Source organism: Ananas comosus, linkage group 1, assembly GCF_001540865.1.
Source record: "Ananas comosus cultivar F153 linkage group 1, ASM154086v1, whole genome shotgun sequence".
Classification (NCBI taxonomy): domain Eukaryota; kingdom Viridiplantae; phylum Streptophyta; class Magnoliopsida; order Poales; family Bromeliaceae; genus Ananas; species Ananas comosus.
Window position 1 is genome coordinate 20,661,651 of NC_033621.1, and position 65,455 is coordinate 20,727,105.

Sequence of the window (65,455 nt, forward strand, 5' to 3'; positions counted from 1 at the left end):
TGATTTACGACTTGAATCAGGTAATTAGTCCACTTATAGAAGTTTTAACATATTCGACGAGCTCGAGATGCTGATTTTGGATGTAGTGATCGCAGCAGCAGTAAGTATCGCTTAGCGCTGAGTTTGGGACTCCGTAAGCTGAATTGAAAGGTACTTTCATTGGTGGTAAGTAGAATTTGTAATTGGAAAACTAAATAGCTCAGATTTTAACCTATATTGGATATATGTTTACGAAGTAAAGGTCGTTTTTGTGATGTTATTCGCAGTGTAACGCGACTATGGGCTGATTGGTTCTCGGCTGTATTTTAAGGCTTTCGGAGGGTTAAACTTAGAGTTTAATCGGATCCAAAACAGGGAACTAAGCTACTCCACGATTTAAGGTGAAGTAGTAGCCGATTTTGGATGCTTTGTTCATAGTTGACGCAGTTTTTGGAGCTATGTCCACAGCAGATTCTATGCTTACTTGAGTTGATTTTAATGCTTCTTTGAGCAGGTTTGAGCCGAGTTTTGAGAACACCTAGCTTCCTTATTGAGCTCACTCAATTTCATTTGTTCTAGGTATGAACTAATACCTAGTATGCATTAATAGGTGAGGCTTTCTAATTGTTTAGCTGAGAGCTGATTTTAGCTTGTTCTAGGGGATTGAGAGACGTTGGACTTCACGCTATTACTTGGCTGATCGAGAGCTTCCTTTAATAGGTGGGTTTGACCTAACCAGAGTAAGTGAAGCTCCTCTATGTTCTATATGTCACTATAGAATGGGTTTGTTGTGCGATTTTTGCGACTACGTGATTGATATGAATTTGGATATCTTTGCGACCATGTTTGATATGTTTGACATTGTACCTCTATGAAGTAGAGATGAAGTAGAGAGATTGCATGCATAAAAGTATTTATGATCATATCTAATATTGTAGAATGACTTATGAACAAGTGTAGGATGCACTTATAAAGTAGAAAATAATGACATGCTCTTGACTCCAAAGTAGAGAAAAATGACATGCTTATGACTATGTTGACAGTGCCATAATAGTGGAAAGATTATAATGCCATGTGATTTAGCATTACTCTTACATATTTACAATCTAGTGGATACTAGTTCTTGTTACTATCTGTGTGTATTGAAATTCTGATCAGAGGATCGAGGGTAAGAACATTGCAAATGAAAACATGATAATTGAGACATGTGGACAGTGGAATATGCTTGCTTGCCATTGTGCTCATTCGCACACGCTTGTGAGGGTCGCTCCCTACAAGCCGGCACTCCGGAGTTGGCCTACGCGACAGTTGCTCGCCCGTGCGGGATTGGGTGCCGAAGTGGATTGCCGTGGGGAGTGTATACTACCACGGGGCCATTAGGCACGGCGCAAGCGGGACTACCTTGGGTAGGTCCTTATGAATAAAATAAAAGTACTAAATGACAAAGGACAGTAATGAATGCTTATCAGTTATAGTGTACAGTATTTACTTACACATCCATATTTATGTTCGTATTTATAATAGTTGCCATACTTATATTATTCAGTTGATTCATTACTGCAGAAATCTTGATTACATGCTTATTGCCTGCTAACATTGCATATAGATATCATGCAATTATCGCTTTTATTTTCATTTAGTACATCATGAATCTAGTGGTGTAATTCGCCGAGGCTGGCGGCTTACCCACTGGGAACTATTGTTAATAGTTCTCACGCCCTTTTTGTGGTTGTTTTTATAGAGCCATCTACAGTAGAGGTTAGGGATCGTGGCAAGGGAGTCGCGTCTAGCTAGACATTGCCAGGAGCGTGCTAATTGATCACCTTGCTACTCGGGTTACGGCCGAGGGTGATATCCCTATGTATAGAGAGACCACCATTGTACCTATTCGTTTTGTATACCCCGTGATGTATATTTACTCTTTGGACAGATATTATAGTTGTGGGTTATACTCCTTGTTTTATTGTTGATAGTCTTTGTGACTTTTATTATGCTCTGATATCAGGATAGGATTATTCTATGTTTTTACTCCTATCGACTTGTTTCTTGTAAACGCCTTATATACTGCAGGTGTATGGCGGGTCTGTGCACGTACCGGATATACTTCCGCTGGTACCCGGACGTGACAAAATTTGAATTCAAAATTTAAAATTTAAAATTTAAAATTGTTAATAATTTAGAATTTGAACCAAAATTTAGAATCTAAATTCAAAATTTGAAAATTAAATTTTTTATATTTAGAATTGTAAATTTAAAATTTAAAATCTAAATTTTAATTTTAAATTTTTGAGTTTAAAATTATGAAATTCACATTTTAAAATTTAGGGTTTATAATTTTATAATTTAGAGCAACACATTTTACAATTAAAATTTTACACCCGGATGGGGTGTACAAGTATTTAAATTCCAACGTTACCCCTAGTTTTGTTTTAAATTTTGGTGCTTGCTGATAATAATTTTTTCCCTAAATTTTATTTTAAAATATGAATTTAAATTTAAAATTTAAAAATTTTAATTTAAAATAATTTAAATTTAATATTTGAATTTAAAATTTGAAATTTAGAATTTTATATTTAGAATTTAAAATTTTGAAATTTAAAGTTTAACACATACATTTTAAAAATTTAAATTTAAAATTTAAGTTCCAAACTTTTGCTTTAAAATCTTAAGGTTTAAAATTTAAAATTTTATAATTTATAACATAATATTTTACAACTAAAATTTTATACTCTGATCGATGGCGTGTACAAGTGACATTTACCATGCAAATGAAAGTTAACAGTATTTAAATTCCAACTTTACCCCTACTTTTGTTTAATGGAGATGCCCTCTTTCTTTTGTATTCAGTTGCTCAATCACTAATTTCATTTCATAAATACCCTCTAATTATATTTTAGAATTAACTAAACTTTATCTAGAATACAAATTTAATAAAATTTGATTGATTTTAATTTAGAAAAATTTTATTCACTTCAATTGAAAATTAATATGTCTATTTGAAACAAATCGTAGTTAAATAAAATTTTACTTTGCTTCATTGCTAGAAAGAGAGGATAATTTCATATTGGTTATTTACAATTTAACTATGCCAATTTTGAAATAACAAAAATTTTTAATTTGACTACTTCAAGGACAGAAAAATTTACAGATTATGAAATTTTTTGTCAGATTGTTATTATTGAAATTTCTGTTTGATTAATAGAATTGTATGAATAAACTGTTAATTCTTTTTTTAAAATTGTTAAGATTATATGTAATTTATTAAAATTTTTATATAATTATTAAAATTTTATATACAAAATAGAGAAAAACCGTGAATCATTTATTACATTCTTTTTTAAGGATAAGACAATAATTAAATAATTCACCATTTTCTAATTATTCTTCCGTCACGACACTAGTTTGGACAAAATAGAATTATTTGGCCACATAAAATTTTGATAAAATTATTTAACAAATTACTATTTTTTTAAAAGATTTACTTGAAAAGAGAAAGTCCTAAGCTAACCAATCATAAAACAATACAAAATAATTTCCTCCAACACATCAAATTTCACAAAATCAAAAGAACAATATTATGTAGAAATCAATCACTAATAAGAGAAGAGATACCACAGGCCCGACAAGTAGTTTAAATTTGATGCCTCTAGTTACAGCAAAAATTGCTGAGGGACAGGGCAAAATGTCAAAAATTTGCCTATAAACATCTCATTTGAACCTCAAAGTGAAGAATAGATGAAAATCTATCATGGTCGGCGCCATCTACTATGGAGGAATCAGAAAAAAGAATTATTGTTAAATCTTAAACCCAGAAGCGAAATCGACAACACTGTCGATGGATTTAGCCAAGTTTTCTGCTTCCCCAATGTAGGAATGCGGGGTCAGATTCAAAAGAACCGACCTCGGTTCTTCGGGCAAGTCCAAATCTTCGATGAACCGTCTTATGCTCTCCTTAGTGACGGTTCGCCCTCGAGTCAGCTCCTTCAGCTTTTCGTAGGGCTCAGGAACATTATATCTTCGCATCACCTGGAACAAGAAAGAAGAAAATGCGCAAATTAAGTAAAACCATTGAAGAGACCTCGAATGGGAACAATGAAACAGTCATTCGCAGCAAAGTTAGCCTTTGGTTACCGACATCTGACATTTACTGTCAGAAACAAACAGCCCTTTGTTACGCCAAATTAGATATCCTATAGAACAAGCAGAAGATTTTTCCCATCTGGGGGGAGTTTCAACCTCACAAAGTACCTTGAGGGGTTTAATTACGCTATATTACAGTGTAATTTAGGATTTCTTCTTCTAAGTTATCATTTTCTCACAAAGAATACCAATCCCTACACCCTACTTAATGGTTATTTTCATTTGTTGCACCGTACTATTCTTGTTTCTTTTGTTTTAAAAAAAGGCTAAATTACATAAAACCTCCCTGTCAAAACCCAATTTTTTACTCCCCCCCTCGGTCATTTAAAAACCTACACTTTACCCCCTTGTAAAATAAAAAATGTTCACTTCGCCTCCTGCCGTTAGTAATCCGTTAGGATTCCGTTTATAAAATATTATTATATTTTTTTTATGCCAAAAATGCCCTCAGCCTTCTCTCCTGTAAACATGGTGAGGGGCAAAATGATCATTTTATCATCACAGTTCACACCGTACCCCCTGTGAACATTTTTCATTTTATAAGGGGACAAAGTGTAGGTTTTTAAATGACATGGGGGAAAAGTGAAAAATCGGATTTTGACCGAGAGGTTTTCTGTAATTTAGCCAAAAAAAAATACTTAGCTGTTATTTTCTCGTCAAATTCTACATTGCTACCAACAAACCTACTGTTTTAAACGATATTAGCAGTGTTAATTAGAGGCACTGATTTGAGGTAGCAGAGCGTAAAAGGATTGTTTATAGCAGTTGGTTTAGAGCGTTGTTTTTGACAAAGCCAATAACACGAGTTGTGCTCATTATAACGCTCTATTGGTGAGTGGAAAGATGAGGAAAGAATACTCATAAAGAGCTAAATCAAATCCTTCATGCGATGGAAATGATATAATGTCTCACCGTTTGTATTGGTTCAGCAAGGACTTCCCATGTCTCGTCTAAGTCTTCATATAGACGACCTTCATTAACCTGCAATATTCCTTGCCAAGTCAACAAAGCTAAATTGATACCTGTACAAGTGCTCCAAAAGAAGCCAAACATCCTAGTAGACAAAAGAAATAACAACACAATGCACTACAATATAGTACCTCGTTATTTGGAAGATTATAATATGTTTGCCCAATGGATGCCAATACCATGATATAGATCAGAAGATATATACTATATATCATAAAAGTGTGCCTATCTTCTATCGTTTATAAAACTATCAACCCGCTCTGTCACTCAAGTCTACTTTAAGCATAGCTTCTAGAAGTTTAATTTGCGAGAGCATGACATGTTACTGCACATATCTGCATGAACTTTTATTATCAGTAACAATCTTGCTTTTTAGTAGTGATTTTAGGCCATAGAAGCCCCAAAACTTTTTTTGAAAAAAAAAACTCGCAGGAAAACAGAGAAATGACATCACAATAAATAAAAGATAAGGACATTTTAAATGAAAAAATACTATTCAAAGTTTAAAAAATCATAAATAATTAGCAAAGGCTTATAAACAAAGTATGTAGAAACATCAAGTGCTACAGAATTGCAATATTAAGAAAAGAGTATCATAAGATTGATGTATTTGAAAAACATTACAAAGAGGCTACTCAACAAGATTTAAGTGCCAATCGGCACAAGTCATATCCACCGTACCGTAATGTGTTAATAAGATATCGGCACGATACAACCCCCATACCGATGGCACAGTTTAAAACTCTCTATTTTTCAAATTAGTAAGTAATTTTCTCAATAAAGTTGAAAAAATTTGATAAAAATACGTAAGCAATTAAAATATTTTGTCTCTAAAGAAAATAAATATTTCATATTGGTACACATGTATTTTTTATGATCGGCACGCATCGACGCGACCCAGGACGCACCGTGCCATACCATGCCGGCAAGTTTTCGGCACGGTCCGTGCCACAGCATTTAAATCCTTGCTAGTACTCAACCATAAAAGAACTTTTCTAGTTGTAAGTTAAGCTGTTTACCTGTAGCTTCTTAATTCCTTGAAGCGCACTTTTATAAGCAACTAGTGAATATCCTAGTCCAATACCCAAATTCCTCAAAACAGTTGAGTCAGTAAGATCGCGCTGTAAATAATGACATGTAGAGTTCCATCATTATGTGCATATAACAATAAAAAGGATAGACAGATGAAAACTGTAATATAAAGGATTGCTAGGCCCAACTGGTGCTTGCTTAAATTGCTTCCACTTTCTAGAGTTGGGAAGCTGTTCTAGAAGCCACGCTAAATGCATCAATTAGGTATGGTATATATAGTTGAACCTAATTACATACATGAAAATGATATACAAAGAATTTTGCGACTCCAATTGTAAGCCACTATTAAAAGTAGCTCATATAAATATAGTTCTTTGTTAAAGTTTGGTAAGAATCGAAAACTAAAGAATTTGGAAAGAGAGAAAATATGAAAAGCACCTGCATGCGTGAAATCGGCAGCTTCATGCTAAGGGCAGATAAATTAGCATTAGCCATGCATAAGTTACCCTCACTATTTTCAAAATCGATAGGATTGACTTTGTGAGGCATTGTAGAGGATCCTATCTCGCCAGCCTTCGTTACCTGCAGAAAGAAATTAGGAAATTTTCTATTTAAACATAGAATGAATTCTAATATATGATGAGAAAAAACTAGCCAGCTTAATCAATTTTACAGGAGTAAAACTTAACATCCTCTATTTGACAAAGGCAACTCAATACCTGCTTAAAATAACCCAACGATATGTAACTCCAAATGTCTCTGTCAAAATCGATCAAGATGTTGTTAAACTGGACGAAAGCATTGTAAAGTTTTGATATATAGTCATGAGGCTCAATCTGCAGATTAAAATAACCAGCTAAGAATGGTAACTGCAATATTCGAACGACTATACTGATCGTTAAGCTCAATCTCTAAAGAAAGCAATATTAGAAGGACAGGGCAAAAGTATGTTATAATATCACGCAGTTTGCAAAATTAAAAGTATGAAAAGTTTCGAGAACTAATATATTACAAGAAAATGGGTACATGCAACTACAGTGCAAAACAAATAAAACAAATTATGTTAAAGATAAGATTACAAATTTGATATGAAAAGTTTAATGCCAACAAAAACCAACTACATGAGAAATTGCACAAAAAAAATTCTATCACCAAGAGATGGAATAAAATTAGGAAGCTTGGTAAAGAACAGAAATGTGAGACGGCCGCTAAGTTATAATTATTAGATGTAACTGATGGGGAGTGATTCATGATCAGAAGAGAAGAGGCAAGGGGGGAACAGAAGAGATTTTAGGGTTTTCTTTTTTTTTGATGCCAGGGGGAATGGGAAGGGTCGAGGGAAGCAGAGCATTAAGGGATTAGTTGGACACTATATGGCACAGAGGAACCCCTCAGCTTGCTTTTTATAATTGTAGATATAGAACATAGAATAACTGCAATTCTGTTTGCAACTTTAATCATTTGCAACTTTAATCACTAATTATTCCTTCTAGGTTTTTTTGGTTGAACAACAATTAGACATATAATAGTAAGTAAAATCCTTTCGAATTTAGGAACAATGATCCTGAAAAGACATAATATAAAGAGACTTGGCCTAGAAGTGTACCTGTGTCACATAAGGGTTGAATTCTAGTCCTAAAGATTTGACAAACTCTGCTGCGATATTTGGCCAGTTGATATCAGAATATGCAGTCTTATGAGCATTGTAGTTTCCAACAGCACCTGAAAACTTCCCATATATCTTTACTTCTCTAAAATTCTTCCCTTGGTCATTGAATCTGAAAGCAAAGTTCGCCATTTCCTTTCCCAAAGTAGTAGGTGAAGCTGGCTATAGTGAAGCAAGAAAAAAGAAAAAAGAAATGAATTAGGGCTGATAGTTAACAAAGTTACATATTCCAATCTTCAATCCGGTGCAGCTTGGATGTTTTTGTCCCTCCAGAAAAACAAATTTGGCATGCAAAATTAAAGGCAAGTTCATTTGAAAGGTCTCCAAAAGTTCTACACAAAATATAACACTTGTAAACATGGTTTAGGAACAAAAAGTAATATATATGTGAAATAAGCTCATTTATCTATATAAAATGGAATTACCTGCCCATGAGTTCGAGACAACATAGGAATATGAGCATATCCCTTCGCCATAGTGCATACTGCTTTGCACAATTCAATCATAACAGGGAAGATAACATTGTTGAGTCCTTCTTTCAGCATCAATGCATGGGCCAAATTGTTAATATCCTCCGAAGTACAAGCAAAATGAAAAAATTCAAGCACCTAAAAAAAGGATAAAAGCATCATTAGAAAACGACAGCTTCATTCCAAACTCAAGTAACTTATCATAAGGAAGGTCAGGAATTAACCTTTGCAATCTCGGGACAGGATTTGCATTTCTGTTTCAAGAAGTACTCGACTGCCTTTACATCATGATTAGTAACTTTCTCAATTTTTTTCACTTCTAATGCATCTTTTATACCAAAATCATGAACAATTCTCTCCAAGAAAGACTCTGCATCCTTGCTAAAAGTCGGGACCTCCTTGATTTCAGGTACCTGAGAAAGTTTCAACAACCATTTCACCTGCAGGGAAATCCAACATCAACATTAAAAATACAAGTGCCATAACCGTTAAGAGGGAGCATTATATCGCCTGTTCTTAGGAATCCTATATATTCTTCTTCATTTTCTATCCTAACAGGAATAAAATAAACCATCTGTAACATAGGCTTCAGGAATTAAATTTCTACGGGACATAATATTGTATTTCCTTAAGAGGATAAATCACTTTATCTTTTTGTAATAGACTACTTTTTAATGAAAAGTTTAGAACCAAACCAATATTACTCTTTTCCATTATTTGTATTTCCTCTGTATGCATAAACTTCAAAGTTTCAGAAACAGCAACTTAGGACAAAAGGCGGACTCAAGAAAAGCCATACAGGAAAGATGAGTTCATCATCAAATTATCAATCCAACATGCTGAAAAAGAAAATATTTTTCACATATCAAGAGATTGCAACTAGCCTATACAGTGTCTCTCATTGTTTTATATTTTTGCACAAGAGAATATAGTAAAATGCATATTCTGAATTGTACGATCTGTGTAATTAGTAAATTGACATCCATTATACTCGCACCCACATAAAGCAACATTCCTAACAACAGCTACTCTCGAGCAGAACCCCACCTTATTCCCTACATTTAAAATCCTATAAAACTGCAACAAGAACCACAACAATTATACTTTCCATATTATCCGATAATAACCATTATGCTTACTAATCAACTTACGGTGTAAACCGTTTGCAGCTTAACTTATTTCTAAAGTACATATATCCAAAAGTCAAATTTTTGAGCAAAAGGTAGCCCTGAGGCCACAAACGCTTGCTAAAGCAACTAACAAGATATGAGAAATTAGAGCACCTTCCTCAATGAGATAACATTTTTTTATAGTTATAAACCGACCAGCTCTAGTGCCATTATAGTTGAATTAAGCAACAATAAAAGAAAAACAAGAATGGAAATTTACTATTATCACCCACCTCAACTAAAACTCTGTAACGAATTAGACCATACTCGCTGAAGAACGGGGACAAATCCTTAACCTTCTGAACATACCGACCATCTAATGGTGACAGAGCCATCAAGGCAAAGGATTCCAAGTCTGCAACCTCCTCCATAAGGACTTTATCCACCTAAAGGAAACACAAAATCTCCCATTAGTAATCTTATAATAATAATAACTCTAACGACTTATTTGGTGCAACTTATTCCTTCTTCTGATTTTTGAAGTTCAAATTCTATACAATTGAAGTGCCAACAAATGAATTCTTTATAGTTCTCTAATTATGGGTTAGTTCTAAAACCTCATCTTTTTAGACGAAGAACAAAGAAATCAATCAGTCGTACAAAGAAATAATCAAATTCATATCCCCATAATGCATAGATCGCAAACAATTCATCATGCGCCGGCATATCCAATTGCATAAACCTTGAAGTAATAAAAACGAGAAAAATGTAAGCAACGCCAAACGAGAACTCATGGAAATTAATCCATTTGCAAGGCCTAGTGGAGATTAAAGTGCAAAACATAACCATTTTCATACTCTGTGTTGTATCAAAAAAAAAAAAAAAAACTGTAAATACTGGTTTCTCACAGCTTAAACATTTAGAGAATAATCATTTAATTCCATTCCATGTTTTAGACCCATCAAAAAATCTCAAGCTTGAGGTGCGGAAAATTGTTGAATATATATAGTTAATATCACTAGATAACTTGCTCCGGCATCCGAACATAGTTTAAAACAAAAAGAAAATAATAATAATAATAATACAAAATATCAAAAAAGCACAAAGGAGGGAAGTTCAAAAGCGTTGCGAGTCGTGTCAAAGCATAAAAGCAGGTGCGTCTGGACACCGCAATCATTATAAAACTAGGCGGCCTAGATAATGAATACCATGTAAAAGCTACCTCCATAACATGTCGCATGGCAGATGATCTGCAAACTAAATTTCCGGGCGAAATCGGCGGGTGAGCGGAACGAGAGCCGGCGGGATTCGCTCTGAGGAAGATATGGGCTGGTCTCGATCTCGAATGGGCCGAAGCAGCGGAGGAGGAGGAGGAAGAGGAGGGCGGCAGAAGGGATGGTCGTAGCCCTCTCGAAGATGCGACGGCGGCGTCCATGACAGAGATGGAATTGGCAGTCTGCGAACGAAGATAGAAAGAGAGAGGGTGGGGTGGTGGATTAGGGTTTGGATTAGACTGTCACTGAAGTTGCACCTTTCCTCTCTCTCTCTCTCTCTCTCTGACTGTCTTTCTTTCTCTCTATTGAGAAGAAAACGATAGTTCAGCAGGAGCGGGGGCGGGCGGCGGACAAAGCAGACTGAAAGGGGGCAGGAGCGGGGTTGGCTGGATACGGGTTGAACCGGTTAAACCGATTCGGGACAGAATTTTGTAAGTTATAAGGCCCTGTTTGGATGCATAGTTAAAAAACACTATAAAATTTTTATTCTATGGTTTTGGTCTAAATGAAATACGGAATTCTGTAACTACAAAAAAATTCCACAGCTTCATTTTTAAGCTGTTTGGATACATATCATACAATTCCACAGTATTTATAACAATTAAATTTCTAAAATTTTATAATTCAAAATTCAAAACTCAAAATNCTTTATATGATTAGTTAAATGTGAATTTGAGCCTTATCAGTTTTTCTTTTATTATTTGTTATCCTTCATAATATTTCAAATATTTTTTATGTTTCTTTTTAATGTTTTTATTTTTTTGCTAAACTTATAGTTTGTAGATTTTTACTAAAGCATTCTTACCCGCCGCATCGCGCGGGTCCCTACACTAGTATATATATATATATATAGAGAGAGAGAGAAGAAAAATTTAGAAAAAGATAGAAAAAATTTGAGAGAAAATGAAAAAGAAAAATTAAAATAGAAATGAGAAAAAAAAGAGAGATTAATTTTAATCGTCTATCAAAATTGATGAATGATTAGAATCTTAAAAGCACAATGACTATTATACTTTTAATAACACAAAAACCCTACTCTCCCTTTACCAAAAGATATTTCTAAAAATTTAAAAAATTTGCCAACTTGAAAATAAATCTAAATTTGGACTTAAATATAATATGGCCAGTTACACCTTTTCATCCTAAGGTTCACCAATCTTTTTAAATTTTTTAATATTTAAAAAATAAGTATTGATTCTTAAATAAAGGAATGTAAAATTTACACTTCTGAGGGGTCCAATTAGCGCTACACTATTTTGCTCTTTACTAATATTAGCTATTTATTAAATTTTAAAAAATAAAAATTTTGAGTTGTACCTGCATATCGTATCAATATCTTATTGACATAATACCACACCGGTACGAATTAAATCCTTAGTTCCCACCATTTACCCTCTCTTTCATTCTGATCTCCAACCTTTAAATTTTCACAATCACATCCCTAATTTTTACTCATTTTAATTAAATTTCACGGTTAAAATTATCATGCACTTTAACAGAAAAATACAAAGCACCAACCAATAATTGCTATGTCGATACCAAATTTTGTCACAAACAATTTCTTTTAAGGGCTTGTTTGGTTCATCCATTTTGGGTATAGAATAAAAATCAGTTTGATCAAATCCGATTAATTTTACTTGGTTCGCAATTTCGCATGAATCAGTTTGGAATTTCTATTCTGGACTGGAATGGGAATGACCCATTAGCCTTCAACTTTATTCTGATTTTCTAACCCAGATTGATATTTCATTCCGGAAGCCCACTAAGTTCTCGAAGCCCATGTGACCATCTCACGCTCGTTCTCTTCACTCCTTTCTCATCAAAAAAAAAAAAATCTATCATGTCTCAAAACCATATCCNATATCTTTCGGAGCCCAAAATGGTGGAATTTTTTTCCTTTGGTTAAAGTGGATTGTAAGTTTACTCCATTTTTTGGAGTATAGTATAACTATACTCCAAAAATTACGTCATTTTTTTTTCTTCCAAACGCTTCATAGGATTATTTTCCTACCAGCGTAGCATAGTTTAACTATGCTACGTTTTTAGAGGTATCCAAACGGGGCCTAAATGTATGTATATCTATAATCTCCTATAAACTATTATTAATTCCCGTAATTTTAAGCCACGTGGCAAGTTTTGCTTAACTTTTGCCTATGCTTTTGCCTGTGGGTCCCACTGTGAGTATATTATTCCTCTGCTTTAGTTAAATCGGCCCATCTCTCTCTTTGCCTTAAACTGGTTTTTTTTTTTGACCGCTCCTCTCCTTCGTGGGTTTGCTTCGTTATCTCGGCGTCTCCTCTTCCGCCTCTTCGTTAGCCCTCTCTATTAAGAGGATTTTGACTCTTCGTTGCCGTCTCTTCGTTTCGCGTAAACGCACCTCGCCTATCCCGTCAAACGCCTCGGCCATACCATCAGACGCGTTTTTATGGAATTTGTGAAAAAAAAATGGCAACAATTACCTCTTTAAGTTCTTCTTAAAGCTAGTGCTTCTTAAGCCGTTGGAAAAATAAGCTTTTATTTTTGTTTACGAATATAAAAATACATCCAATAATTGGCAACTACGTAAAATCATAAAAATTTTATAAAAATTGCTTCTAAGAAGATCATTTTGCATTTTGTTTTATTCAAGGTATTCTGTTATGTTTTTTTTTAAAAAAAAATTCTCTTTCTTTTGTTTACAGGTAATCGTCTAGAGAAAGTGAAAGTAATATCGACATACTGGGCACGACCAGTGGCATATACTGTTAAATTATGCGGCTAAGTAGATCAAATTCATGAGTTTTATAATAAGGTACTAACAAGGATTTTTTTATATCAAAACCAACAATAGAGGGCTTCTATTTTAGGGAGTGAGTAATTTGATGGATTGTTTATTGTGCTTAGTGCAATCTCTCTACAAAGCAGTGCACTCTCTGGCTAGATACAACTTGGCTCCAATTGGTTTAATTTTTTTCGCCCCTTTTAATACTCATCTAAATTTGTGCTTATCTTGGCTTTGCCATTGAGGTAATATATGTCATAGAAATTGATTTGGTACAAACTTATTGTATAAACTTATTACCCTTAGTAATAAATTTGTTTTTTTTTTTAAGTTACAAATGATATCGTATTCAAATGATGTTGTCCTTTTGAGCTTTTTGTCAAATTAATGTTCTTTTTAGTGTATTATTTTTCTAACAAACTTATGAGAGCAATTATTATTATTTTAATCTAAGTTGTGGATAGAGGCTATAACTTCTCATTTGAGTTACACAAAAACTAATAGAGTAAAATTATCAAGAAAACCGATTAAAATGGCATGTTGCATCAACAAACTAAACATAATTTGTAGGTTGTTGGCTTATAGATGTATGAAAAGTGGACCTTTACAATTTAATGGTAGTAAGAAACTAACTATTATTAATAAATTTAAAATTTATTTATATTACTGTCATATATTCCTTCATACTTTTTTTTTCATTTTTTTGCATTTTGTACTAATTTTCTGATGGCATGAAATTTGGATGTCCATCGACAAATGCAATAATAATTGGCTTTTAAGAGAAATCTAATTTGGGTTGAGAAAGATGAACAATAATTGACTTTTAAGAGCAATTTGATTTGAGTTAGGAAAGATGATAGCACAGATTTATATCTTTATATGATTAGTTAAATGTGAATTTGAGCCTCATTAGTTTCTTTTTTATTATTTGTTATCCTTCATAATATTTCAAATATTTTTTATGTTTCTTTCTAATGTTTTTATTTTTTTGCTACACTTATAGTTTGTAGATTTTTACTAAAGCATTCCTACCCGCCGCATCGCGCGGGTCCCTACACTAGTGCAAGCGTTATCCGGAATGAATCTCCCTCTTTTTGCCATTGGACTTTCCAATCGAATTCATTGTAACACTCATAATGATCAACTTTATGNAAAGCTCGAAATATATATATATATATATATATATATATATATAATGTATTTTATTATACTGACAAATAGAAAATTTTGAATTTTTTACTGTAATAGAAAGTTAAAAATGAGTTTTCAAAATTAAAAATTTTGATTCTTCTGAGGAAAAAAAGAAAAAAAAAAACTTTATTAAGCAACACAATTGGGCCCAGTAACGGGTTTAAGGCCAATAGGCCAGGGACCGGCCCATTATCAATAGCGATAGTTTGAACTTCCATGCGGAGCTCCGCATGGAAGGTATTATGGCGAGGGCGTCTACGGCGCCGGCGACGCCGCGGGCTCCCTTCGGCGAGATCGAACCGTCCATTTCAGCGTCCTCAACATCGCCGTCCGCGACACGAATCTCGAGGCGCAGCTCCATCGTCCATCGATCGCCTCCTATGGCCTCCTCCATAGGTTCGTACCCAATTCCATCGAGCAACACGCCGTATATCTTTTTTGTGGATGGATTTAAGTTTCGTTTATTTATCTATTTTTGCTAATTTATTACAATATGGATCTCCATTTGTTTCCGGAATAAAAAAAGCTGCTATGGTTTACTATTGTTAAAATTGTTTGTTATTCGTAACATTGTGCACGGAAGGTGTTTGATAAATCGCCTCGGAGTCATAATTAGGGCTTGTTTTGTTCATCCATTTTGAGTATGGAATGAGAATCGGTTTGATTAAATTCGGTTAATTTTATTTGGTTCGCATGAATCAATTTGGGATTCCTATTACGAACTGGAATGGAAATGTCCCATTAGCCTTTAACTTGATTTCGGTCTTCTATCCCGGATTGAAATTTCATTCTGGAAGCCCACTAAGTTTTCGAAGCCCATACAACCATCTCACCCTCCTTCTTTTCACCCATTCTCATCAAAAAAAAAAAAAAAATCTATCATGTCTCAAAACCATATCCCTAACCCACATCAATAAAAGTTTTTAAAAATAAATTTGATTTTTTTTTGAAAAACTTATTAAAAAATAATATTATATTTTTCATAAATTTTAAATAATATAAATTTATATTTGAGAGTAAAATTAGTATTATAATATCATATAATTTTTTTAGTTTATACGAACCAAATAATAAAATGTGAAAAACTCATTCCAATTCTCAATCCACAAATAAACCAAACGTCTTGGGAGAGCGGGCCATTCCAATTACCATTCCAATTCATTCTCATTTCATTATCCATTCCAATTCCACCCTAGAACCAAACAAGCCCTAAGAGTAAAAGCATTTCTAGTAACACAAACTAATAATTGAAACAAATATCAGAAACAAATTTCAAAATTAAAATAGTCTAGCAACCAAAATTAAAAACGCAGTAAAAGTTGGGAACTCCTGGAGCAATTAACCCTTCTAAAAAAAAATCATTACAAAAGAACATTATTCGATTCATAAGAAGTGGTAAGCAAATAGTACAATTTTCAAAACATAAAAGCCTTTTAAATACCATAGAATACATCCAAATTTTAACATTGAGAACGTCGACGGGTTTTACTCCCGCTCTACCGCACTTCTGCTAAAGCTCCGATTAGCATATCAGACACTCAGATTAAAAACAATAAATTTCTATTATGAGAATTACACTTGTGAGCAAATAAACAATGGAAGGAACAAACAATCTTCAGAAACAGAACTCAATAACAACAACATGAAAGCATCAGCACTGATATTTAATCGACGTACGAGTCCATACATTGACTACAAAACAGCTAACAACTAATGAAAACAACAAACAAATTCAGAGTTAAAAGGAAACAAAACTACGATGCCGATCGAAAAACGCGAAAATACCGTCAAAAAACAACTAATTAAACATGATAAAACCCTAGAATTAGTGGCGCCTATATAATTTAACCGGTCCAAAGATCTACAGATTGGAATATTTTTCCTTTTTCCCGCCATCTATGACTCATTACCTTTCTTTACTGATTTAGGTGCTGTTACTATCTGATTTTCCTTCAGCCCTTTGGCTGAGAGAAGACGATGACGACGACGACGATCCCTTCATTCTAGGGTTGGCGAGCGGATCTTGGAGATGGAGATGCTGAGGAGGGTGCTGAAGAGGTGGCGGTTGCTGGTGTTGAGAGTGGATCTGCAGTTGTTGAAGTTGGCGGGCAGTGAGGATCGACTGCATCGCTTGGTTGTGGTGGTAGAATTGTTGGGATGTGCCGAACGAGTGCGGAGGCGCGAAGTTCATCATTGCTGCGGCTCCTCCATTCGGCATCTGGCCCGTTGCATGCTTCAGGCGCTGGACCTCATCTCTCAAGGCGTCGTTCAGAGCTTCATGTTAACAACAAAAATTAGTTTTTAAAATAATTACTTTTGTTAGAAATTGCACAAATGCTAACTGCCAAGGATTCAACTTATGCACGCAGGGGGGCTGCAGTGGGGGGAGAGAGATGCAAAATAAGAAAGGGGATAATACAAATATGGCCCTGAAGTTTGACCGGGATTTTAAATTCATCCTTACAGTTTCAGCAATAACAGTTTGATCCCTGAAGTTTCATCTGTATAATTAAGTAGTGCATACTGTCTGCGGCAAGAAAAGGTGCCATGCGGGTAACTTTGTTAGACTTTGTAAAACCTGGACTCTTGAAGACGAAATTGAAACCAAGTCAAATTTTGACTTGACATCATGGTCAATCTTCAGGCTTAAAATTGGAAACTGCGGATGAAATTTTAGTTGGGTCAAATTTCGGGGACTAAATTGTTATAATTGGAATAATGCGGATGAAATTAAAATCTGGTTTGAGTCTATTGCTTCATAAGTTTGACTGGACAACATGTTAGGCAAACATGATCGATCATTCACGGTGATAAGCACAAGTGTGAGACACGTACAAAGCATAAAGAAGTAACATCAGATTCTAAGTGAAAATCGCAGTGAGCAATATTTGTCAATCGAAAAATCTGAATTTTACTAGCACAAGAATATTAGAAATAATATAAACTGATACCCTCTCAACTTTCGGCTGATCACGAGTAACAGTTCAAACTCCAATTCACAAAAGTGTAATATGTAAACAATCTGAAGCATGAAATGCGCCATCCATCCCTTATTTCCCTCTATTTTCAAAATCAACATTCTTACTGATTGCCGATTACTTAAATGCCGCTCAATATCATTCAAAAGAAGAAGGATAAATTAACTTGGCTTGTAATACTCACATGACAAATGACCATCTCTTCAAACAAACAGAAATAAAGGATACGTGCCATATTAAACACATCAAATTGTTCGTGCATTGTGTCTTCAATTCAAAACATAACAAGACAGAGATTGGGCTTAAAGTCCAACGGGTGCCTATGTATTTTCACTTGTAAAAACATGTAGTCTCTGAAAATAGTAAACCAACGTTAACATTAACGGGAAAAAAAATGAAATTTATCAAATTTGGAAGAAGAATCTTACCATCCTGCAAGTGAACCTGTTGTTCCATGGTTTGTAGACGCAACTTCAGCTCGTTATTTTCAGCAGTCAACCCAGTGGTGTCTCTCTGTATGCATAGCAAGGCAAATGGACAGAAGGAAATTCCCATCAATGAAAATCCTAAACCAACAATTTGTCCCTTGAAGAAAACTATTTTCATTTGGTTGGCACAAAAGTGGAGAGGAAAAAAAAAGAATAGGAGAAAAGACATGATGGTCTACAAGATTGAAAAAATGTTGAATAAGTTGCACAAGCTCCTTTGCATCTGTTAGGAAGTATAATAGGAGTATCCTTCATGCGGGAAAATGAACCAATAAAATGGTAACATAACTGATAATTGTTGAGAAAATTCTCTCTTAGATTTGATGATACAATTCCTTATAACATGGTCTCTCAAATGACATTTCTTGTTATCCGATTAAGTTTGCCCGCTATTAAAATTTATAGGTAATTAACTATTTGAAGAAAAGCAGTGAAGTTGGCTAAATAGCATTCATTGTCAATTTGATCATAAAAAAAAAGCTGCTTCTTTAAAAAAATAGCATCTATCAAAACATAAGAGAGCAGCTTATCAAAGCTTTCAAGCTTTATCCCATTGTTCCCGTGATACCTCAACTTCCCACGGGGTCACCCATTCTAGGACTACTTCCGTCCTAGCATGCTTAATTCTCTTAATATCTTGGGCCTAACCACCACTTTTAGCCCAATTATATCTTATATATAGGACTATCTGGGTCTCACATTCTCCCCTCATTTAAGCCCTGACGTCCTCGTCAGGCTCAGACTCACAAGTACCAGGCGATGTGAGACTCATCTTGCTAGACTTGTCATTCCAATCCTGGCTCAGCCGAGACTCATCTCACACTTCCGGGTGGTAATTGGCTCTAATACCAACTGTGACGCCCTGCTTCCCAGGGGATCACCCATCCTAGGACTACTCCCGTCCTAACCCGCTTAACTCTCTTAACCTCTTGGGCCTAGCCATCGACCAAAATGCTTAATCCGGGTTTATAATATTAGCCCTATTATATGTTATATATAGGAATATCTGGGGTCTCACAGTTCCTACAGCACATAATAGTGTTCTTCCCTTCAATCGTGTTTTACATTTAAATAATGCACGTCAAGTTACTTTATAAATGTCAATATATACCTGTAACAATGTCAACTGAGCTGACAATGTAGTTGCTTCTGTTTGCAGAGCTTGCACTTTTCGTTCGAGTTCCGCAATATAACGCAGTTTCCTCTCCTTCGATCGTGCAGCTGATTGTCTATTGGCCCAAATCCTATCAGATCAAACAGAAACATATATTAGTAAGTAAATCATGTCTTTCCAAAACAATTTAGAACAACCTTCTTTTAAGATCGAAGAGAGAATCTCAGTATTTATAATTTGAAGAGCCTTAACTCACACTTGAACATCATTTGCGTAGGGCTTGAGAGTCTATTTATATAGCAAAGACAAATATAACACCCTACTCCTAAAAAATTGGGCCAAAGAACAAATTGAAATATTACTAAAAAGGATAAGGAATATGTCGCAAATTCGAACTTTCATAAATGTTCGGCTGAATCCTATGTATTTAATCAGAAGATGAGTCGATCGGTAGGTATCACGAGAAGATTCAACAAGAGAAGGAATTGAATCTATTACTTCAGATAGCAGAAAGCATGTAATAAAAATTAGAAGCCAATTCAATCAAATTAGTAAGTAATGCCGTAGAGAGAAGAGAATTTGTGAATCAAACCTTTTTGCCCTCTTCGGGTCGACAAGGGCGAGGTCGGCGAGCTTTGCGGCAGACATGGCCTTCTTCGCGTCTGGCAGCAACGGCCCTTCCCCGCTCGACCCCAACAACTCGGGCTTAATCGAAGTGGACCCATCCATGGACTGGCTGTGCTGGTGCCTCGGCCGCGGTCTTTCTCTCGAACCCGCAGCCGAGCTCTCGGCTTCTGAAGGCCAAGCGGCAACAGCACCACTTGCGGCGGCGGCAGTAGTAGTAGGAAGATGAGGAGCTACCACATTTCCCGACGACTCGCCCTCCGAGGTGGCAAAGTTCAACTTCTCGACATCAATGAACATGGAGAAGAGCTCGTCATCGTTCTCGTCCGACAGCGAGGGCCCGTCGTGGGAGCCGACGAACCCGAGGTCGCTGTCGAAAGTGATGTCATCGGGGAGGCTGAGGATCTCCGACTGCGCCCTGCGGTGCCCGCGGTTCCTCGGGGGGAAATCGGGCATCCGGCTGATATCGTGGCTATACCGCCCGGCCTCGTCGTGGCCTGCGTGGGCCGACGACGACGACGACGGCGGCGAGGGATCCGCCATTGGCGCGAAACCGCCCGATGGCGAGCCGTAGGCAGCGTAGTGGGCCCCAGCTCCGCCGCCTTGCACAGGGGACTTGTCCTTGTTCATCATTACAAACCCTAGAGGCCTAATTCCCTTCACAGCACCAAATTCTAGCAGGATCTCAAAAACAAAACTATGAAACTGAGATCCAAATCCCACTAACAACAAGAAAAGATGCTCTTTTTTTTTTTCTAGGAAACGCACAAACCCTAGCAAATGAGGGGGGGAATCAACGAAAGATGGGTTTTTTCCAGCAAAATCAAGCAAATGTCGACGAGATCAAAACCCAAGCTAAAAAACCAAGAAAAAAATGCAAAAAAAAGGGAAAATCGAAAGGGATTTAGGGATTGAGATAGAGAAGAATCGAACCAAAGGGAGCTCCTTTTCCTCCGATTCGTAACAACACACAATTGGGTTAAGCGGTGGAGGAGCGAAACCCTAGAAATGCAGCGATCTGCGTCCCCAAGAAGCTACCAAAATCCGCGGTTTTGTACGGCGCAAAGGAGCTGTGGACCGAAGAAGAAGAAGAAGAAGAAGAAGCGCATGAACGACTCTTCTCGATCTCCTCTGAGGAGAGAGAGAGAGAGAGAGAGAGAGAGAGCAAGAATGGGAACATGGCTTCATGCGTATAGTATAGGAGACCTCTTTTTCGCATTTAGCACCCTGAGAAAAATCTTATTTTATAAATGATACTATCAAAATTACAAATGCAGAAATCATTTACATATATTTGTAATAAATGTACAGGTCACGTACGATTTAGTGAGAAATATTTTAAATAACAAAATATTACATTCATTGTATTTAGAACACGGCGATTCATTCATCTAGTAAAAAAATTACAGTATTTTAAACAACGTGAATGAATTATCGTATTTACTTAAAATATTTTTCACGTCGCCTAACTGTATAATTTATGGTTATTTTTATATTTATACTTTTGATGGAATCATTTGAAAAATAAAATCTTTTGAGGGGGCTAAATATAAAAAAGGAGATCTAGATATGTAAATTTCAATTTGATCATCAAACTTTTAATTTTGATATCTGTTGCGCCTATGTTATGCCTTGTACTACAACGGAAGTGTGACGCCCCAACTTTCCACGGGGTCACCTATCCTAGGACTACTCACGTCCTAGCACGCTTAACTCTCTTAACCTCTTGGGCCTTGCCACCACCCAAAATGTTTAAGCCGGGTTAAGAATTTAGTCCTATTATATCTCATATAAAGGACTATCTGGGGTCTCACAATCTCCCCTCCTTTAAGCCCTGACGTCCTCGTCAAGCTCAGACTCACAAGTATCAGGCGATGTGAGACTCATCTCGCTATCCCGTCATCTAGACCCTAGCTCAGCCGAGACTCATTTCACACTTCCGGCTGGTAATTGGCTCTGATACCATCTGTGACGCCCTAACTTCCCAGGAGGTCACCCATCCTAGGACTACTCCCGTCCTAGCACGCTTAACTCTCTTAACCTCTTGGGCCTTGCCACCACCCAAAATATTTAAGCCGGGTTAAGAGTTTAGCCCTATTATATCTCATATATAGGACAATCTGGGGTCTCACAGGAAGTCTCCGGTTACGCCAATGGACCTGCCGTATGTGCGTAAAGCCCTGCCCACACGACGCGTCAAATCACTTGTAATAACAAATCCTAAAAGTACACAACTACAAATCCAGGCCTTTTTTCAGAGTTTGGACTGTGAAGTTTTCCAAACTTAAAAGTTCGGACTTCATATCCAAAATTCAAATTTCCAATCAACTACAACTTTTCATATTGAAAATTTGACTTTTAATACAATTTATATATATTTTTTAAAAAACGAAAAGTTATGAGGGTTCTTCTGAAATATGGATTTGATAGATTTACTCATAATAGAGAATAGGTTTCTTCCGAATCTTTTTTTTTAGAGATAGGTATCATAATAGAGAATAGGTTTCTTCTGAATCATTTATTTTTTAGAGATACGTAGCATACTACCCGCTTCGTTTATTTCATTTAGAAATAAACTTAGCTGGAAATATGAATCAACTAGAATTCAAACTTGGGACCTCGGGTGCCAACCATCAAATCCTTTGCCACTTGCGCTTGAAACGGTCGATTCTTCCGAATCAATTATTAGAACTCTATTTTCTCTTTTACATAGAGAATTGATCTTATAATTGTTTAGAGATATTTTCTACGATTCTTATGATTCTCTGAGTAAGGAATCAATACTAACCTTGTTAATCTTGCTCCGAACAAAGTGCGCTTATGGACTCAAGTAAACATTGTGGATTCAAAATGGGGGGCGTTTTGTGAATTCGAAACATAGCGTTTATGCACTCAAACGTAGGTGTGGACCAGCCGCAGATGGAGCGCGAGATCCAGAGTAAGACAAGAGAGATTAAGTTCATTAGAGTCTGTAATCACCTTATAATTTTCTTTTAGTGGTTTATTTTCGCATGATTAATTAGTCCGGTCAATTTTCATTCCTATTTGGAGATTTTTCCACATTAAATCTCAATGTATTATTTATTTATTCATATTTGTTTTTATTTGCATCAAGATTGGTTGTTTTTGGTCTTTACACTTATTTTACCCTCCTTTAGGTGTTAAAATAATCTATTAGATACTTTAGGGTTTTATAATTTACAATGTGGTGTTTGGTTCCATATATATAAATAAAATTTAAAGTAGTTTTGTGGCTGAAAATAAGTTTTTGAAGTGTTTGAATGGTATAATTTTATGCATAAAAAAATGAAAAAGGCTAAGTCTACAACTCATAAAGTGTTGTAGAATTATAAACACTAGTAAAAGATCCCGCTTTTTGCAGCGGGTGGACATAAAAAAAATATATAAAATTTTATATTTAAATATAAACTTATAATACTCATGCTAATATAAATATAACACTCTCAGATAAATAATTAAAAAGAATCGTAAAAATATTTTTCTTCGAAAAAAAATTTTGAGAAATTTTTTTTACATTTTATTATATTCCATTTGTAAAAAAAATTTGTTTGGTTGAAAGGAAAAAAATTTACATTTATTTAGATTGGTGGAAAAAAAAATAAATGAAAAAAATGTTAAGCCACTTGAGTTTTATTTTATTTCAAGGATAAATTGCACTGTTACCCTCTGAACTTTTGACTGAATTTCATTTTACCCTCCAAACTCCTAAAAATGGACATCTAATACTCTAAACTCTAATATTCCATTCGTGTTACCCCTTCCGTCAGTTTCCGATTAACGGAGCTTGATAAAAAATTGACGGTAGAAGTAACATAAATAAAATATTAGAATTTAGAGTGTTATATGTCCATTTAGGAGTTCGGGGGGTAAAGTGAAATTTCGCCGAGCATTCAAGGGGTAACAGTGCAATTTATCCTCTTTTTAACAAAAGGGTATTTAATTATGTCAAAGTGAGAGTTCCAAAAAAATAAAAATAAAAATAAAAAGAAAAAAAGCAAATGGATTGGACCGCTACCGATATTTGAAAAATGAGATAATATTCAGTATATCTTAATCTAACATAGCTAATTTATTTTTTAAAATTTTAATTTATTATGAAATATTATTTTATATTTTTATATTAAAAGTTTTTAATTTTTTGAAAAGAAGTACAAAAATTTTATTTTAGACTACAATAAAATTACACTGCATAGTTTCATAGGAAATAAATGCATTTTCTAGAACAATGCTCCTAAAGATAAAAGGGACAAACGGGTATTACAGAAAATTGACTGAGAATTAAAATCTCTATATTCGAGTGAGGATACCTATTAAAATTAACCATATTAGCGAGTGTACCAGGAGTGTAGAGTATTCAAGCATTGTAGCTATTTAGTATCGCTCTTTTCTTATCTTTAAGCCACTCTAATTCATTTCTTTCACTTTTATTTTATTACAATAAAATGTAGAATAAATTATGGTATAATTATTTTAAAATAATATATATAAATTCAAAATCAAGCATCATCACTAACTTGTTGGCGACGGCTGTGGAGGCAATAATGGGGTCCAGGGGCTAGGAGCATTTGTTGGCGACGGCGGCGCCGCTAACATTAATGGCACCCGACACTCATGAAGAGGAACCATGGAAAAGGACGAATGTGACAACGATAATGTCTGGCCACGAAGGAGGAAGTGAAAGTATAGGAAGAAGGAGAAAGGAGCGGAAGAGGACGTCGATGTCCACTTCCTGCTTTTATTTTTATTTTTAGTTTTTCTCCCTTAAAAAGAATAAAAATATTACACTATTTGATAAGTGCAAAAATTAATTATAAACTAGTGTAATATACTGTCTAATAGTATAATATATAGCCAAATAGGAGTCCTGTCTACTATACTATATAGGACCAAGCGTTTAATACTATCGAGTTTTCTGCCGTTAGATCTATCATTTGATCATTTCCACCCGTTAGATTATACCATTCAATCAAACACACACTAAACTTTAGGGGACCACTATCATCCTAACCGCAAATCCTTTCATCCAATGACCGAAAACTCAATAGAGCCAAGCGTTTTGCACTGTCGATAGGATAATAGCATAATTCGCCAAATGGTACAATTTTTAAACAATTAATGATCCGACAAGTAACATAAGAGCCAGAGGTTTGCAAATTTATACAGCTAGAGGGTATTTTGTTCTTATCTTCTTATAAGCCTGTAGGCTGTAAATAGAGACCCTACTGGCTCTTGTAAAGTTACTTCAGTTTAGAGATAATTAATATACAGACTCTTCCACATAAAAATATTATGTTCTTTTTTTTTTCTCTTTAATCTGGTTTTAGATATTCATCGGGGAGGCACTATAATATTGCTTCCTCCTCCGACGGATTAATAGGTTTCTCTAAAATCTTTTTATTCTTTTTTTTTAAATGTAATGCTCTATACTGGTACTTGTTGGATTCTTTACTAAAATAATTTCTTCAGATCATTTTTAGTCGTTTCCAACTTTTTGAACATTTATTAGATTTGGCGGCTCGTTGATTAAAACTTGAATTAAATAAGAATTGTCTATTCCAAGGATAGGTATAAGTGCAACGATAAGTAGGGATTAGATAAATTTTATATTTGGATAAAAATTTGGTTATTTTTGACAATAAAAAAAATAACGTTTGGATAGATAAAATGAAATAAGAAAAATAGTGGGTAGTTATAAATAGAAAATAATGATATTGCCACTTTTAGAATATTTGAATTTTAAATTTTAAACTTTATTTTTAAAATTTTAAATTTAAATATATAACTCTTAAATTTAAAAAATATAAAATTAAAATTAAAATTTTAAAATCTCAAATTTGAAATTTAAAATTTCTAAAATTTAAAAATATAAAATATCAAATTTTAAGTTTAAAAAAAATAAAAATTTAAGATTTAAAATTTAAAAATTTAAAATTTAAGATTTAAAATTTAAAAAATAGAACTTTTAATTATAAATTTTTAAAATTTTAATTTTTTAATTTTATATTTAAATTTAAAAATTAAATAGGGGTCGGTTTAGCTAGCCCCACGGCTATTCTAAAAGGGTTTGTGTGTTTCCTGGAGCAGAAAAACAAAAAAAGGAGCATCTTTTCTTGTTGTAGGTGGGATTTGGATCTCAGTTTCATAGTTCCATTTTCGAGATCCTGCTAAAATCTAGGGCTTAATTTGAAGGGAATTAGGCCTCTATAAGGGTTTGTAGTGATGAACAAGGACACCTCCCCTGTGCAAGGCGGCGGGGTTGGGACCGACTACGCCGCCTACGGCTCGCCGTCGGGCGGTTGCGCCAACGGCGGACCCCTCGCTGCCGTCGTCGTCGTCGTCATCGCGGGCACCGCCGGCCGCAGTCGGAGATCCTCCTCAGCCTCCCCGACGACATCACCTTCGACAGCGACCTCGCCCTTGTCGACCCGAAGAGGGGAAACATGTTTGATACGCATATTCTGTTCTCTCTACGGCATTACTCACTAATTTGATTGAATTGGCTCCTAATTTTTATTACATGCCTTCTGCTATCCGAAGTAATAGATTCGATTCCTTCTCTTGAGCGGCCTGTTTTGAGAGTAGTGCATTGTACATACTGTCGGATTGTTGGCGCTAACTATTAATACCAAAAGCTCGAGCTGTTAGAAATATACAACCAATTCACTTAAAGCGTACAGACACAACGTCCGCGAACCACGGGTCTCGATTGTGATTCGGCCCAACCAGCCTCACGCCACTTCAAACATTACTCGGCCCGTCCAGCCTCACGCCGTTTCGAACATGACTCGGCCCAACATTGCGTCCCGCCTCAGGGCAGGACGCTGGCCCATTTAAGCCAACACATGCTTACCTATTTTATTTCTGCAGTGTAAGATGTTTCTTGTATCATGTTGGAGATGTACTATTTTGGGATTTCGTATATACGGAGAACGATGTTTTAGTTTTTTAACAGTTTTACATCAGCTCTAATGTCTGCTATTTGTAGTGTCTATTTCTTGTATACAAATATTTCTATTGCTTCGTGTAGATAGAGCCTTTCGTGTATGGGCAGGTCTGTTGGGGCCTGACAGCTGCTAGTAGTATAATTTTGTCTTGCAGTAGCGAAGGATGCCTGCCTACCAATTAACTCATATTCTGATTAAATTCATAGGAATCAGCCGAACGCTATGAAAGTTCCAATTGGCTACCTACTCCTTATCCTATTTAGTAATATTTCAATTTGTTCTTTGGCCCAATTCTTAAGACTAGGATGCTATATTTGTCTTTGTTATACAAATGTTCTCTCAAGCCCTCCGCAAATGATGTTCGAGTATGAGTTTAGGCTCTTCAATTATAAATACCGAGATTCTCGCTTCGATTTTAAAAAGAAGTTTGTTCAAATTGTTTTTGAAAGACATGATTTACTAATATATTTTTCTGGTTGGTCCGATAGGATTTGGGCCAATAGACAATCAGCTGCACGGTCGAAGGAGAGGAAACTGCGTTATATTGCTGAACTCGAATGAAAAGTGCAAGCTCTGAAAACAGAAGCAACTACATTGTCAGTTCAATTGACATTGTTACAGGTATATGTTGACATTTATAAAGTAATTCGATGTACATTATTTAAATGTAAAACACAGTTGAAGGAAAGAACACTTTTGCTCTATAGGAACAGTATGATAAAGCTTGAAAGCTTTGATCAGCTCTCTTATGTTTTGTTAGATGCTATTGTTTAAGGAAGCAACCTTTTATGATCAAATTGATGATGAATGCTTTTAGCCAACTTCATTGCTTTTCTTCAAGCAGTTAAATTACCTATAAATTTTAATAGCGGGCAAAATTAATCGGATAACAAGAAATGTCCTGTGAGAAGCTATGTTATAAGAAATTGTATTGGCAAATCTAAGAGAGAGAATTTTATTAACAATTATGAGTTCTGTAACCATTTTATTGGTTCATTTTCCCACACGAGGGATACTCCTCATTACTTCCTAAGAGATGCAAAGGAACATGTGCAACATATTCAGCATTTTTGCAAGTAATCTTGTGGATCATCATATCTTTTCTTCTCTTTTGTGCCAACTGAATGAAAATAGTTTTCTTCAAGTAACAAATTGTTGGTTTTTAGGATTTTCATTGATGGAAATTTCCTTCTGTCCATTTGTCTTGCTATGCGTGCAGAGAGACACCAGTGGATTGACTGCTGAAAATAATGAGCTGAAGTTGCGTCTACAAACCATGGAACAACAAGTTCACTTGCAGGACGGTAAGATTCTTCTTCCAAATTTAATATTCTATTCCAATCTTGATAAATTTCATCTTTTTTCCCCCATTAACGTTAAGTTGCTTTACTGTTTTTCACAGACTACATGTTTTTACAAGTGAAAATACATAGGCACCCATCGGACTTTTAGCCTGATCTCTGTTTTATCATGTTTTTAATTGAAAATACAACGCACAAACAATTTGATGTATTTAACATGGCACCTATGTTGCACTGATACGAATATGGGGATACGGATACGACACGATACATATAGGGTAATACAACAATTCCTAAAACTTATAGGATACGATACGCGGGATATACTTGAATAAAATATTATTTTAAATATATTTAAATATATGTTGATTATATGTAATAATATATTTAGAACAATCAGGATATCTCGACTATATTAAAGATATTAACTTGTATAATTGTTCTACATCTGTTCATAAAAAAAGAAAATCAATTATATGAAATAATAATTCAAAAAGTATCAANTCTCTCCCTCTCTCTCTCTCTCTCTCTCTCTATATATATATATATATATATATATATATATATATATATATATATATATATATATATATATATAGTCCGTCTGGGATACTATCGATAGCACCAAGCGCTTGGTGCTACCGAGTTTTCCGCCGTTAGATTTAACACTTTGACTATTTTCACCCGTTAGATTATACTATTCAACCAAGAACTCACTCAACCCTAGGGGGCTCACATTATCCTAACTGTACCTTTTTTCATCCAAGGGCCGAAAACCTAATAGCACCAATAGTTTGGTGCTATTGATAGTAGTCTAGCCTGGTTCTATATATAGAGTCCGTCTGGGATACTATTGATAGCACCAAGCGCTTGATGCTACCGAGTTTTCCGCCGTTTGATTTAACACTTTGACTATTTTCACCCATTAAATTATACTATTCAACCAATAACTCACTCAACCTTAGGGGGCCCACATCATCCTAATCATACCTTTTTTCACCCAAGGGCCGAAAACCTAATAGCACCAATAGTTTGGTGCTATTGATAGTATTCTAGCCTGGTTCTATATATAGAGTCTATGTGGGATACTATCGATAGCACCAAGCGCTTGGTGCTACTGAGTTTTCCACCGTTAGATTTAACACTTTGACTATTTTCACCCGTTAGATTATACTATTCAACTAATAACTCACTCAACCTTAGGGGGCCCACATCATCCTAACCAAGGTTTAAAGTCTCGTGCGTCCCGCACCGGTATCGTACCCCCAAGAAAGGGGCATGGTACAGGGGGGGGTCTCGGACCACTCCTGTGCGCCGCGGTACCCCGCGCGTGCCGCACGAGACAAAGCGGCACGCGTGAGGGTGCCGCGGCACTGTGCCGTGCCGCAGAGAAATTTTTTTTTTCTTTTACTTTTTGGTTTTTTTTTTTTTTTTTTTTTTTTTTTTTTTGTGGGAANATTTTCTTTTGCACTGTGGATGCTTTTTGGGTTTTGTCTTTTTATTGGAGGGGGGTTTGGCCTTTGGGTAACCCGAAGGCTGTTATTGGAGGGGGGTTTAGCCTTTGGGTAACCCGAAGGCCAGGGAATCAGCGATGCTTTTTTTTTTTCATGATCACCCTCCCTCCCTCGTCTTTTCCTTCTTATGCTTCTTTTTTTCTTTTGCTCTTTGCTTATTTTTTTTTGTCTTTTTGCATTTGGTGGTTTTCTTTTGACTGTGGATGCTTTTTTTTTGTCATGTTCCCCCTCCCCCCCTCGTCTACTTAAAGCAACTTCCCCCTCTCTTTCTCGGTTATCCTCTCCTCTACTCTGTCTTTTTTTTCTTCTCAGTGTCGATATATCTTCCTAAAATTATTTAAAGGAGGCAAAGACGTTGCATATCGTAGATTTGCTTATTAGGTAAGTCAAAAAAATTATAATTTAATTTTTTTATTTATAAATATAGGAGTTAATTTTTATTGATATATTCGATCCACTACAAACATCTATTTTCTTTACACAAATTATGTTATCAAACTTTTTCGCACCGCGAAACTTTTGGCGAATCAAAGTAAACAAGCTTGGAGGTACATCAATCTTAAAATTTTATTTTTGCATTAGAAGATTTAAAATATTGATAAAATCAGAAGCTAAATTAAATCAATTGATACTTATGTTTATTTAATTAATTTGTCATTTAATTTATTACTATTTTTTGATGATCTAATAAGTTTTCTAAAAAATTTAATAATAAAGTATTTTTTAAACAAATTTTAAATAAAAATTTGTAAGTTAAATTTCTTTTGCTCATTACTCGATGAGCCTGGAGATCCACCACGACCATTTAGAATAATTGCTGATGAAGCAGAAATTAGTGATGTTGAAAGATGGGCTGACGAGAATATAGGAAGGACTCAAGGTAATGTGCAAGAACAAACAGTTTTGGACGAAGAATCCCAAAATCTTGCACGTGACTCTGATGCAGAATTCGGACGTCTTATGCAAGGACTTGGATATGGTTGTTCTTGTCATACTTAGAGTCAATCTGGAAAGGAGAAAACGTCTTATACCGCAAAGAGGCCTTCAACGACAGTCCGAAGTGGTAAGAGTAAAAAAAGTATGACATCGATGAATCCATTAGATGCAGCTGATGCACTCCCACAAGATGATGATAGTGATACATCGACACCAGCAGATTCTGGATTACCACAGTCTAAGGATGAATGTAGTGATGATGATGATACCACTGATAGTAGTGAAGATGGTGGCGACTTCATTCCACCAACACAGCAGGAGAGTGGGGGTGGCCGTGGTCTTATATTTACTGAAGAGCAAAACTTCACACATGCCACTCAAGATGCTAATCATGGATCTCGACCACGTCAAACATCCGGAGTGGTATATGACCGTCGAAAAGATAGGAGGTCCTTACAACAAGATTATGGGAAGATGAGAGAAGGTTTGGAGGCAATATCAACTAGACCTCCACGAAGGGATGATACTTTGCACACACAGTTTGATAGTACTTCAAAATCATCGCATCCCTTATATCGATGTGGCTATATGGAGGGATATTTGATTATGATTCATTAATTTATGGCACTCAGAGTGGATCCTAATCCATCCCATTACATAGTGAAATCTTATATGGCGAATTTTCGTCCACTCATGCATATCCACATTATGGTTCTTCTACTCCATACGATCTATATCCTTATGATGCTTCAGTCTATATGTCACAGATGACTGTTGTCCATTATATCCACGATCCAGTTCCATATGCAGGTTATCTCCGACAATACAATGACATATATCGGGAATATATAACTTTCTCACAATTCCAGCAATACTTATATCAACATTGTCAAATAAATCTTGTATTAGCAAATGACAATATGCCATATGATCAAGCGCGACAATCTATGTGGAATTAAGGAGTCATCATTTATGTAAAGATGTAAATTTAAATAATTATTATACTTGTGAATTTTATTATTGTATTTTAATTTCTATTTTACATCAGATATAGTTGTACTTTACTTACAAAAAACTCACATTCATGTTAATTGATCAGTATAATAAGGTATATATATCAAATAGTCATAATTATTTATTTAAATATTTCAAAATAATATTATAAGAGTTTATTGGAATAAAAAAAATTGAAAAAAATTCGTGCCAAAGCGTGCCAGTAGGAGGTCGTGCGTATCTATCGGCACGCAAGCGTGCCATGTGTCGGCACGCAAGCGTGTCGGTGCCGTACTGTGGCAGGCAGACAGCGGCACGCCCCCGTGCCAAGGCACTTTAAACCTTGATCCCAAACGCGTACGCTTTTTTCATCCAAGGGCTGAAACCTACAATAGCACCAATAGTTTGGTGCTATTAATAGTATTCTAGCCATGGTTCTCTCTCTCTCTCTCTCTTCTCTCTATATATATAATATATATATATATATATAAATGTTAGGCTACTATATACTATAGTACAGGAGAGACCGGAGCTCCGGTACTATAGTATTGTTTTCGATTTTAGGTGTCTCAAATTAACGATCCACACCGTTAAATATTACTAGGGTATATGAAGTTTTTAGGAAATAAAATTTTAATTTTTTTCGACATCGTTTACTTAGTAAAATAAATTATGTCAAAATGGACGGTGGAAATTGAATAATCTTTAAAATTTGAGCATAGGACTTTTAAATTCAAGATCAAGAATGTTAACCTTAATCTTAGATAGTTTAAAGTATTTTCTATCAAAATTTGAAGAAATTTAGATTCTTTTACACCGTTAAACTCAAAACTCGCTATAGTAGCCATTGAAAATTGGTAATTTTGAAATGGTTTGATCATAAAGTAAATTATGTCGAAAAAATATAAAATTTATTTCTAAAAACTTAAATACCCTAATCAGTTTTAACAGTGTGGATCGTTGATTTGAAACTCTACAAGATCGAAAACAACTTACAAGTACGGAGGTCACCGTACTTTCGAGAGTATAGGAGACTAGCTCTCTCTCTCTCTCTCTCTCTCTCTCTCTATATATATATATATATATATATATATATATATTTATATATATGTTTTTGTTAGTTCTATTATTCAAACAGTAATGAAAAAAAATATGCTAACAATTTAATAGAGAACAAAAAAATAATATTTTCTATAGCCTTTGTTGCTTAATGTTAAGTTGACAAATTAGATGAAAGAGAGTAAAAGAGAAGCGGTAAAGGACTGAATCATAACTTAATACTGTGTGGAGATAGAACTAAAAGGAGCTTCTTCTACCATTTAAGAGCAAAAAGATAGAAGAAATGATAAACTGAATAGAGATTGTCGTTTTTCTCACTCTTTTCCTTGTTTCTGATATGTTTGGTCATGGGCTTTTAAAAAAATTTTAAGTTTCGATCATTTTAGTTAGAAAAAGAACCTGGTCGTATCCCCCCTGTATCCCCTCGTATCCCTCACGTATCTGAGCCGTATTCGATATTTTTTATTTTTTAAAAATGCCGGATACTTCATTCCTATATCGGACACGTATCGGGCGCGTATCGGTATCCAATACGGGTACGGCATGAAATTTGAAGTATCCGCGCTTCATAGCATGGCACCAATCCTTTATTTCTGTCTGTTTGAAGGGATGGTCATTTGTTATGTGAGTGTTAAAAGCCAAGTTGATTCATCCTTCTTTTGAATGATATTGAGGTGCGTTTAAGGAATCAGCAAAGGAATCAGCAATCCATACGAATATTGTTTTTGAAAAAAGAGGGAGATAAGGGATAGATGGCGTGTTTCATGCTTCAGATTGCTTATATATCACATTTTCGTGAATTGGAGTTTGAACTGTTGTTCGTGATCAGCTGAAAGTTGAGAGGATATCAGTTCAAATTCTTTATAATATCCTTGTACTAGTAAAATTCAGATTTTTTTCCCGTGACAAATATTGCTCGCTGCAACTTTCATTTAGAATCTTTTGTTACTTCTTTATGCTTTGTACATGTGTCACGCTTAGGCTTATCACTGCGAATGATCGATCATGTTTGCCTAACTGAAACCAGATTTTAATAGCATCTACATTATTTCAATTACAACAATTTAGTCCCAGAAATTTGACCCAACTAAAATTTCATCCACAGTTTCCACTTTTAAGCCTGAAGATTGACCATGATTTCAATTTCAATTTCACCCTCAAAATTTGAATTGGTTTCTATTTCGTCCTCAAGAGTCCAAAATATATACGGTTTGAAGAAAGTCACTCACATGGCACCTTTTCTCGCTGTGGACAGTATTCCCTGCTTATTATACAGATGAAACTTCAGGGATCAAATTGTTATCGCTGAAACTAAGGATGAATTCAAAATCCAGGTCAAAATTACAAGACCAAATTTGTATATCCCCTTTCTTATTTTGCATCCCCTGCACTCCCACACCACCCCCCACCCCCCTCCCCCCACCCACACACACACAGCAGCCCCCCGCACATAAGTTGAATTCTCGACGGTTAGCATTTCTGCAATTTGTAAAAACAGTAATTATTTTAAAACCTAATTTTTGTTGTTAACATGAAGCTCTGAACGACGCGTTGAGAGATGAGGTCCAGCGGCTGAAGCTTGCAACGGGCCAGATGCCGAATGGAGGCGCAGCAACGATGATGAACTTTGTGCCTCCACACTCATTCGGTACATCCCAACAATTCTACCACCACAACCAAGCGATGCAGTCGATCCCTACTGCCCGCCAACTTCAACAACTGCAGATCCACTCTCAACGCCAACAACCGCCAGCCACCTCTTCAGCACCCTTCTCAGCATCCCCATCTCCAAGATCCGCTCACCAACCCTAGAATGAAGGGATCATTGCCGTCGCCGTCGTCTTCTCTCAGCCAAAGTGTTGAAGGAAAATCAGATAGTAACAGTATCTCAGTCAGTAAAGAGAGATAATGAGTCATAGATGGCGGGAAAAGGAAAAAAATCCAATCTGTAGATCTTTAGACTGGCTAAATTATATAGTCGCCGCTTATTCTAGGGTTTTATCAAGTTTAACTAGTTGCTTTTCGATGGTATTTTAACGTTTTTCGATTGGTATTGTAGGATGAAGATTTTTTTTTTTTTTTTTCTTTTTGCTTCCTGTTGACTCTGAATTTGTTTGTTGTTTTTGTTAGTTTGTTAGTTGTTTTGTTAGTCAATGTATGGATTCAGTGCATCGATTAAATATCAGTTCTGATGCTTTCATATGTTATATCAAGTTCTGTTTCTGAAGATTGTTTGTTCCTTCCATTGTTTATTTGTTCACAAGTGTAATTCTCATAGAAATTTATTATTTTTAATCTGAGTGTCTGATATGCTAATTGGAGCTTTTGCAGAAGTGCTGTAGAGCGGGAGTAAAACCCGTCGTCGTTCTCACGGTTAAAATTTGGATGTATTCTATGGAATTTAAAAGGCTTTTATGTTTTGAAAATTGTACTATTTGCTTACCAGTTCTTATGAATCGAATAATGTTCTTTTGTAATGATTTTTTTTTAGAAGGGTTAATTGCACCAGGAGTTCCCAACTTTTACTCGGTTTTTGATTTTGGTTGCTAGACTTTTTCAATTTTGAAATTAGTTTTCTGATATTTGTTTCAACTAATAATTTGTGTTACTAGAAATGCTGTTTACTCCTGAAAGAGATTGTTTTGTGGCAAAGTTTGGTACTAATTTGGTATTGACATAGCAATTATTGGTTGATGCTTTGTATTTTCTGTCAAAGTGCATGATAATTTTATCGATGAAATTTAATTAAATAAATAGTAATTAGGGACTTGATTGTAAAAATTTGAAGGCCGAAAATTAGAATGAAAAAGAGGTGGCAACGGTATTTTTATACCCTTCAGAGTGCATAGTCAGTATTTTTCCGTTGGGACAATTTCAAATGTCCTTCTCAAAAATTCTAAAATATTACGTATATATTCCTTCAAAATTGTTTACTTCTAACAAAAAGTAAATTGATTTTTGTTTATGCTGTTGCTTATAAATTTTGTTTGGCCTATTTCTTAAGTGGGTTTATTATTTTTGTTAGTTAATATTATTATATAGATCTCATATTGATATTAGTTAAATTTTTATCAAATAAAATATTTATTTTTATTAACGTTAGAATATATTTAGAATAAAAATAATTTTTAAAGCCTACATATTTGATTTAGGGTGGAAAACTAATTTTACTTGGAAAATAAGTTTTCCACTGTTTGGTTTGATGTAAAATTTTTTCCAAGTAAAATGATTTTACATATTTTGGGGAGAAGTTAGGCTTTTTTTTTTTTGCAAAAATAAAAATCTATTGATTTTTGAGTTCTTACAAAATCGCCCGAGTTTTTAGAATTTACATATTTGGTTCAAATTTTTAAAATACTAATAAAAATGTCTTTATTTTGTATTTTCTTTCTCTCTCTTATTTCTTTCGCTCGACCCTCCTATCTTCCGTGCCTCCACCGTGCTAGATCTTTCTCTCCCTCTTCCAGTTCTCCTTCTTTACCACCTGCCTCTTCATTCCTCCTTTCTTCCCCATCACTATCCTCCCAGCAAAAGGTCGAGACTATCAACCAAAGCAAAGCAAACTTTTTAGTTGTGAAAGGTACAACTATAAAGCTAATGATCACCCAGACTCAAATCAGAGTCAAAACCAGCTGCAGTGACGATAAATCAACTGCGCAAAACCTGTTAGGGAATAACCCAAGGCTCGTTAAATGGTTAGAGATGACCATCACTCAAGCTTTCTCACAAGACAATTTATAGATTGTCTTGGAAGACAATTTATAGATTGTTTTGTAAGAGAAAACACCGACCCAATCCAAAAGTTCCAAGCGGGGAAAGGATATTCGTCCCAACTTTCGACAGTATATTATCTGCAGTCAATATACTTATAAAAAGAAAAGCAAAATACCCGAAGATCCACTACTAACAACAAGTTGGAAGCGCGACATGTCGAAGTATCAAGCCATCCGATACATCTTTACTGAACCAAACGTTCACAACCAAAATCGTCAAAACATCGACTTTGTAAGTCGACATTCGAAATTAGATCAATCTTAAACCAACTCACTGGGAGTTCTTAGCTCTCAACATCCAATAGTTGCTAGCGACATTAAACCGCGAACCGCACGAACTGAGGCTTTAAGAAACAGTTTATCTAACTGTCACGCCGCGCGACCGCCAATTTGGTCTGTTCGGGCACGTCGAATAGACACCGAACGGACAGTACCTTTCCTATCTGCCGAAGGCTAAACAACAGGATCATGTACATACAAGTTGCCCAGGAAAAACTTAAACAACATACATGATCATTGCGCGATAACAAGTAAGTAATACCACAAGTAAACAAGAGAGAGTTCCAACTATTACAATCATTCAACATTAGGTTCACATTTAAATAACTTAAACAATATACATGATCATTGTGGGATAACAAGTAAGTAATACCACAAGTAAACAAGAGAGAGTTCTAACTATTACAATCATTCAATATTAGGTTCACATCTACATTTTCATCTCCCAAAAAGTATGTACAAAGTCTACATATCCATTTCACAACATGTACAACTCTCCAAAATACATAAACCCCAAGTCCTCTTACATACATAAGGGTACACTAATACAAAATGGAAAGTTGCTAGCTACTAGGGCGCTATGCCCTTCTCGCGATCCTCGCCCGGAATGCTCGAACTCGGACCTGCAACAAAGTAGGGTGAGAACTATTGTCCATAGTTTTCAGTGGGTTCAGCCGCCGACTCTGCCGATCTTCCCACTAGATCTAAGCAGGCATAAGCAGATAGATAGATCGATATGCGAAAATAAACTGAGCAGATAGATAGATAGATATGCGAAAATAAACTGCTACATAGTAATGGAAGCTGCAACATACTACTATGCCTCACGAACAAAGTGATGAATGAATATAGCAATGTATTCTATTAACATGCTACTATGTCCCTACATCAAGTATGAATGCAACATCTACTATGCTCAAGATGCATATCTCTCATGAGATCATTACCCAATCTACTTGGTTAGCCCGAAGGTTACTCCCTAACTCACATTTCAAATCCCACGGGTGAGAAGCTACCCCGCCTTTACCCTACTCGAGACCGTCTGCGGGACAACTACGTCTGCCCCTCAGGTGACCACCTCCGGAGTGCACTGCTTGTGTGGAGCGACCACCTCAAGCTCAAAACAGACCATGTGAGTACGATTCAATCCTCGCCAACTGAGGATACCCTATCAACTAGGGCTAATAGAAACTCGGGAACTCAACTATCTCAATGTCCATGTCAACTGTCTCGACTACACTATGTTGTATGCTATATATCATAGTCCATGTCTAGTGTTTCATCTACACTAAGTTTCATGCCACTCGTCATGTCATCAACATTGTTTACATGCCACTCGTTCATGTCACAGTAACTCTAATACACTAGTTTACATGTCCCTCGTTTTCATCATCGAGTTCAAGTTCACCATTTTCTTATCACTATAGGATTTTATGTCACAAGACCCAATCCTCATGCCTCCCTAGATTCATGTGTCAAGCTTACAATACTACACTACTAAGAAAGCATGCAAGGAAATAGAAATGCAACTATACCATACATCCTATAATGCATAAGTATCAATAGGTAAAAACATGATCAACGTTCATCTCGGACATAGAAGGAAGTCCAACTGCTTCGGGATGACACCCCTCACCTCTTGGTGATGCCACGAAGTTAGAAACCTGATTTTAAGATTTTTGGACGTCGCCTCGGCCCTCCAGGCGAAAACGAAGCTTAAACAGTCCTTTTTCCCAATATCTTCGTGCAGGCTCGACGGATCGCCGAACCGACTTCACCAGCACGTTAGAATACCTAGCAATTAGGTATAAAAGAGATCAATCCCAACTCTAGATCTCATTCTAACAAAACCCCTATTTGGAACCCTAAAGCATAATTATTGCGAGAATCCGATGTATAGCTTCACGATTCGAGCAATAATCATCTACCTAGCATCCTAGGGTTCACCCAAGACCAATTCTAAAGTATAAAAACTTAACCCTAGAAATCCACCATTAAAGCTTCAAGTAGCTTACCTCTTAAGCTTTCTCCCAAGCAAAGGAAGAAGATAAAGAAGATGAAAATTTACTTCAAGCTTCAATCTCCACCAACCCTTACTCTAACCTCTACCCTTGAGAGAGAGCTTCTAGAGAGAGAAAGGGAAAAAAAGAGTAAAGGGGATATTTCCCTGGTTGTGAACAAGAAAGGGAGAGATAGGGTCCTTTTATAAGCTGTCACAATTGCATAAAAGCCCCTCAACAATTGCTATTTGCAACCTACTGCAATCTGCAGTTTTCTGCACTTGGTACCGGTATGTGGGATTCTTGTCACCGGTTTAACAGCTACGTAGAGGCGAAACCCGAGAGCTACCTTCTCGGGTAGCCGACTTGGTACCGGTACGCACCAAGGGTGTCACCGGTTTAACAGCCTTAGACACCCAAACCCGAGAGCTGCTCCTCTCGGGTGTCTGCCTGGTACCGGTACCATCCCGACGTGTCACCGGTTAACAAATGCCCAGACTGCAGTTTGGCATTGCTTCTGCTTCATTTCGCGCTGAGAAATGCTAAAACTTGTTAATCTCTTTTAGAACTCAACTTTGATCTGTCCAACCTCTTTGAAATATCAAATGGATCATGTCTAAGCATCCGTCTCGCCACGCTTTGGTCACTTTGACCAAAAGTGGTTTATTACAACGAGGATTCAACACTTACACTAACCGATTTCTGTACCACAATCAAACTATAACCAAAGCTCCGAAAACTCCAACAATACCCTAGAGTATCTCGAGTCAAGACGAATACTACTATAAACCACCGACTATCCTACAACACACCAATTTAGATATTAGGATAACCGCATACGATGTATGCATCAATAGAGACTTGACAACAAAACTGTGTCTACCCAATTCTAGTACACGTCAGTTTGACGTATGAACTAGTTAAAAGTTAAAAGACCTGCACCAACGATTCCACCAACAAACAAAAATGAGGGGTGTGCATCACAATCCTACCCAAAAATCTGAGAAAGCAACACCAACATTGCAATCGCCTAGACGGTCAGTATTAAAACCTTGGGCTACACTCTATCAGCCTTACTGAAGTCGCGTCCGTAACAGATCTTAGTGTTGTCTCTGTAGAGACGCTTGCAGTAACTCTCGTGCCCTATGTAGGGAGAGTGGCCTAGGCACTGGCAACTAAGACAATCATCTAGACTAAAAAATATCACCTAGCCCTTCAAGGCCCCACCCGACAGGAGTGGCTATACGTGGTAAATGTCACTCCGCCACTCGATGTCAATATAGGTACACCGCCACCACTCTCGACTGAGACATGAGTTTGCACGAAAACCGTAGCACGTATGGAAAACAACCATGCATCTCGAGATTATTAATCTCGACACGCACATCGGGACTCAAGCCCAAACTCCACACTCGCGTGCCTATATACCGTAGGTTTTCACATGGGTCAACCTAACTAATAGTTCAATTTATTTTTCAAAATAATCTGTGAGTGGTGCCATGGTTGCAACTTGGCTCTGATACTATTTTAATCTGTCATGCCCCGGAGTTCTTTTTGGTTTTAAAATCGATGCGGAAGTGCCCAAATTTTTTTTAAAGTCTTAATCCCAGAGGACGTCAGATCTGCCACAAATACAGGAAGTCCACTGTTTACACGGACAGAGTCTCTCCTATATTTGGACGGTGTCGCACAAGTATAAGATACAACCACAATGTATAACCATACACATACAATCACCACATCACATTACCATTTTTACATTTATTCAATCACCAATTTATCATATTTTCATCATAAATTCATATCTATTAATTTAAAACGTTTCCCACTCGGAAACTTATTTTGAAATATTAAGAATCATGTAAACCGAAAAACCATTTACTATTATTCATTATGATAACTTCATGTTTACGAGGGTGATTGATGAACAATCATTCCTACAATATCTGAGAAAAAATATGAATATTTAATTTGAATGAAAATAATATTATATTTGAAAAAATTGAGTTACATACCGATCAAAAGTCGCGTATTTGATGCAAAGCGATGCGGTCGATCAAATCACACAATGAAATATGTATGTATCAAAAATTCATTTATAGCATATGGAACTACTTGCATCACTATTCTTTGGTCAATATCTTTTTAATACTTGCCAAAATTTAATACCCACCATGATAAATTAATTAACGATTTAATTTTTAACAATATTCTACGCTTCTATGCACATTACTTAAATATTGAATATTTTGCTAAAAATATTTAAAAATTATACTTAATTAACGATTTAGTTTTGATTGGGTGGATATTAAAATTTTTTTAGCAATATTCTACGTTTCTATGACTCGCCAAATTTTAATACCCGTCAAAATTAAATCTACTATCTTACGTAAAAAATTTACAATCATGAATTAAAATTTAAATTATTAGATTGGCGGATATTAAATTTTAGCGAGCATTACAAATTTAAAATTTAATTTTGTGTACTATGTAATTAGTGTATATTATATTTGAGAAGAAAATAAATTTAATTTTACGTATTACATGATTGGCAGATATTACGTTACATAGGAGATAAATTTAATTAAAATTTAAATTATCAGATTGGCAGGCATTAATTATAAATTTAAAAATTAATTTTGAATACTACGTGATTGGTGGATATTATGTTTAAGAAAGAAAATATTTGAGAAAACGCGTAGATGGATATAAATTTAATTTTTTGTATTACGTGATTGACGAGTATTACGTTATATAGAAAATAAATTTAGCTAAAATTTAAATTATCATATTTGCGAGTATTAAATTTTGGTGGGTATTATAAATTTAAAATTTGAGAAAACGCATAGATGGATATAAATTTAATTTTACGTATTACATGATTGATGAGTACTACGTTAGAGAGAAAATAAATTTAACTAAAATTTAAATTATCATATTTGCGAGTATTAAATTTTGGCAGACATTATAAATTTAAAATTTAATTTTGAGTATTACGTGATTGGCGGATATTATGTTTGAGAAAACAAATATTTGAAAAAATACGTAGACATGAGATAAATTTAATTTTATATATTACGTGATTGACGATAGAAGATATGTCACGTCCCGGATTACACGTTCCCCGGGCACGCCGACAAATCCGCCGTGTACAAAGGAATTTTTCCTATATACGAAGTGATAGCTGTTCCTGTAAAACATACAATACTACAAACAGTAGTATAGAGTTGCTAGAAGAACCAGTAACAGAAAACAAACCGAGTTCCATATACATACGCCAAATCCAAGATACAAAACTACTCGCACTGGCGAGTTAAACGTCTGTATGTACATGAACTCCAACAAAAAACAACTACCTGCTGTAGGGGCATCTCTAGCTCAGCTTGTCTGGTAGGGCTTTAACTCGCAATGCCCTTGCTTCAATCCTGATCAGCAACAGCAGCAGCCGAAGACGGTGGCTCTGCAAAACGGGATAACAACAGGGCGTGAGAACTACTGTAAAAACAAGTAGTCCTTAGTGGGTGCCGCCCTCAACATCATCGAAAATCATAGAAATTTATCTTAGAAAATTAATAGTCAACATACGCATTGGGCTTGGTTGGATCTAGTAAATTAACCAAAAAAAAAGAATATATTATAATACAATAAAAGTTAAATGTAGAAATTATGATATTATGTTAAAAAAATAATGAAACAATCATTGTTATTTATTTTTTTTCAAAAAGAACGTAAGTATTATTTTATCGTGGAGCATTATTTTGCGCTTATATGTTTCATATCTTAGCAAATGTCGCATGCTAGTGAAAAAGAATGTCCCATACTTTTCATTATAAAATTACTAAATTTGTGCCCTTTCCCATATTTTATCATTTGTACATAAATAAAAGGATACCAAATAAAGATGAATTTACAATTTTGACACGATAGTTTTTCAAGTCATATTTTTAATACAGATGTATCCTTTCAGATATTAAAGGAAACCAAAAAGTTTGTTGAATAATGGTGTCTCACCGACTCATATCTCGTTGCTCGCTGTAAAAAATCATGGGATGTAAATTTAATTTTAATTGCTAAATTTTAAAAATTAAAATTTCAAATTTATAATTTAAATTCAATATTAAATTTTAAATTATTCTTAAAATTTTAACTTGTCAAATTCAAAGTTTGAATTTAAATTTTAAAATAAAATTTAACCAAAAAATTTATTATTTGTAAACAACTAAAAAATTTTATATAAAATCGTTTCAAAAAATTACTTTTCTGCTAGACTAATAATTTTTGTTTTGCAATACATAGAGAACAAAGTTTAGGGCGCGTTTGGTTTGAAATTTGACTAACTTGATACACTTGAAACCATAGGGTACTAAAGTGAGAAAGTGCGAAACCACATGGTATTAACTTGATACACTTTAAATGGTACTAAAGTGAGAAAGTACGAAACTACAGGGGTATTTGAAGTTTCCCCAAAAATCTATAATTATATTTGAATATAAACAAATAATACAGATTATTACTTTTATTTTTTTTAGCCCAATTTGAAAACAAAGTCTAACTTATTGATAAAGATGCCCACTTATATTTAAAATTTCAACCGCTCGATCAAAATCTAACGAATAATATTGCATCAAATGATATTGCATCAACTTTTTTATACTCTTTCTAACCCTAATTCCTCTTTCGCTCTTTTTATTTTATTTTATTTTATTTTTTTACACACCTCACACACAGTCGCCTCTCCTTTTCCTCTTTCTAACCCTAATTCCTCTTTTCTTTTTTTTTTTCACATCTCATATACACAGCCGCCTCTCTCTTTCTCTCTCCCTCTTATATTTAGAATTTCAACTGCTCAATCTCTTTTTTATTTTAATTTTACATATTACGTGTTTGACGTATTACGTGATTGGCGGATATTACGTTAGATAGGAGATAAATTTAATTAAAATTTAAATTATCAGATTGGCGACTATTAAATTTTGGTAGGCTATATAAATTTAAAATTTAAGTACTACATGATTGGTCAGTATTATGTTAGATATGAGATAAATTTAATTAAAATTTAAATTATCAGATTGGCGGATATCAATTATAAATTTAAAATAAAATTTTGAATACTACTTGATTGGCAGGTATTATGTTTGAGAAAGAAAATACATAAATTTAATTTTACGTATTACGTTATTATACGTATTACGTTATTGGTGGATGTTATTATGTATTACGTTATTGGTGGATTTTACGTTAGATAGGATATAATTTTGATTAAAATTTAAATTATCGCGAATATTAAATTTTGGCGGACATTATAAATTTAAAATTTAATTGTGAGTATTACACATATATTATGTTTGAGAAAAAAATTATTTGAGAAAACTCGTAAATAGGAGATAAATTTAATTTTATATATTACGTGATTGGCGGGTAGAAAGAAAATATTTGAGAAACGCGTAGATAGAAGATAACTAGGTATTTTTGTCAACAAAAGTGACAAATATTTTAATTTTTATTCGTTAGATGTGATCCAATACAAAAACGTAAGATCTATATTTGAGAATAAATTATTATTTGAAAATTTATTTGAAATGAATAGTTGAAATGAATAAATTATTATTTTTCTGTTTACAATACTCCTTATATCCCTTTTTTACATATACCCAACTATAATTTGCATAATACTGAAGGTTTACATTGCAATAGTAATTAACTAGTAATATGGGCCGAGATGGGCCTAATCTCACAGTGGAGTGGGTCGCCTCTGCCTCCCATTTCCCCAGAGCCCATATCACCAGGATCTTCCCAGTGGTTGGGTCCAACCCGTTAGGCACCCACTCCGCTCCTAACTAGTGCCCGATCCATTAGACTGCTGTTTATTTACTTAAAATGTCCCTTGACTGCTATTAGATCCTGCTGGATTTTGCCCTTGACTACTCCAACAGCTGATCGCCCTCCTCTCATCTTCGTCTTCCAGCTCGCCCTTCTCCCACTGTGATCGCCTCGGGGTGTTACAGCTCCCTCCCCCTTCAGGCGACCCTCGTCCTCAAGGGTCGAAACCGGGAAACTGGGCCTTGAGTGCCCAGTAGTCCTCCTAGGTGGCGCTGGCTTCATCGAGGTTGCTCCACTTGACGAGGACTTGCGCGGCCGCCCTATTCCCCTTGCGAACCATTCGGCGGTCCAGGATCTTCTCCGGCCGCGCTAATAGCTGGCCTTCTTCGCCCACTAGCGGCACCGTCGGCAGTGTGTCAGCTGAAGAAGGGGTTCCTTTCTTGAGGAGTGAAACGTGGAATACAGGATGGATTTTCGAGCCTTCCGGAAGCTGCAGTTTGTAAGCTACCGGGCCGATCCGAGCTATGATTCGGAATGGTCCGTAGTACCGTGAGGTGAGTTTGATGTTGCTCCTTAAGGCGAGGCTGCTCTGTCGATAGGGTTGAAGTTTGAGGTATACCATTTCCCCTTCCTGATACTCCTTGTCTATTCTCCTCTTGTCCGCGTTTTGCTTTATCCTATTCTGAGCCTCCTTAAGCCTTTCCCGTAGTAATCGTATCACCTTGTCCCTTTCTCAACTCCACTCCTCCACTGAAGGCCCAGTACCCATGTCCAACTGAGCCACTGTGTATGTTGGCGGAGGGTAACCATATAGTGCCTGAAAGGGGGTCATTCCTAGAGAGGAGTGGTGGTTGGTACTATATCACCACTCTGCTAGGGATAGCCATTTGTGCCACCGGTGCGGGTACTGGAAAGTCATGCAGCGAAGATAGGTCTCGACGCACCTGTTAACTCTCTCGGTTTGCCCATCAGTTTGCGGGTGATAGGCCGTACTCATCTGCAACTTGACCCCAAGTAACTTGAAGAGGTCTTGCCATATTTGGCTGGTGAACACTTTATCTCGATCTGACACTATACCCCTAGGCAATCCATGTAGTCGATACACGGTATCCAGGAAAGCCCGTGCCACTTCTTGTGCAGTATAAGGATGTAAGAGTGAGATGAAATGGGCATATTTGGTGAGCCTGTCTACTATCACAAGGATCGTGTCTTTCCCCTCGGACTTGGGCAGGGCTTCCACGAAGTCCATGCTAATCTCTTGCCATGCTTGTGTAGGAATTTGAAGGGGCTGTAGCAACCCTGCATAAGGCGTACCATCGACTTTATTTTTAATACCAATTGTAGTATCCCGCATAAGAGGCTGATACCAATTGTAGTATCTCGGACCCGACGCAACCCGCCAATGATGAGAGCTCGCTGAGGCGAGGATGGCGTCGGGGATGATGGGGATTCCTACCAGTGGCACCGTGGCAACTCAAGGGATGAGAGTAAGAATTCGGAACAGAGGAAAAGATAGAGTGAGTGATAGATGAGGAAAAGGGATAGGGGAAGAGGTTGGGAAATAGAATTAGGGAAAAGAGACAGGGATTAGGGGATAAAAGGAAGAAGAGAAAGAAGAACTTGAGGGAGAAGATATTACTATTTCATTGCTTACCATTTTCTGTTTACAACACTCCTTATATCCCCTTTTTACATATATCCAAGTATAATTTGCATAAAACTGAAGGTTTACATTGCAATAGTAATTAACTAGTTATATGGGCCGAAATGGGCCTAATCTCGCAGTGGATTGGGTCGCCTCTACCTCCCATTTCCCCAAAGCCCATATCACCAGGATCTTCCCAGTGGTTGGGTCCAACCCGTCTGGCACCCACTCCGCTCCCAACTAGTGCCCGATCCATTAGACTGCTGTTTATTTACTTAAAATGCCCCTTGATTGCTATTAGATCCTGTTGGATTTTGCCCTTGACTACTCCAACAGCTGATCGCCCTCCTCTCACCTTCGTCTTCTCGCTCGCCCTTCTCCTACTGTGATCGCCTGAAAGGGGAGGGTGATGACTGACATCAATAAAGTCTGAGTTAAATTTTTTCCAGCCTGATTTTCTCCGTCACTACCAGTTTCTTCCATAGTATCCATATATCGTTATAAGCCAGTATTGATACCAGTAGAAATCTACTAAACACACATTTTAATTTATGTCTTTACTGAAAGCTCCAATAGGGATAATGTAGATTTATCTCAGAAAGTTAATAGTCAACATACGGATGATCCAATTTGGCTCGTGGTTGATGGTACCTATGATTTTAGGCTTGGTTGGATCTAGTCAATTAACCAAAAGGAAAAAAAATGAATATATTATAATACAATAAATGTTAAATGTAGAAATTATGCTATTATGTTAAAAAAACAGTGAAACAACCATTGTTATTTATTTTTTTCAAAAAGAACATAAGTATTATTTTGTTGTGAAATATTGTTTTTTGCTCATGTGTTTCATATCTTAGCAAATATCGCATGCTAGTGAAAACGAATGCTCCATCATTTTCATTGTAAAATTACTAAACTTGTGACAAGAAAAATTGGAAAATACCATATTTTATCATTTGTATATAAATAAAAAGGTACCAAATACAGATGAATTTTTAATTTTGGCATGATAGTTTTTCAAGTCTTTTTTTATGTAGATGTATGCTTTTCAGATATTAGAGGAAATCAAAAAGTTGTTGAATAATGATTCTCTTCTCTCAAGCCTTTAGTGACTCGTTGCTGCCATTGGAACCGCCATTGGAAAAGAGGAAGGTTGAAAAAGATCTATGGGATATAAATTTAATTTTAATTGCTAAATTTTAAAAATTAAAAATTATAATTTAAATTGAATATTAAATTTTAAATTCTTCTTAATATTTTAACTTTTAAAGTCAAATTCAAATTTTGAATTTAATTTTTAAAATAAAATTTAACCAAAAAATTTATTACTTGTGAACAGTTAAAAATTTTGGCCAAACATTTATATAAAATCGTTTCACAAAAATTACTTTCCTGCTAGACTAAGCCAAACGCTCGATAGCTTTTAATCAAAATTAATTTTGCAAATCAAAATTAATTTTGTAAAAATTACTTTTCTAAAAATTAGGTTAAACTGTGATTTAATGAGAATTAAATTTATAAACCTAATGACTTATATCTTATTTTAGTCGTTAATAAATGAAAATAAAATTTAAAATTTAAAATTTAATTGTAATTTTTGTTTTGCAAAAAATAGAGAACAAAGTTTAGGTCACGTTTGGTTTGATGTAAAACAGGGTGGAAAAAAATTTTGGGTAAAAAATTACTTTCTGACTCATTTGTTTGTTTCGACATAAAAAAGTTTTTGAAAAAAATTAATTTTACATATTTAAAAAATAATGCTCTTTTTCGTTTCCCGCGTGAGAACGGTGAAAATGAAAACATGGAGGAGCCGCGAAGCCAAAAAAAATTGCGGCACACAGGGTGTTTTCACAGGGTTCATGAGGCCACTTTGGCCTCGTGGATCGCATCTACGATACATTTAATTAAATTAAATTTATATTTACATTTTAAATTTAAATAATTATTGATGGTATAAATTTATTTATAAAATAATTTTTTCTTAATTTTAATTTTTTTAATGTGTATCTAAATTTTAAAATTTTGAAGTAATTCTAAATTTTAAATTAATGAATTCCGATTTCAATTGATGAACAAAACTCAAAATTTAATCCATAATTTGAATATAAATAATTATTAGAGACATTAATTTATTTATCATCCCATCTATTTTTCAAATTTGATATATTTTCAAGTTAATTGATTATTTTTGATTTAAAATACTGTTTACACACCCAAATATTGAAGTTTTAATTAATTTTAAAATTTTAATTAAAATATTAATTCACATTTGAAATTATGAATCAAATTTAAAATTTAAAGTTGATTTGATAAGCTTATTTAAATTATTTTATTTTTCAAATATAATTTCTTTTTAGTTAGTTAATTGAGAAATAATGGATACTAAATATTTTCAATGTCTGTTGCGTAGAGATTTTCATTTTTTTATGAATATAGAATATCTTTTTATGGGGCACTTGTAAAAAATATTTTACAGTGGATATCTTTTGGTTGGTATCTTTTGGTTGCCAGAAATTTGGATAAGTATAGATTTTTTTTCTGTTCTCACAAATGGAAGAACGGTCTGTTAACAACTATGTCACGCCCCGGATTACTCATTCCCCGAGCACGCTTACAAATCCGCCGTAAACAAAGGAATTTCACCTGTATACGAAACGATAGTTGTACCTGTATCTGTAATTATACAACATTACAACTAGTAGTATAGAGCTACTAAAGAGAAACAAATATAAATAACATCGGTTCAAATACATACATAGCATCCTGATACAAAAATCACTCTCTCCAGCGAGGAACTAATATCAGTATGTAAAAGAACCAAAAACTACAACTACCTGTAGCTGGTAAAATCTCTAGAACAGCAGCAACTGGGAAGGCGTCTAATTCGCAACTCTCTTTCCACGATCTGAATCAGCAACAGCAGCAGCCGAAGAAGAAGGCTCTGCAAAAGATTCCAACAACTGGGTGTGAGAACTACTGTAAAAAGTAGTCCTCAGTGGGTACCGCTACCGACCTCAACGGCTCACCCACTAAGTCTACAGATGTAGGCAAGGATAGTAAGGAAAGCTGTAACAAGTCTACAACTATATGCCACTATACTATCGTGAACCAACATTAGCTATCTGTAGAAAAATACAAAACCTGACCCAATCTCACTAGGGACAATGAACACAGCCGTCTCGCCTGTCGAAGCTACACTAACTGCCACCACGCTAGGTCGTCAGTGGAGAGTAAATCCAAACAGGACAAACCGACATCAACGCAAAAGCACTAAGCCCGACTCCGAAGTGGCACTCTGGGCGCTACCCAATCAAGTATGTAAGCGTGTCTCTGCCGAACTCAATCAGGTTCTCACGGGCTGTAATCAAAGTAGAAAGGTCTCACTGGTTTAACAACCATAATCCACATGCCCTCAGCACAATCTGATGCAAAAACTGCAAATTGGGTCTACCGTCAACCACAACGGCACCCGACAATCCGGAACAGTTTATAAACTATTGTAAAAATATACTCGGCATCTCAGCATTAGCGTAAATGCATTCTACACTATTCTGGGCATCCACCGATTATAAACTACGGCGATACAAACAAACTACGACTCCTAGAGATAAATCTAGTAGTTTCAGAATATGACGGTGTAGAATCGATAGTTTTCTCCTAATTCAATTCCAAGTCCAACATGTATAATTTAGCTAATATTCTAAACTCCAAATCAGATTTAAAAACATGCAAATCCAAGAATCGAGCTACTAAACATGCTAAACAGTGTTAAAAATACATACTGTCAATGTATAAAATTAGAAGGGAATCCATAGAATTCGGTAAGCATAACATTAACCCACCTCGAATGCTAATCCACAATGGCAAGAAGTCGATAGGAGAAGAAATCCCGCGCTCGTCCGGCCTCCAACGGTGCTACCACGACACACGTAGGCTCAAACGACTCTCCGGCGCGAAGTCGACGTCGATCCGAACTCCACCCAAAGCCTTCTCCACTTCAATCTAGAGAGAGAAGAAATTAATTAAGCAACCCCAAAGCTCCTCCCATGCACGTCACCTCTATATAAGGTGGTGGAAATGATAAGAATTGGTAAAAAAATAGAGGCGGGGAAATGATAAGGATTGGCAAAAGACCAAAAGGTCTTTTTACCAACTCACTTCCCACCTAGGACACTACAAACTATTTAATAATTATCTCAAATCAATATAAATTTGTGCATTATATTTATTTCCAAATTTAAAATTTTAAATTGTAAATTCATATGTTATATTTTATTGAAAAATATCTCATAAAATTGAGATAATTTTTATATATGCACTATTTGAGAGCAATTTAGGTAAAACAAGTGACAGATGCTTAATTCGTTAGTCATTGGATTAGATCCAATAACTAGGAATTAATATATTTTATGATANTAGTTCAATCATGAAATAACAAAGTAGAAATATAGTTCAATCATGGTACACAAAAGTAAAAAGAGAAAAATAATAAATAAAGCCCTATAAAAAAACAATTTAGTCATTATTTCAATTTTGATTTCTCATAATTTTACTTATAAGCTATTTAGATCCATCCTATAGACTTCAAAAAAACATATATTAAATTACTTTATAATTTGGTGTCCTATGATTTCATTCTTTCACGTTTTGGTATCCCATGATTGAACTATGTGAAATTGGCTGTCTCATGATTTCACTCTTTCACGTTTTGGTGTGGATAGAATTGTACTAGTTGATAGAAATAGGCTCTTTTTAAGAATCGTGTGATAGACTGTTTTAAAATCTCTCAAAACTTGAAAAAATCTTGCCTTCACACCGGCCTAGCTGGATTGGGTCTTCTTTATAGTCCCAAATCTGGTCTAATTTAAAACAAAAACGGACGTGGTCTACACAAGTACGTGGTACCTATTTGAAGTTAAACGGGGGACACCAAAACAAGCGAAAAAAAAAATAAAAATAAAAATTGCAACAGTGCGAGATTAAGTTTTTTAACGCGAATTACTAAAGTAAAAATAAAATGACTTTTTTTATACGGCAGTTTATCCAATTGTTTCTTTTTCAAAAACTTTTAGTATCCGATCATAAAACAAATTCTTATCGAGGAATATCAGGCTGTCTATATTTTAGCCTATCGGTTCACATTAGAAAACTTATCGCACTACCATTTCATTTTTGTGTGATTTGTGAATCGATGGTAAACCAAGCTCCAATTCATTTTCGATTAATAAAGTCCTTATCCCAATTCAAGTCCTAATTCTACTCTAATCTCATTAAAACACAAACCAACTCTTAACCCAAATCAGGTCCATATTCTTTTTATCGCAAACCAACCTCATCTACCTTATTCTTCCTATCACCCAACAATATTTATCTTTTATAACACACTTTAAACCACAGGGTACTAAAGTGATAAAGTGAGAAACCACAAGGTACTAACTTGATACATTTTAAACCACAGGGTACTAAAGTGAAAAAAATTAAAACCACAAGGGGGTTTTTTGAAGTTTTCCCATAAAAAATTACATCAACTTTTTTACTTTTCCTCTTTCTAACCCTAATTTTTTTTTAAAATTTTATTTTATTTTATTTTATTTTTTTCCACACCTCACACACATTTCCTCTTTCTAACCCTAATTCCACCTACAGCCGCTTCTCCTTTTCCCCTTTCTAACCCTAATTCCTCTTTTTCTGTTTTTCTAACCCTAATTTCACATCTCACACGGCCGCCTCTCTCTTTCTCTCTCTACGCCCGATTCCGAAGACGCCCCGGCAGCGCTCTTCCCTCTTCACCGTTCGCACACTCCCGGCAGCATATTTCTTTGCCGTTCGCATATCCCGATAGAATTCTCGCAGCGGCGCTTTCAATAGGTTCGTTCTTCGTCTTCCATGGATCTTTATTATTCTTATTGTTTGTTGAGCAAAACGTGAGGGATTTTCTTTCATGATCTTCTAATTAGAGTTTATGTTGTTGTGTTTACTTTAAATTATTGTGATTTGCTACAGATTAATTTTTTTATATCTACCTGTTATTGTTAACATCTTTTGCTTATAAAATGTATTGTAATTTCGAGCTGTCGACTCAAAAACGAGCTAACGAGCCAAGTCACGAAGCTAACGAGCTAACGAGCGAGCAAGTGTTCGGCTCGTTGACAACCCTATTTGGTACGGAACATAGTGTTATAGGAGGAGAGAACATAGTGTTATAGGAGGAGAATCTCCAACTATGCTTGCATCTTACCCGGGGTCTCGTATATTATGATGCTTTTTGTTATCTCAGATTTTAGTTCTACATTAAATCTTGGGTGAACAAATGGCCAGTTAATTGCTCCAACAAGTCATAATCCCTCGCAAGGGCCGTTCTTTGTATTGTATTTTTTAACCGTAAATTTGTAATATATTGGCATTGATTGTCAATCAACTAGTGATTTTTATAACTTGAGTAACCTTGTTAGTTACATTATTGATGCATAATAAGTCAGTACATTGCATGTTGGGATGTAGTATATTAGGAGTAATAAATCTTTTCTGCTTTTAAGTTTGAGATGTAATGATTATGTCTTATATGCTATAATCTAAATTTTATCTTATTACCTATTCTTTTACTTTACACCTACTATTTTTTCTTTTGGCGTGATTTTCCTATTATGTGTATTGCGTTTTTTCCCCTCTTATTGATATATCGCAGATATATTTTGCGTCATAGTGCTTTAAAACTTAGATTGCCATGGCGGATGAGGAGCCACAACCTCTTACTTATGTTCATGAAACTGTGCTAAAGAAGAGAAAAAATAATGAAGAGTGGGCAGTCAAGAGGAGGCAGAGGTTGGGAGCACGGAAACAACAAAAGAGGGAGGATTTGAAGCTTGCCATCAAAAGGCCTGAGGAGTTTGTAAAAGAATACCGTGACAAAGTAAGCCATTTTACTGAAAGGAAAAGCGGAAAATTCATTTATGACTTTCAATTCCTACTCTATTTTCTTTGATCACCATAACACTATAACAGTTACTTTAAATGATCAGTTGGACCCACTACAAGATTCTTGTTTGCAAAACCATACTGATGAGGATTGAGAACATGGCCGTTTAGTTATTTTCATGTTTATTTTTTGTCATTATTTGGATTAAGAACAAGCCCATTTGATTATGCCGATATGAGTAGTATTATACTGTTTGCTAATTAACACTATTTCCTTTATTACCTATTGTTGACCTCACACATCGATATGAGTAGTAGTATTATACCGTTTGCTAATTAACATTATCTCGGCTCTTTTCTTGTACAAGCTATAATAAATAGTATATAAGCACAAAGTAAGTGAAGAATTAATGATAGCTAACATAGAGTGAAAATGCACCACTTAAAAGTTTCTACTTAAAATTGTTTCCACCTACTTGAAAGAAAGGAGTTCTTTGACTTCCATATAATAATTTTGATGCATTGGTGCCATCTTATTGAGATTATGAATTCCTCGATTTGTGATATGGTGATCATTAACTAGATTTATTTATTGCACACACTAAATTAGCAAATGGGTTGAATCTCTATTTCTCTTTAAATTAATGTATTCTTTAATTGTCTTTATGGTCCCTTTTTCATGTATAAATTAAGACAGTTTATTTTTAATTAATTTGCTTCTTCAATCAACAGGAGTTGGACCTAGTGAGAATGAAGCATAGGCTAAAGATGCATAAGCTGCCTTCTCATGACATCAAGTCTAAGCTGCTTTTTGTCATCCGCATTCACGGGTGAGTTGCTATATTAATAGAACATTACATGATAAATTGTATAATGTATACTTTGTCGCCTGAATTTGACGGGTTTTAGTGCTCCTTGGTTTCTCTTTCATCTTCATTTAGATCAAAGGATATGCATCCGAAGACCAGGAAAATTTTAAACAAATTGAGGCTGAGACAGATCTTAAGTGGTGTATTTTTAAAGGCGAATGAAGCAACTTTGACTATGTTACTCAGTGTAGAACCATTCATCACTTATGGGTAAGAGAATGAATGTTCTCTTCATGGTTGATCCTTTTCCCCTTCAAGGCATTTGGTCATTATTATTCTTTTTCTTTTCTACATTTCATTGTACTGAAACTATTCGATGTCAGTTACCCTAATCTGAAGAGCGTGAAGGAGCTCATTTACAAGAAGGGCTGTGGGTGGGCGAATAGAGAGAATGTTCCTCTTACAGAAAACAATGCAATTGAGCAGGTATATTCTTCTATCATATGATTTCTTTCTTGTTTTGCTGTGATTTTAGTTCACTTTTCATGAACATTACATGCCGATAACTCATCCTTCTTGCCAGTATTTACCATTAATTTTTGTTTTCATTTACATTTCACTGTCCATATCTCATCTAATGAGTAAAGAATCGACCAATTTCAATTTGTTGAGCTAGCAATAACTCTTATCTAATATGATAATATCCATCATTTTATTTATGATGAGCTCTATAAAAATGGTTAACTGCTGGACGCAAAATTTTAATTAAAAGAAATATAGTCTTAGGTAAAACTAAGAGCATAAAATCTCGATCCTATATCAACTAGACTGAAATAAACACATAAGCAAAATTGAATTGGCATCAATTCAATTCCGCTGCTAACAAGCATGCCCTTTGTTGGGTTAATGTTGAGTTATATTTATCCAATGATTTGATCTCTATATTTTGGCAGCGGCTTCTAAAGTCTCAAGCCTTCAAGTTGTTTGATCTTTGAACTCACCTTTAGAATAGTTTGGGCAGTCGGTGTCCCATGTGATATTTCCTTATTTAATGCATCAACATTTCAGTGTTGACAAATATAGAAGACAAATATTGTGCTCTTCATCTAGGCTTTTTTACGGTCACTAATTCCAAGTGATCCTAAATGGAATGGAATTGTGCAGTAGGCTGAATGACGCAATAGAAAAAGTCTTCTGGCTTCATATTTTTATGCAAGCACCATATATTTATGGACAAGATAAGGGAAAAAAATCAACAAATGTAAGGGAAGAGAAGGGATAAGATATGCGATTAATGCCAATAAAAGAAGATCAAAAGAAAATAGTGCTCCTAGAATAGAAGATTAAAGAAAAATGGTGCAAGGCCAACCTGCTCATATATCAAACCTCTCATAAATAATACTAATAAAATATATCTATCTAAGGAGTTTTTGACAGTCTATAGATTTCACCAATTTGAATTGGTTGAGTTTGTGATGGCTGTTACCTTTCAAATAACATCTAAGAAATAGAGCTTGATCTCTCATCTATGATGCACGGATACTTCAAATCTCATGCCGTACCCATATCGGATACGTATCGGACACCGATACGTGCCTGATACGTGTCCGATATGGGAATGAAGTATCCGGCATTTTAAAAAATAAAAAAATATCGGATACGGCTTGGATACGGGGGGATACGGCTATGTTCTTTTTTGGCCTAAAATGATCGGAATTTTAAAATTTTTTTAAAAGCCCACATCCAAACCTATTGGAAATAAGGACAAGAGAGAGAAAAATACCAATCTCTATTTAATTTGTCATTTCTTTTATCTTTTTGTTCTTGAATAGTAGAAAGCGCTCCCTCTCGTTCTTTCTCCACACAGTATCAAGCCATGATTTAGTTCTTCACTGCTTCTCTTTTATTCTCTTTCATCTAATTTGTCAACCTAGCATTAAGCAATAAAGGCTATAGAAAATATGATTTTTTTTTTTATTAAATTGCTAGCATATTTTCTTTTATTATTGTTTTAATAATAGAACTAATAAAACAAACATATATGTTGAATGGTTAATTATCTAGTTTGTGTGACTACATATCTATTGTTATCATTTGATCAAATTGGAGAATAATTGGGTGATTACTTTATGAATTATTATTTCATATGAACAGATGTAGGACAAATACAAGTTAATGTATATTATAATATACTTCTTAATATAATCCAGATATCCTACTTGTTATCAATATATCATTACATATAATCAATATATATTTAAGTATATTTAAATAATACTTTATACAAATATACCTCGTGTATCGTATCTTAAAAGTTTTAGGAAGTGTCGTATCACTGTATCCGTGTCGTGTCGTATTCGTATTCCCGTATCCGTACCCGTGCAACATAATCTCTCATTAAACAGTCTGTGGTGCTTCAAATTTTAAATATCAACTAAAAAAATTCCAAAACTAGTGTCAAAATTATGTAAAAGAAGGAAATCGAGTTATATTATTTTCATGTTGTTGTATATGACCTTCGTACCGAAGTTTGCACAAACTCAACTAAGCGACTTATTTATAAGGAGTAAAATATTTCATTTTATAAGAGATGATTAGCGACTAACAGTCAAAGGACTAAAGTGTTGAACTGAGTTAAGTGCAGGGACCAAGATGCAATAGCTGCATAGCACAAGAGGCTGTCTACACTCTTAACCCCCCTTTTTTCCGTACTACTAGTGCTTTGACAATGATGTTAGAAATAGGTTCTTTTCCCGCTATTCTTCTTTAGATTGTGCTTCAATGCAAGTTTGAAAATCAATTTCTTGGTATAAACAGGCCCTAGGAAAACTGGGTATAATCTGCATCGAAGACATTGTGCGCGAAATCGCGACGGTGGGACCGCATTTCAAGGAGGTGGCTAGCTTTCTGCTGCCATTCACACTCAAATGCCCGGAGAGGCGGCTCAGAATGAAGAAGAAACCCTACAAGAACGGCGGGGACACCGGCAACCGCGAAGATCTTATCAACGAACTAATCAACAAGCTGAACTGAAGCAGATGAGACACTCTGTTCGCATCAATTTTGGCAGTCATGTAACAACCCCATGCTTTCAATAGAATTATACTCGTCATCTCATCTAACCCTGGATTGTGAGACTTAAGCAGCTGATGTAGAACTATCTGCCAAATGAAATTTCCATTTTCCGGCGCCTTATGATTTTGATTTTCGTCGTGTTTTTTAATATGTAGCCTTGCCCGTTTGGGGTCTTGTAGCTTGTTTTGGTTTTCATTTAGGAGGTGTTTGGTTCCCAGTAAAACCGGTCCGAAAATTTTTTTTTCGATCGAAAATTTTTTTTCCGATGTTTGGTTGCACGTAAAATTAAATTTTGGAAAATTTGTTTTACAGATTCTCCGAAAAAACCCCATTTTCGTTTTCCGGCCGGCGTCCACGGAAAATGAATATATATATTACCTTCTCCTTCTCTCTCAGGTGGCACCTGAGAGAGAGAGTGCGCCCAGGTGCTCTACTTCTACTAGAGCACCTGGCGTACGCGCGTTCCGGGACACTCGGCGCTAAAAAACTCTGGTCAAAAGCNATATTTTATTTATAAATATAAACTAAAAATAATAATAAATATAGTATGATAATTATTATTTATTAATAATATATAATAATATAAAATAAGAAAAAAATATATTAATTTATTTTTATAACTTTTTCTTTCTTTTATTTTCAATCAACCAAACAACCGTAACGGAAAACTAATTTTTTTTCCTATAAACCAAACGTTAAAAAGTGTAAAATTTATTTTCCTCCGAAAAAAAATTTTTTGTGGAAAATTTTTTTTCCTAGTTTTACGTGAAATCAAACACACCCTTAGTGATCCCCAGAAATAGTGTGTGGAAAAGTGTGCTTTTCTGATCTTTCTTTCTTTTTAAGATTATATTTTCTCTATGATTTTATTTATTTATTTATTTATTTTTTTTTTTTGAAATCGCATGCTCCTGTTGTATTATTTTCCAAGAAAATTTCTGAGATCATTTTCTGTGTTTAGTCCCCCTCCAACTTTTTACAAGAACACTTAAATTTGGCGGCTTGTTGATTAATCTTGGATATGCCATTTATTCCTCTCTGCAAGTTTCAGAGTACTTGGATCTAGAGGCGAACTATATTTAGTTGATTGTTTAAATTTCACCATTAGGATTATGTTCCTGAAAAAGAAAAGTTTTTTCAACATAAGTTTTTAGGAGCTATAATTTATCGTTTGAAGGAAATATTAAGTTATAATTAAAAGAATATTTTTTAAGGTTAGAACCGTTATTTTGTCAAAGAAAAATTACTTTTAATTGATATATTTGCGGGTCTATGCAATTTTGCGGTGTTATAAAATAAGTGGAGTTTTGTAGGAATAAATATATAGTTCCATTGCTTCGTAATAAAATACTAGTGTAGTGACATGCGCGATCCGACGGGTAGATATATTATAATTTTTTAAAAATTTAAAATTTAAATTTTAGATCCTTATATTTTTATAAGTTATTTTGTAGAGAGTAAAACACATTTACTTTAAAAGTTTTAGTAATTTTAAAGTATAATGAAAAGTATGAAATTTTTTTTAAAAATATTTTAATTTTTTACACTGAAGTATCACGATAGGTATCAAACTACATCTATTTCCGACAATTTTATATAGATGCCTTATTATATAGATAGGGCCAATTTGCATAAAAAATCCACTTATTTTGGGCTTTTGCAAAATCGGGCCACCTTTTTCGTTTTTGCAGATTCGGTCCACTTTTTCAGCAAACTGACCAAAATACCCTTTTTACTTTTTCTCTTTCCTCTTTCTCTCTCCTCTTCGTTTCTCTCGTTCTTTTTTTTTCTCGCCGGCAGAGCGGAGGCGGAAACGGTCCGTCTCGCCTCTCACCCTCATTCTCTAGCCCTCGCCCTCGCCCTCGCCCTTGCCCTCGTCCACGCACCCCCCACCTTCCTCGCCTCCAACCCCGCCAAGGCCGCGCCACGACTTTTTTTTTTTTTTTTGCTTTTTTCTTTTCTTTTCTTCTCCGACTCTTCTCCACCGTCTCCGACGACGATGCCTCTCTCGTCCTTCTCGTCCTTCCCCGCCCTTCTCATCTCTCCCTCTCCCTCATTCTCTGCCGCCTCCGACGACGATGCATCTTCGCCGGCGCCGACGTCGACACCGTGGAGGTCACTGCGGCGCTACAGGCTCGGAGCGGGGGTCCTTAGCGGTGTCGTCGCCGGCACCGTGGCTGTTGGCAGAGAAGGTGACAAAAAAAAATTATAGAAAAAAAAAAAAAAAAAATAAAGATAAAAAATTATATAAAAAGAAGGATGAACATCAAATTGTATCGTTAACTGCAAAAAAAATTATAAGTTGCACTATTTAAGATGTAAACTGCAGCTTTAAGATGAAAACTACACTCTTTAAACGAAAATTACACTCTTTGAGAAATATTTACACTGTTTCTCTTCTTATTACACTCTTTCAGATGTAAACTGCATCCATTAAGATGAAAGTTACACTCTTTAAACAAAAGTTGCACTGTTTCTCCTCTTGTTGCACCATTTCTCCTCTTGTTACACTATTTTTTATCTTAAACTGCACCCTTTTAAGAGATATTTATACTGTTTCTCCTCTTGTTGCACCATTTCTGTGTAAATAAGAGGAGAAATAGTGCAACAAGAGGAGAAACAGTGCAAGAAGAGAAGAAACTGCACTGTTTTAAGAGATATATATACTGTTTCTCCTCTTGTTGCACCATTTCTGTGTAAACAAGAGGAGAAATAGTGCAACAAGAGGAGAAACTGCACTGTTTTAAGAGATATTTATACTGTTTCTTCTCTTGTTGCACTGTTTCTCCTCTTGTTGCACCATTTCTGTGTAAACAATAGGAGAAATAGTGCAACAAGAGGAGAAACAATGCAATAAGAGGAGAAACTGCACCCTTTTAAGAGATATTTATACTGTTTCTTCTCTTGTTGCACTGTTTCTCCTCTTGTTGCACCATTTCTGTGTAAACAATAGGAGAAATAGTGCAACAAGAGGAGAAACAATGCAATAAGAGAAGAAACTGCACCCTTTTAAGAGAGATTTATACTGTTTCTTCCCTTGTTGCACTGTTTCTCCTCTTGTTGCACCATTTCTGTGTAAATAAGAGGAGAAATAGTGCAACAACAGAAAAAATAGTGCAACAAGAGGAGAAACAGTATAAATATCACTTAAAATGATGCAGTTTAAGATAAAAAATAGTATAATTTTCGTTCAAAGAGTATAATTTTTATCTTAAAGCAGCAGTTTACATCTTAAATAGTGCAACTTATAATTTTTTTTGTAATTAACGATGTAATTTCATCTTCATCCTTCTTTTTATATAATTTTTTATCTTTAATTTTTTTTTCTGTTTTTTCTATAATTTTTTTGTCACCTTCTCTGCCAACAGTTACGGCGCCGGTGACGGCGCCAGTGACGACGCCGCTAAAGACCCCCCGCTCCGAGACTGTAGCGCCTCAGTGACTTCTACGGTGTCGATGTCGGCGCCGGCGAAGATAAATCGTCGTCGGAGGCGGCAGAAAATGAGGGAAAAGGAGAGATGAGAAGGGCGGGGAAGGGCGAGAGGCATCGTCGTCGGAGACGGTGGAGAAGAATCGGAGAAGAAAAGAAAAGAAAAAAGAAAAAAAAAAAAAAAGTCGCGGCGCGGCCTTAACGGGGTCGGAGGCGAGGAAGGTGAGGGGTGCATGGACGAGGGCAAGGGCGAGGGCGAGAGCATGAGGGTGAGAGGCGAGACGGACCGTTTCTGCCTCCGCTCCGCCTCCGCTCTACCGGCGAGAAAAAAAAAAAAAAGAACGAGAGAAACGAAGAAGAGAGAGAAAGAGGAAAGAGAAAAAGTAATAAGGGTATTTTGGTCAGTTTGCTGAAAAAGCGGACCGAATCTGCAAAAATGAAAAAGGTGGCCCGATTTTGCAAAAGCCCAAAATAAGTGGATTTTTTATGCAAATTGGCCTATAGATAGTGATGTGTAGGTTTAATCAGAAACAATAGAAAATATATTTAGCAAACAAATTTCAACATATCCATTAGATTGCGCTAAGTATGGCGTTAGGCCGCGTAATAATTAATCATTTCAAAAATTCTAAACCTTAATATAAACAAATCCATCAAAATTCCCAACATAATCAAATCATTATACAATGGAGACATTATGATTTGTAAACAAATCAAATCATTATACAAGGGAGACGTTATGATTTGTAAATAAAAATAAACATAAAAATTTATAACATAGTAACCAAAATACTGAAAATAAATATTAAAAAAATATAGAAATTCTTAAAAAAATTTATTTTAAATTGGAAGAGTCGAATCCCATATAATTTAAAATATATCATACGGTAGAAAAATCTGAGTAAACAAATAAGGTATTAAATTCAAATAAAAAAAGAACCTTTCGAATATAGTTAATCACAGGCAGATGTGGTTAATTTTCTTGAGACAAAGTAAACAATATTTAGTATATCATTTCTTATTCATCCAAATGAGTATGAGTACAACCCTTTATATAGACTCTAAATTGACCTTTCATATTCTAAGATGACTTTTTATTTTCTTCTATTAAAATATATGACTTTTCATATTCCCAACTTTTTAAATTCTTAGATATATTAAGTTATCCAACCTTTCAATTTCTAATTAATTTAAAAAAAACAATAAAAAAAAATTCTGGGACCCACACCCTTAATTTAAGGGGCAGTGAGGCCACATCCCCAGATTAAAGGGATGATGATCTATCCATAGAAAAAAAAAAAGATTAAAGAGATGATGATCTATCCTGACTATCCATAGAAAAAAAAAATGATGAAAAAAAAAATTCAATTAATTTGAAAAAATAAAAAAATTGATGGGTCCCACACCCCCAAATTAAGGAGGTTGAGCCATATCAGTTTTAAGGACATGAGGATTCATAATTTTATATAGATATAGAAATGCAATTAATCTTTTTTCTTCATTATTATTTATTTTATTAGTGCATCTTTTATCTGAGTTAAATTTGCACACTAAGTTGGTGCTTAATCAGTGGATTTTGGTACAATTTTTTACTTTTTTCTATTTCTAGATAGTTGTGAATTGAGAAAAGTATGAAATTAAGGAGCAAGAACTATGCCATGTTTATGACCAGTAAACTAGCTTGTCCTTTTTTTTTTAACATGCAGCCAAAGCACTACCCCCAAAGATCGAGGTCCAAAAGTTAATGCAAGAGATCACCTTACTTCCCACATCTTCACTTTTTGCAAGATGGTCATTGAATATTCTTGAGTTTCTTTCTTTTCAGATTTTCTAGCACATTGCTGCAAAACAAAGATCGAAAAGGAGTCTAGTGTGCCCCGATTGCAATTTCCTGGCTAGGCCCCATCTCGTTGCTACATCTTCCAATTGGTCCAACAACTCTTTTCTAGTGGCGGGAATGTTTTGTAAAAGAATAGATCATATGGCCTCTGCAAATCTGTACCCAAAAAGAAAATGCTCTAGATTCTGCTCATTTGGGGTACACAGCAAGCATATAGACGGGTCCGCCATTCTCACTTGGCCAAGACATTTGCCGCGAGGATCCTTTTCCTTGTAGCAATCCACAATCTTGATCCCGAGAGTAGCTTTAAGCTTTCAAAGAAATGGAATCTTGCAATCTTTGATCCCTCCGAAGATTAGGAAATTATAAGCACTTCGGACCAAGAACTTTTCTTCTCGGCACCACCAGCGGGAGGGATAGAGGAGAAGCCTGAGCTCCGGATGAAATTTTTCTGCCTTGAAGGTGGTTAGAACTAGATGCTCGGTGAGGTCCTCCCCAAGCAGGATCGGGTTAGGGTCCTCCCAAGATACCACTTTAATAGGGACAGAAAAACTCCTATCTTCCACCATGAGGGTCAGAGATTCAGGAATAAGCCAAATATTTTGGCACCAAATTCTCACTCCACAATAAGAGACGTCTGAAAGACTCGCACTCCAATTGTCCACCTCAACAAGGGCGCTGAAACCATAGATAGCAACCTTAACGTCTTCTTCATTCCAACAACGTATCGGCCAAAGGTGTAGACGGATCCACGCCTTGTGTCGAAGGTGGTCTTTCTCCAGTTCACTCTTATCCCTCTATTAGAGAACCTAAAGGAGTATTCTCCAAGTTTAAAGGCGCTGCGATCTATGGCTACCTCCTTTGATACCTAGTTGGAAAAAAAGACAACCATAAATGGAGAGCTAAAATAGGCCACCTTATAGCTGGAGCTGGGTCCTCCAAACCTTCCTGCTAGCCCCTGGGAGAAGAACTCAAAAACCTATTTTGGCTGCGGGCCCACCGACTCCACCACTGCTGTAGCATATTGAAACCCGAAAGAAATTATCGAACTTTAGCCAAATTGACTAAAGTATGCGAAAAAAATGGATGGACAAGTTGCATTTAGCATTCCAATGATGTTGGAAGAGCTAAAAGTAAGTTTAGAAAGTGTTAGAAAGGTTTTAGTATCGACCGACGCGAAGTAGAGTCGAATCGGAGCTAAAACTGCATTCTAGGCAAAGTGTACCGGTACAACCATCGAGTTGTAACTGGTACAGGCCAGCAAACCGAGAGATAGAAGCTTTCGGGTTTGAGAAAATTTGACTGTGTTACCGGTAACACCCCTGGTGTGTACCAGTACACTTTGGTAAAACCTGCGAGAATTGTTCTTGGGTTTGCCTATGCGTAATTGTGTTATCGGTGACAGCATCCCGTGTACCGGTACGCTTTGGTCTGGCAGCAACATTGAGGCCTGCTGTAAATTAGATGTTTTGGGGGGCTTAGTTGCAAATATTACAACATGTAATATACCCAACCCCTCTCCCCTTCATAGCACACTCTCTTCTCCCTCTTATTTCTCTCTTTCTCTCTCTAGAAGGCTTGATCTAGAGCAAGGAGAAGAAGGAGAAGAAGACTTTAGGGAGGATTATTGGAGGATTTGAAGGCTTTAGGAGCTCTCCATCAAGGTGGACTTGGGGATAGCTCTTGGCTAAGATAAGTTTTAGTGTAAAGCCATCTAGGGTTTGGATTTCACCCTAGGTTTTGGAAGTTTTGGTCTCTTTAGAGACTTTAGAAGTATAATAGAGCTTTGAACACCATGAAAATATGGTTCTCTCAAGGTGCTCTCATGGTGGATTGCTAGAATCCAAAGTTGATGCCTTAGGAATGGTTCTAGAGGCTTGGTAATAGTATTAGAGAGCTTCCTAGGTGATTCTAAGCTATCGTTTGCTTAAGATGAGATCAATCTAGGAGAAATTTAAATATGGCATTGTTAAGGCATGGATTTTGGGGCTTTTGCCTCCGGTTGTTTTCGAGGTAAATTGACCTCTTGGAAATCTAATTTGGGGTGTTCCCGACGCGTGGGACAACTCCGTTTAACTTATGAAAAGGTTAAGTAAGAGATTTTATATATAGGGTCTAATTTGGCTTTATTTTGGGTTTAGGTCGCGGGAAAGGCGTCCTAAAATCACGAGAGTCGAATTAGAACCCTCCTACGATATTCAATGTGGAGGGTGCATGCTGGAATCATCGGATTTCCCTTTAAGTCTATTTCACCTTTTATTGAGCATATTGATGTATAGTCATTCATGCATAGTAGGGTTAAATTACATGTGAACTTTGGTTTGATTTCATTTACATACTTCTAACGTAGTTGAATATAGAAAATGATAGAACCATAATGGACATGTATGGTAGAACCCTAAAGTTGTATGAATGTGAGACTTAGACTTGGACAATAGTAAACAAATGTGACATTGACAATAGAGACATGATTGGCATTGAGAAATTAGTTGTTAAACATGGTTTAACCCTAGTGACATGGTGACAGGTATGACTTGGAAAGTAGCATGATCAAATAGGTAGAAACCTATTATGACAATGGCATTGTGACTAGTGGCTATGTATCCTCAAGTTAAGGATTGGATCGATACCCACATTTACTAGGCTTGAGGGAGGTAGCTCCTCCTCAAACGGTGTACTCCGGAGTGTAGACACCACGGGGAAAGTACCCCGTTGACGGACCCTCGGGGGTTGAGCCTAAAGCCTCCCCCGGTAGACGGGAATTATGATGGTAAGTTTTGGGGTTAACAAGGTTAACCGGCAAAATTGAGTAAAAGCCAAAGTAAAGTTATAGAACAAGCATGCATGTATGAGCATTCTATTTTTTATTATATATCCACTGACATCTTTCTTGCAGGTATAGTATTAGCATTAGCATTGGTTACGATTTTTCTTTTCTCGAAATACTTATGTCTGAATAGACCTAGTGGGTAAGTCGGCAAGGTCGGTTGCCGAACCCACTGAGAACTTCGTTGTAGTTCTCACACCACTAACCCTACAGGTCTGAGCGCGAGCGGGGCGGCGGAGGACCATAGCAAGGGTATTACGCCATAGCTAGTGGCCACTGGGACTTATTCATTTTTAGTCATTCCTTTTGTACATGTATCAACTTTTCTTTGTTGATTTAGAAAAATGTAAAGTTGTAAACAATCATGTATTTTGGTGGAATGATTAAGATGTAAAGAACTATGAATGAAAGCTAAATGAATGTAATAGTTTTAGTTACAAGTATTTCGTTTAAATGTAATCAAACATTATGTATGG

The 65,455-nt window shown here is 35.5% G+C and overlaps 3 protein-coding genes and 1 pseudogene across 5 annotated transcripts; 2 read left to right on the plus strand and 2 right to left on the minus strand.

Moving 5' to 3' along the window:
• On the minus strand, window positions 3,531-11,040 carry LOC109719709 (adenylosuccinate lyase-like). 2 transcript variants are annotated; one of them, XM_020246496.1, is made up of 10 exons: window positions 10,588-11,037; window positions 9,659-9,811; window positions 8,481-8,696; window positions 8,212-8,394; window positions 7,727-7,948; window positions 6,840-6,956; window positions 6,559-6,702; window positions 6,108-6,209; window positions 5,032-5,100; window positions 3,531-4,005 (listed from the first exon to the last, which is right to left on the minus strand). In XM_020246496.1, exons 1-10 carry the CDS (start codon window positions 10,798-10,800, stop codon window positions 3,775-3,777), a joined length of 1,650 nt encoding a protein of 549 aa, XP_020102085.1. In that variant the 5' UTR covers window positions 10,801-11,037; the 3' UTR covers window positions 3,531-3,774. The 2 variants fall into 2 exon arrangements, with proteins under 2 accessions (XP_020102085.1, XP_020102089.1); XM_020246500.1 differs by lacking the exon at window positions 6,840-6,956 and having other exon boundaries at window positions 10,588-11,040.
• Window positions 16,220-20,971, minus strand: LOC109716940 (transcription factor RF2a-like). The gene is made up of 4 exons (XM_020242569.1): window positions 19,764-20,971; window positions 19,169-19,301; window positions 17,998-18,082; window positions 16,220-16,865 (listed from the first exon to the last, which is right to left on the minus strand). Exons 1-4 carry the CDS (start codon window positions 20,426-20,428, stop codon window positions 16,516-16,518), a joined length of 1,233 nt encoding a protein of 410 aa, XP_020098158.1. The 5' UTR covers window positions 20,429-20,971; the 3' UTR covers window positions 16,220-16,515.
• Window positions 24,441-34,770, plus strand: LOC109723673 (annotated as a pseudogene).
• Window positions 51,726-57,015, plus strand: LOC109719959 (60S ribosomal protein L7-2-like). 2 transcript variants are annotated; one of them, XM_020246827.1, is made up of 6 exons: window positions 51,726-51,951; window positions 52,769-52,993; window positions 53,731-53,828; window positions 53,940-54,077; window positions 54,191-54,293; window positions 56,625-57,015. In XM_020246827.1, exons 2-6 carry the CDS (start codon window positions 52,808-52,810, stop codon window positions 56,838-56,840), a joined length of 741 nt encoding a protein of 246 aa, XP_020102416.1. In that variant the 5' UTR covers window positions 51,726-51,951; window positions 52,769-52,807; the 3' UTR covers window positions 56,841-57,015. The 2 variants fall into 2 exon arrangements, with proteins under 2 accessions (XP_020102416.1, XP_020102409.1); XM_020246820.1 differs by having other exon boundaries at window positions 52,787-52,993.

What these genes read in the sequence shown, in the direction of transcription:
- LOC109719709 (XM_020246496.1), bottom strand. Translation starts at nt 10,800, where the DNA reads ATGGACGCCGCCGTCGCATCTTCGAGAGGGCTACGACCATCCCTTCTG. An exon ending in TCAACCCTTATGTGACACAG is followed by an intron (nt 6,957 to 7,726) that starts GTACACTTCTAG and finishes TTTAATCTGCAG; the next exon opens with ATTGAGCCTCATGACTATAT. An exon ending in AAGGAATTAAGAAGCTACAG is followed by an intron (nt 5,101 to 6,107) that starts GTAAACAGCTTA and finishes GGAATATTGCAG; the next exon opens with GTTAATGAAGGTCGTCTATA.
- LOC109716940 (XM_020242569.1), bottom strand. Translation starts at nt 20,428, where the DNA reads ATGATGAACAAGGACAAGTCCCCTGTGCAAGGCGGCGGAGCTGGGGCC. An exon ending in GACCCGAAGAGGGCAAAAAG is followed by an intron (nt 19,302 to 19,763) that starts GTTTGATTCACA and finishes TTGATCTGATAG; the next exon opens with GATTTGGGCCAATAGACAAT. An exon ending in ACAGGTTCACTTGCAGGATG is followed by an intron (nt 16,866 to 17,997) that starts GTAAGATTCTTC and finishes GTTAACATGAAG; the next exon opens with CTCTGAACGACGCCTTGAGA.
- LOC109719959 (XM_020246827.1), top strand. Translation starts at nt 52,808, where the DNA reads ATGGCGGATGAGGAGCCACAACCTCTTACTTATGTTCATGAAACTGTG. An exon ending in GAACCATTCATCACTTATGG is followed by an intron (nt 54,078 to 54,190) that starts GTAAGAGAATGA and finishes ATTCGATGTCAG; the next exon opens with TTACCCTAATCTGAAGAGCG. An exon ending in AAAACAATGCAATTGAGCAG is followed by an intron (nt 54,294 to 56,624) that starts GTATATTCTTCT and finishes TGGTATAAACAG; the next exon opens with GCCCTAGGAAAACTGGGTAT.